Source organism: Nicotiana tomentosiformis, chromosome 12 (assembly GCF_000390325.3).
Source record: "Nicotiana tomentosiformis chromosome 12, ASM39032v3, whole genome shotgun sequence".
In the NCBI taxonomy this organism is placed as follows: domain Eukaryota; kingdom Viridiplantae; phylum Streptophyta; class Magnoliopsida; order Solanales; family Solanaceae; genus Nicotiana; species Nicotiana tomentosiformis.
Window position 1 is genome coordinate 28,532,216 of NC_090823.1, and position 72,089 is coordinate 28,604,304.

The following is a 72,089-nucleotide window of genomic DNA, read 5'->3' on the forward strand; positions in this document are numbered from 1 at the left end:
TTAACTCTAGTTAATTCACTTCTAATGTTCAAGTGAGTCTCTCGAATTCACTCAATTATTAGCTCAAACATTTAGTAGAAACTCCCCTCTCGATTAAGTCTCAACTTCACAATATGAACCAATATAAGCTTGGTGAAGATATGCAAGAATTCGTAGCGGACTGGTCTTTAGGAGAACCTCTTTCACTTATCCTCCTAACTAGGTTTAATAAATAATTCAACTAGCCTCTTTCGATTACTAAGGAGAATTAATGAACTCAACCAACAAGATAATGCAAAAACATCACAAGTTATGCCTCTCTCGATTACATGAACATGTGAATATAGATGCAATAATTAAAACACCCAAAATGATTCAATACATAAAAACTAGAGTTAACATCCACAACAAATATCAATAAACCAAATTCTTCAATTCCTAAATAAAACTACTCCATACATATGGAGTAATTCATCACAAATATAAAGAAAAACATAAATCGATCCAAACTCTTGTCTTGAATGAGGATTGAATGATGAATTACTTGTACTTTCGCTTATCCACCTACTCCTTAGTCTTCTTAGGTCTTAGATGTGTCAAAAGTCCCAAAAATAACGTTTTCCATGTATTTATACCAAGTAGGGTCGGGCCTAGACGAAAACACCTTCTCTTGCGCGAAATAGGACAAATACTTTGTAAATATTGCACAGGTGCATCGCATGGGGAGACGCTCTATGCGGGGAATTAGTGTGGAAATCCAGAGAGTTAAAATCTATCATGCAGTAGGAATTTACACAGGTGCGGCGCACCACTTGCCGCCCCACGCGCCGCGCTAGTGTTTTTTTGTCGGAGTCCGGATATTTCTTGCGTTTTTGATATTCAGATGTGATTTTCTACCCCCGAACACAATCCCAACTTAATCCCTTGGGATTTTACTCAGAATTCAAAGCTCCAAATCACTTGAATTCATTCTATAACATCTACACAGCTCGGAATCCTCCTACAAGGCATAAAACACACAATAAGTGCAAAACACTAGTGATTAAAGCTCAAACTCAATTAAAGTGCAGTAAATTAGAGTGCAATAAGCGACTAAGATATGAAATTATAGTCTACCATCAATGATCAGTTCCTTCCGCGTGTTAAGTTATACAGGTGGTTTGTGGTTGCACGTGCGGGCTTGACAACCACCATAATTTGATTGATTTGGGAGGTATTTGATTCAAATGGCCTTGTTATGTGTAAATATATTCCAGAGGAGTTATGACGGTTTAGATCACGACTGGAGGTTTATATTTTCTGCGATTATGAGAATTCAGTTGCGTGTTGCGATGGTTCTTCTGAAATAAGTTAAGTGAAAGGTTTCTAGCCAATGGGGTGTTTATTCTACTAGTAGTTCAAGTGTTATGGTGAATTCTTATACTCTAGCATAGCGGCATAATGGGTGCAGTGAGCGGCATGGGAATTAGAAGTTGAGGATCAAGGTTGCGGCTCGGTGCTGATAAGAATTTTACGAGCTCAGATGGGCAGGGGAGAATTTAGGTGTTCAGAGTAAGCTGTCATTATCTCAGTGTCGCCTGAGAATGGTGTTCTGTGGAAGAGGCATTGTGTATTAATTTGCAGATTCTTTTTTGCACTATCAAATTTGTATGGTTGGAGGCGTGGATATGCAGACTATGCTACCTGGTGCTGAAGGTCATGGGAGTGTGTCCCACGGGGAATTTTGTATAAGTGTGACATGTTAGTCACTTGATTGTTAAGGATTTAAACCAAGTATGGAGATTCTGGTACTATTGCTAATGTGAGAGTTTACGCCTGAAAGGAACTCCATTTCTTTTGTTGTGGAATATGGGAGTTTGTTCCGGATTGGACGACTGCTCGTGTGTGTCATGAATAGGGTTATTATGGATCCTTAGAAGGTTATTAGCCTAGTATCGGATAAGCATAATAGGCTTGAGGTTCGCTAGTAGATTTACATCATATCAGATTTGTTCATTCAGCATAGTACTGCTTTTGGTGGAGTCCTCGAGTGTTGGGCGTTATTCACGTTGTCAGGTATTCCAGGTAATACTATATTTTGCCAAGTTAGTTGTGAGATGGTTTGATTATTCGTACGTGTGTTGTGATCTCGTGTAGTGTGTGGTGTTATATGAGCAGGATGGCTCTCGAGATACAGATCATATATTGCACCTTAGTCGTGCTTGGGTTTTTGTAGCGTATGGCACTACCCGTCTCCCCAAGGTTGTATTATGCACTTGGCATACTTGTGGTCGATATTCGGGCATTCCGTAGGTATGAGCATTATGGCTCGATAAATATTTCCTTATTGATTGTTATGAGTGGATCAGCTGGCACGCAGCCACGAGTATGTTGTTTGGATCGGGTTGCACGCCGCAACTGTATCATGTGTGGATCGGGTTACCCGCCGTAACAGTGAGACGCTGAGTACAATTCCCCATACTTATTTTTTGTGTATTTGTTTCTCATTCTCTGAAATAGGTTCATAGCATTTCTTCAGCCATTTTATTCGTTATGCGTGCCGGGTAGTTCTTCTTCCAGAGTTCATTCTCCCTCATATGTCATATTCGGGTTGTAGCTTGCCGGCGTATTGATGGCGTCATATGAGATCTTGGTCAGTGTTTGAGATGGCTTATTGCCCAAACAGCTTGTACTAGGTGAGATGAGGTTATTGGACCTGAGATCTGTGCGATCAGATTCAAGTAGGATATGTTAAAGGGAAAATATCGTTATTCAGTTCAGAATGAGGTAATAGTTCTTGTCAGGAGGAGAGACTCCATGATATATCGATTTGCCAGGTGGTTATGAGTTGTTACACATCTCGTTCATCATGGAAGTATTGTAAGAATTGGGGCAGGGCTTACATGTGTTATGAGGCGTATTGCGGGCATCAGATTCATGAAATTGTGGCTATTATGGTCGGAGGATGTTATTATGGGCATGTGAATCATGTGGTGCATGGTGTGAATTCAGTAAAAGTGTATGATCATCTTTTGGTGCGGTGTGTAGTGATTGATACAGTGTTCGTATGTTAAAATCAGGTCTTGTACAAGAATTCAGAGGTTAAAATTTGGTTCTAAGGCTTATTGACTAAATAAAAGGGAGGATCTTCAGTCTGGCTCGAGCTAATGTGCTCAACTGGGTTGTGGTGGCACGAGTAGGAGCACAAGGTGTTAAACAGTGATTTTGGGGCAACTCCGGAGCAGTTCTTAGCATGTTCGAGGATGAACGTATATTTAAGTGGGGGAGAATGTAACGACACGACCGGTCGTTTTGAGCTCCAGCGTGTTGTTCGGAGGTTTGAGGCTTTAAGTAGTTTCACTTCATGTATTCTAAATTGTACGCTTAGTCGGAACTAAATTTTGAGAAGTTCGTAGTTGATTTGGATGGAAAATTCTAAATTCTGAAGCTTTAAGTTGGAAAAATTGACTGAGGTTGGAATTTTTAGTAAATGACCTCGGAATCGGGATTTGAAGCTTCCAATATGTTAGTATGATGATTTCGGACTTGGGCGTATGTTCGGGTTATGTATCAGACCGCCGGGAGCATTTCAGCATTTGTAGTGGAAAGTTGGCATTTAAAGGTTTTAGAATTTCATAAGTTTAGTTTGAAGTGGATTATGATGTTATCGATGTCCGTTTGTGATTCCGAGTCTTGGAATAGTTTCGTATCATGATTTATGACTTGTACTTAAAGTTTAGCGGCATTCCGGAATATTTTTATATGATTCGGATGCGTTCGTCGAAGTTTATAAGTTGGAAGTTGTAAGAAAGATTTTGATGTTATTTGTGGCTTTTAGAGCCTTTGGATAAGTTTTATCAAGGTATTTGGACTTGTTGGTGTGATTAGACCGGGTCCCGTGGGCCTCAGTGTGATTCGGGGTGGTTTCGGACCAAGTTTGGATGATTTACTGTTGCTGGTGTCTAGTTTTGTTCTTCACAAACGCGAAGGGGTTCACAGGTTCGCCAAGGATTTTGGGGCTGCTGGAATTTGCCCATTGCGAACGCGGAGCAGAGGCTGGAGTAGACTACGCGAACGCGACTTGGTGGTCGTGAATGCGAAGAGGAAGGGGAGCTGGGGCCTGCCAGGCGTTAAGCCTTCGCAAACGTGGCTCGTGGCCTGCGAACGCGAAGGGCAGGGGTCAGAAGGCTTCGCGAAAACGGCCATTTGGTCGCGAACACGTAGAGGAATTTTGGAGGCAGTGAATTTTTAGCCTTCGCGATCAAGAAGATTCTCCCGCGATCGCGAAGAAGGACGGGCATGGGCAAACTTGATTTATACGGGATTTGGCCCATTTTCTTTCATTCTCTCTTGGTTTGAACGATTTTTGGAGAGCTTCAAGGGGAGATTTTCATCATCTATTGCAATGTAAGTAATTTTCACCTATTATGAGTTAAATACCTGAGTTTTATATGGAAATTGTGGGATTTCAAGAGAAAACCTAGAAATTGGTATTTTTGGATTTTAACCACGATTTTGGAAATGGAATTAGGAGTAAATCATTTATTCGAGTTCGTAATGTTATGGGTAAAGTTTATCTTCGAAAAGTTTCGAAATTCGGGCACGTGGACCGAGGGTTCACTTTATTGACTTTTCGAACAGAGTTGGGAATTGCTATAAATTGATTAGTTATAAGTATTGGAGTATATTTTGATTGATTTGCACATTGTTTGACTATATTCGGGTCATTTGGCTTTGAATTGAAGAATTGGAGAGGCATTGGAGCCGGTTATGGAACTTCAGAGCGAGGTAAGTCTCATGTCTTACCCTGTGAGGGGGAATGTACCCTGTAGGTGTTATATTCTTATGTGCTACATGTTGTGGGAGCTACGCACGTATGAGGTGACGGGTGTCCGTGCGTATGCTAGAATTCCTGATTATGTCCGGGTAGACTTAGGTGCACGCCATGCTATAATTGTACTATTTGAGTAATCTTTGCTCGTTTAATTCCTTTATTTCGCATTTCAACTTGAGACCAGACTTGTATAGGGTGATGGGCTCACTATTGTATGAGGTGACGGGCTACTTGATAATCCGCAGAATAATTTGTGTTTTCCCTAACGAAATTCTCGCGCGTTGTGCGTTTTCATTGAAAAGCTTCTTTACATTTCATAACTCACACATATCTTCGTGAGTGGGGTCAAGGACCCGTTAAAGTATCATATTCTCATGGGAGCAGGCCATTCTCCTTGGTAGTATAATAGATGCATCTATGGTTCGTGTCGTTCGACCCTCGGCAATGCACACATTATTTTGGGATTGGGTCGTACACCTCGACATTTTTATAAATACTCTTATGGGATCAGGTCCTTCGCCTCATCAACGTCGTGCGTAATATTTGACAAAAGCCATCGTATCCGTGAGTTTTCCTGATTTGAGTTGCGACTATCTATCTGGTGGGGACCATTTTCCACATATATTCCGGTTGAGGAGGTGATCGATAATTGAGGGCTTGCGTTTATTGTTCAGAGGAGGATCATACCAGGTGCTTAACTTTGTTTACACTGTCTTTACCATGCCTCACACTTGTTTACTTTCGGTTGTACTTGATTTATTAGACCACTAGTAAGTGTCAATGTCGATCCCTCGTCACTACTTCTCTGGGGTTTGGCTAGATACTTACTGGGTATGCCTTGATTTACGTACTCATACTACATTTGCTGCACTTTTTGTGCAGGTATATATATATATATATATATATATATATATATATATATATATATATATATATATATATATATATATATATATATATGTATGTATGTATTCCCGGTGGTCTTTAGGGCGAAGAGGCGCGGCTATTGCGGGGACTTTATGGTGAGCTGCATTCCATGTTACAATCCGCAGCATATAGAGTCTCCATCAAAGTTATTTACATTCTCCTGTCTAGCTTGTATTCCAGACAGATGCTGTATTTTATTATATTTTTTGGTAGATGCTCATGCACTTGTGACACCGGATTTTGAAGGTTCTTACTGGGTTTTCATTATTGTAGTTCACGTCATTCTTATCATTTTACCTTATAATTCATATTTTATACGAAAATTTATAATGAGAATTCACTGGTTCCTACGAGTACCCGATGTTTATTTTATTTATTTAATGGGATTTACGATTTCAAAATTTTTAAAATGAGTAATTAAGTCGATAATTCACCGTTGGCATGCCTGATGGCGACGTTGGGCCCCATCACGGCCTTTAAGGTATTTTGTGTCGTGACATTATATTTGCAAAACATAAACATGCTAAAACTTATTTTCACTCAAATTTAAAAGGATATTCCTTAGTTTCGGAAAGACGAAAGTTGAATTTAGGGATAAGAATATACTTAGAAGCATATTAACCAGTATCATAATTTTTGCATGTATGACGTTGTTGTCAAAACTTCTATATACCATATGTGTGCTATTACATAAGCTATTTGGCGTATTTAAGTTTTTCAGTAGCATGACATGCATATATTTCTTTAAAATTAACCTATATACAATGGAAGATCAATTTGAACTTAGTATATTATATATACGGTGACACTAACATTCGTAAGAAATAAGAAACTTGACAACAAACACGTATGGTAGAAGGCCATTTGGTATTAAAGTACTTAAGTATTCTTCTTGGTAGTAATTATTGGTATCATTTTCTACTGAGTCAAAAACTGAAAAACAATTTGTTTTTACTTTAAAATTTTGCAATCAATCTTTTATTTAGGTGATCAACATATTAATTTCTGCTAGTTAAGATATCTTTTTAATTCTATCATGTCATTTGCACAAATTACGTTTTAATCTAATGATAGAAATATTTCTCTTATTAAATGCACTACTATTACCAATGAGATTGATAACCAAGTGTTCGGGAAGAACCAAATCATTTGGATGCTCTTCTTCGTTTCCGACACGAAGCAAGAAAATACTGAATACTGGATCTGTTCTTACTTTATATTTCTTATCAGTTGAATCTTTTTCTTTTGAGGCCAGAAGTATAACTTTGGCAAGCTAGCTTTTACAGTCTCTACTTTTGTCGATTTTGGAACTACTGGAAGTACTTGACTAAAATCACCTCACAAACCATTAATTTGTCACCAAACGGTTCATTAATATCCAATATGTCTCTAGAACTTCGGGCAATTATTTCGATATATTTGTGATGGTTATTTAAGTTGTTTGAAGAGGTATATCAAATCTAAAGTGGTTGGTCTCACAATAAAATCGTTGTTGGTACACCACTTGCTATTATTGCTAACAATGTGATGCCCTTTGATATGATATTTGCAAGTAATGCATGACATAGAAATATTATTTCGATTCCGCCGGAGGCATCTACAAAGAATAATCTCGTTATACTATAGTCGATTTTTTATAATATAGTCTTGAAAACTTGCTCTTGTTTAGGATTTAGCTTTGATTGTGCTTCCTCAGACACTTGTATAGCATTTTGATTCTTAATAATATACTAACCTTTTTTACTTTGTATTCTAATGATCTTTTTATGGAATACATTTATGTACCCTAAGATTTTTTTAACTTGAATAAGAATTTTACTCATATGATAATTTTAAAAAATAATTGAATTGGATTCTCTTGTTAAATAATTAATTAAAAAATTTAATTATTTAATTTTAACATAAGAAATAATTTATTCTATGTTGATTCAGATCTTAATATTAGTTCATCTCTTGTTTTGAATATTTAATCTTAATTATAATTTTATCCACCAAAAAATATTTTTCAAAGAGTAAAAGATTGATATGATATTTCACTTTTAGATCTTTATGTTTGTAGAATCATTAGTGGTACTGACTCTTACCAACCATTTTTTCTCTTTCTCACACATTTATATTCTTAAATATTTTCTTAGTTGTTGTTTAATAATTGAGTATTTTCAATATTACATGAAAAATTGATAATAAAATATTATTTGAGTAGAAAAATAGTTAAAATATAATATAAAAATATATTTTCGTGGGGATATTTGTTTTTCTCAATTTCAACTCTTTATGTATTTCATTTAGTATTACTTTTATTTTTTCTTCGTATTGGACATTATGTAGTGGTAATGTATTGCCAATACAGAGGATTCTTATGAAATTGGTTTTATTAAACCTTCATACATATTTTTAATAAGAATATAATAGATAAAATTTTATTAATTTTAAAATCTTAAATATTAAAAATTAGCATAGAAGGTATTGTAGTCCAAAAAATAGGTTGTTGCAGTTATGTCCTTTCCCTATGAGTTCTTTCGTTTAATATTTTAGGGCTATTTTGATATATTAATATTGTATTTATGCTTTTATAATAATACATGCTCTCATTTTTCTAAATGGATTTGGACAGTATAATATATTCTCAAATTGAATTAGTAATGGGACATTATAATACATTATCAAACTAAATTGGTAATAAGAATTTTTATGAAGTATATCCTAAAAGTAATAGGATTACATGACTAAAGATATTTACTTGTTCAATTTTATATGAATTAGACAGTCCGAAAGTAATTATACTTATAGGATTCCTAAAGGTAATCATGTAGGATTCCAAACGTGTAGTATTATGTCCTAAAACTAATAAGATTATAAGGCTAATATCTAGAATTCCGGTTATGTCCTTTTATTATGACTTATTATGCTTAATATTATAAGGTTATTTTTGTAAACCGACATTGTATTCATGCTTTTATAATAATAAATATAATATTTTTGAGAACATTCAAATAATTGTTCATGATGAATTTTTCTTTTTCACAAACTTATATTTATTAAATTATTCCTCTATAATTTTCGTTTAGGACGTTTCACTCGGTATCATTATTCTTAGAATTTTATTATTGATTTAATTATCATTAAATCAATAGATTAAAAATCTTATTCATAAAATCACTCTACATATGTTCGTCAATCATCATTATATCAATAGTCAATAAGTTAATGTTTAAACATGTCTAAGGATGTTTGGTGGTGAATAGAACACAAGTATGGTAATTAGTATTTGATGATTTACTTAATTGGATAAACATAGAAATATGAGTTTATACTTCCTCCGTTCTAATTTATGTGAACCTGTTTGACTAGGTACAAAGTTCAAGAAAAAGTAAAGATTTTTAGATTTGTGGTCCTAAACAAGTAAAAATGGGTCCATGTAACGACCCAACCAGTCGTTTTGTGTATTGTAGCCCTGTTCCCCTATTTATTGCTTATTCTATGCTCAATTGTTGATATGTGACTTGCTGGAATAGTTGGTTTGGTTCCGGAGATGTTTCAGAATGGATTGGGACCTGTAGTCCCAAGGTTGGAAGCCTAAGTTGAAAGAGTTGACCAGATATTGACTTATGTGTAAATGACTCTGGAATGGAGTTTTGATGATTCCGATTGCTCTATATGGTGATTTTGAACTTAGGAGTGTGTCCGGATATTGATTTGAAGGTTCGTAGCTCATTTTGACTTGAATTGGTGAAAGTTAGAAAAGTTGAAGTTTGGAGAGTTGAGAAGTTTGACCGAGAGCTAACTTTGTGGGTGTCGGGATCCGATTTTGGTTTCGGAAGTTGGAATAGATCCGTTTTGTCAATTATGACTTCTGTGTAAAATTTGAAGTTAATTGCAGTTGGTTTGGTATGTTTCAGCATTAGTTTTGGAAGTTAGAAGTTTATAAGTTCATTAGGCTTGAATCGATGTGCGATTTGTGGTTTTAGTGTTATTTGATGTTATTTGAGGTTTCGAGAAAGTTCGTATGATATTTTAGGATATGTGGGTATATTTTGATGGGGCCTCGGGTGCCTCGGGTGTGATTCGAATCAAGTTCAGACTCATTTTGGACTTTGTTGGATTGCTGATATTTGTGCTTCTGGTTTCCTCTTTTGCTATAGCGAGAAGAGGGATGCGATCACGTAGAGTCTTTTTGGAAGCTAGGCACTTTTTCTATGTGTTCACGATATGTTAGACGCGATCGCGTAGTTCTGAGATTCTGTGTTACGTGAACGCGGGTATATGAACGCGTTCACTAAGATGGTAAGTGAGGTTTGGGATTCAAACGCATTTTTCTTCGCGGTTGCGTGAGTAGGTCCGCGATCGCGTAGGTGTGAAAGTTGGGTCACCGCGTTCGCCAGCTTGAGGGTGCATTCACGTAGAAGGGTTTTTTGCCCCTAAGGATTTTGTTCTTCGCAATCACGTGGATTTATCTGCGATCGTGATGTGTAATCAATGGACTGACTATTAAAATATCAAAATCGAGGGTTTGAACCCATTTATCATATTTTGAGCTACAAACCTGGGATTTGGGTGATTCTTGAAAGGATTTTCAAGAAGTTAATTCAGGTAAGTGGTTCTAACTCGAATTTGGTTAAATACATGAATATATCATTGTTTTAACAATTTAATTAGTTTTTTGGGTTGGAAAAATTGGGGAAACTTTGTGAAACTTTATAAACTATAATTTGAGGATTGGAAGGTCAAGTGGTGATGAAAATTGAATTATTTCGGTATGGTTGGACTCGTTGTTGAATGGGTGTTCAGATTTTGTTAATTTTGTCGGATTCCGAGATATGTCGAGGTTGACATTTTTGGTTGACTTTTTGACTTTTGTTAAAGCACCTAGCTTTATCATATAGAATTGATTCCTATAGTAAGTGTTGATTGTATAAAGTTGTTTGCGGCTAGATTTAAGTTGTCCGGATGCCGATTCGCGAGGCAAGGTCTTGTTGGAGTAGGGATTTGCATGGTTTAAGGTAAGTAACATTTCCAAACTTGATACTAAGGGTATGAATCCCCGAACTCTGTGTTATGTGATTAATATTGAGGTGACGCACATGCTAGGTGACGGGTGTGTGGGCATGCACCGTGGTAATTGTGACTAGATTGTTTCCGTGGAACTCTGCAGTGATCTAATCTTGTTATTACTCATGTATTCTCCATGTGTTAGCGAAAGTGAGCTGTGATTCCTGTTAAAAATCATGCTTAGGCTATATGCTGGTACTGTTGGAACCCACAGAGGTCTTTTATTGTTGTTGAGTTATTTACTTAAATTTTAATTGTATACTCATCCGCGATCATCATTTGGTTACCATATCGCAGTCTATGTTATCATTGTTGTTACATCATGTATAACTGTTTGTGCTGATTGGCACGGGTTTTGTGAGCCTTAGAGATTGGAGAGATTAATGACTAAGTGAGGCCGAGGGCCTGATCTGAGTGATATTTATGTGATCGGGCTGCACGCCGCAGCATGCCATGATTGGCTTATTTTAGCGTTTGGGCAGGATCCGCCTCTCTGGAATCTGACATACCAGCAGTGAGTGCAGGTAATGTTATTATCTCTCTTTGAGCTACTATTGTTATTATCTGGATTTGGACTGTACATATATGAGCTCGTCACTGCTTTCAGCCCAAGGTTGGTCCTGTTACTTATTAAGTACATTGGGTCGGTTGTTTCAGTCACTGCCCAGCGATCCTCGCTTCTGCAGGCTTAGGGTCGCACCTACAGAAAAATCCATCACAGGTGCAGTTCCAACTAAGGTCGGGCAAGTCTGCTTCTGCGGAGCAACATGCGCACCTGCGCATCTGCTTCTACGAATACTCGGCGCACCTGTGAACTCGCGCATGCAGAGGGACCTCCGCTCCTACGACCCAGGCCTCCCTGGCCTCATCCGCATATTTGACCAATTTCCTCGCACCTGCAAGCTCGCAAATGTAGAAAGAACCTCGCATCTGCGATCACTGCCAAGATCACTCCAGGTCGTTTCTGCGATCACTCCTTATGCACCTGCGGCTAAACCCTCCGCAGGTGCGATGACACCAAAGTAGCAACAAGTTCAGTAATTCAACCAAAGTCCAAAATGACCCGACTCAATCCGAAGCACACCCAAGGCCCCCGGGACCCTGTCCCAATATACTGATGATAGACCATAATCTCATGTTTTAGTCGCTTATTGCACTCTAATTTTCTGCACTTTAATTGAGTTTGAGCTTTAATCGCTAGTATTTTGCATTAATTATGTGTTTTATGCGTTGTAGGAGAATTCTGAGCTATGTAGATATTACGGAATGAATTTGAGTGATTTGGAGCTTTGAAGTCTGAGTAAAAACCCAAGGGATTAAGCCGAGATCGCGTTCGTGGAACGAAACCATGTCCGGATATAAAAAAGTCAAGTTAAATTCGTACTCTGAGAAAACAGTGCAACCGCGGTGCATGGCGCACCGCACTGCGCCTGTGTAAATTCCTACTGCCTGAAAAATTTCAACTCTCTGGATTTCCCCACTAATTCCCCGCATGGCACGTCGCCCCATGCAGCATGCTTGTGCAATTTTTACAGAGTATTTGTCCTATTTCGCGCAGGAGAGGGTGTTTTCGTCTAGGCCCGACCCTACTTGGTATATATACATGGAAAAACGTTATTTTTTGGGGGTTTTGACACATCTAAGACCTAAGGAGGCTAAGAAGGAGTTGGAGAAGCGAAAGCACAAGGAATTCATCATTCAATCCTCACTCAAGACAAGAGTTTGGATCGTTTTATGTTTTTCTTTATATTTATGATGAATTACTCCATATCTATGGAGTAGTTCTATTTAGGAATTGATGTATTTGGTGTATTGATATTTGTTTGTGGATATTAGCTCTAGTTTTTATGTATTGAATGGTTTGGGTGTTTTAATTATTGCATCTATATTCACATGTTAATGTAATCGAGAGAGGCATAACCGATTCATATTTTTCATAGAGAAATCTCTGATATCTTTGCATTATTTTGTTGGTTGAATTCATTAATTCTTCTTAGTAATCGAAAGAGGCTAGTTGAATTATTATTTAAATCTAGTTAGGAGAATAATCGAAAGAGGTTCTCCTAAAGACCAATCCTCAACGAATTCTTGCATATCTTCACCGAGCTTAATTTAGTTCCTATTGTGAGGTTGAGACTTAATCGAGAGAGGAGTTTCTACTAAACATTTGAACTAATAATTGAGTGAATTCGAGAGACTCACTTGAATATTTGAAGTGAAATAACTAGAGTTACATGCCAGACAATTGTCTTGCACCTATCCAATCAACCCCTATTCTCTCCCACTGATACCTTCTTTACTTACTTTTATTGCGATTGTCATTAGTCAATTAGCTCATGATTCTTACTTAATTTTAGTTTTTAATCACATAATCTTTATCTGTTGATTATCTTGGATAGCAATCTAGCTACAAACTACGATAATATTGTTTAACTCCAATCCCCGTGGATACGATATTATACTATACTATCTATGACTAGCGAGCATATTTAGGTGTGTGTTTTAAGCTCATCATATACCAATAAGTTTCAAAACATATAACGGACCTACTCGAGGCCAAATATCACATCAAACGACATCGATTCTACGAATCGCAACCCAATTCAAGCCTATTGAAACTATGAACATCCGACTTCCAAAACCTACGCCGAATCATACTAAAACACTCCGATTGACCTCATATTTTGTACACAAGTCATAAATGACATAACAGACCTATTCTAACTTCTGAAATCGAAATCCGGCCATATATCAATAGAGTCAACTTCTAGTCAAACTTCTCAACCTTCCAAACCTTTAACTTTCTAACTTTTGCTAATTCAAGCCGAAACGACCTACAGACCTCCAAATCAACATTTGGACATGCTCCTAAGTCCAAAATCATCATACGAACCTATTGAAACCTTCAAATTCTGATTCCGATACCGTTTACTCAAAATGTTGAGGTAATTCTCTTGTACTCATTTTTGATCAATAATCTTGTTTCCCCATTGATTTTCCTACCTAGTTAGTGTGTATTTAATGTGGAATTTGAGAGTTGAGGCTAGAGATTTGGAAAGTTTGATTTGAGAATTTGAGTGGCGACTTGGTGTCGGATTTTGGTAAAATTGGTAAGGGTGAACTCATAGTCGAATGGGTGTTCGTATTTTATAACTTTTACCCGATTCCGAGATGTGGGCACAAATTCAAATTTTGGTTTGAATTTTCAATTCCTTGCTAAAGTCGTAGTTTCACTATTTAAATTAAATTTTTATTTGTATTTATAGTATGTAATTTCTATTGGCTAGATTTGGGCCATTCAGAGTCGAAAATTCGAGGGAAAGGCATACTAATTGACTGATTGATCGAGATTTGAGATAAGTGACTTGTCTAACCTTGTGTGGGGGAAAATCCCCTTAGGATTTGGTTCTGTTGTAAAAATTATGATATGTGAGCGTTGTGTACGCGAGGTGATGAGTGCGTACACGTACTAATTTTGGAAAATTTCGGTTACGATTGAGTAGATTTCTTTTAAATTCCTTAACCGAGTTGCCTTAGCATATGTGTAATGACCCAACCGATTATTTTAACTTTTAGAACCCCGTTCCCTAAAAATAAAACTTCCCGTATGTGCTTTTAATGATTTATGACTTGCGAGGATGATTGGTTCGGGATTTGAAAGTGTTTGGGTTGAAACCGGAACACTTGGTTCCTTAAGTTGGCTTTAAAAGGCCAAGTTTAACTTCGGTCGACATTATGTGAAAACAACCTTGGAATAAAATTTTGATGGTTCCAATAGCTCCGTATGGTGATTTTGGACTTGGGAGCATTTTTGAAATTTTATTTGGAAGTCCGTAGTTAAATTAGGCTTGAAATGGCTAAAACAAGAATTTAAGTTTGGAAGTTTGATCGGGGAGTTGACTTTATGATATCGGGGTCGGAATCCAGTTACGAAAAGTTTCATAGCCCCGTTATATCATTTATGACTTGTGTGCAAAATTTGAGGTCAATCGGACTTGATTTGATAGGTTCCAACACCGAATGTAGAAGTTGGAAATCTTAAGTTTCATTAAGCTTGAATTGGAGGATTATTCATGGTTTTAGCATTGTTTGGTGTGATTTGAGGGTTCGACTAAGTTTGTATGATGTTTTGAGACTTGTTGGTATAATTGGTTGAGATCCCGAGGGGCTCGGGTGGGTTTCGGACAGCTAACGGATCACTTTTAGCCTTTGGGAGACTGCTGATAGCTGCTGGTATTTTTCTTCTGATTTCCTTATACGCGATCGCGTAAGTTGGTCTGCGATCACGTAGGGTAATTTGGGCAAAGGTGAATTTGTTCTACGTGATCGCATGAATGGGGTTGCGATCGCGTAGGCTTAATTTGGGCAGCTGGAAATATTGTTCTATGTGATCGCGTGGGAACATCCGCGATCGTGTAGGTTGGGCCAGCCTATGCATCGCGATCACGTGGCATTGTTTGTGATCGCGTAGGGGAAACTGGAGAGGAAGCTGGCCACGCGTTTGCTCTATGTGATCACATGAAGAGGGATTCAATCGCGTAGAGTTGGAACCTTGTGCACCGCGATCGCGTAGAGTTATTTTCTGGGCAGAAGAATTTGTGCTACGCGATTTCGTGAGGAAGTTCGCGATCTCGTGGAAGAAATCACTAGGAAGAGAGTTTAAGTTCTGAAAATGGGACGAGCTCGGATTTGGAAGATTTTTGGGAGATTTTCAGAGAAAACAACGGGGTAAGTGTTCTTAACTCACTATTGGTTAAATTACCCGAATCCATCACTGTTTTTATCATTTAATTGGTGAATTGAGTTGGAAAAGTTTGAAAACCCTCTTGGATAGATTTGAGGATTTGAGGGCTGATATGTTATCGGAATTAATGATTTTGGTATGGGTAAACTCGTGGTTGAGTAGGCGTTCATATTTTATAACTTTCACCGGATTCCGAGACGTGGGTCCCACGGGCTATTTTTTGAGTTAATTTCGTATTTTTATTGAATAATGTAGTATTTTCTTATGGAATTGATTCCTATAAATTTTAGTGATTGTATCGAATTAGTCTTTGCTAGATTCGAGCCAGACAAAGTTGGATAATCGTGGGAAAGGCCTTCTATTGGATTAAATTGGAGCAAATTGAGGTAAGGACCGGGTAGTTTAGGACTCAAAGCATGAATTACTTGTGTAAATTGTATTATTTGTTTAATTAATATTATTTGATATATATATATATATATATATATATATATATATATATATATATATATATATATTGTGGATTGTTAGATAAAAATCTTAAAGGATGGAAATCTCATATACTTGATTTTCTGTTTAAATTAATTAATTGTTAAGAGAAATTGTTCTTCCTCCTGAATTTATCTTATAATAAATATACTCTCATTCCGGAGGTACATAAGAAAATGTCCTCCTTTCTTGTGGAGAGGGCCGAACGTCTCGGCAGGATAGATGCATCTATGGATCGTGCCGCACGTCCCTCGGCAGTGTACACGACACTCTGGATCGGGCCGTACGACCTCAACAGAGATTGTGCTTAATAATAATAATTACACGATACATTGATAGTTTATTGCAGCTTGTGAAGCTAATTGATAAATTGGAAATCTTTGGAATTTAAAGAATTAATTATCTCTGCTTGTTAAGGAATTATTTTTATCCCTGTAAACGAGGTTAATTAACATATTTAGAATTGTTGCATTTGAAGGAATTTAATTATTTCTGCTGGTTAAAGAAAATCATTGTAAATTTTATAAATCATGTTGATCTAGATATTGTTATTTTCATTTCAATTATTATTATTGACCCATAGTGAGTGTCAAAGTTGAGCATCTCATCTCTACCACTTTGAGATTAGGCTTGATACTTACTGGGTACACGTTGTTTACGTACTCATACTACACTTGCTGCACTTTTTGTGCAGGACCTGAGGCAAGTACTAGTGGAGGACTTATCATCTTACACCTACATTATCCAGAGGCATAGTGGTGAGCTGCCTTTCTGAGCCAATCTACATATACCGGTGTCTCTTCTTGTATTTACATTCTGTCTATTTTATTTCAGATAGTATTTGGTGTTTTGTATAATCTACTAGATGCTCATACACTTGTGACAGCAGGTCTTGGTACACACATTGGTAGAATTTGGAATTGTATTATTTTTATGGATTTAAGTTAATCGGCATATTTTCTAATTTCTTAATATTGCTAGTAAAATAATAAAATTTCTTAGAAAATTATTCTGAAAATAATTGATATGTGTTTAATTTATTTGTTGGCTTGCCCAGCTGTAGTGTTGGGCGCCATCACGATCTATAGGTGAAATTGGGTCGTGACAATATGCAGTGATCATGATTAGCCTAGTATCGCATGTCTACATGCCTTAACTCTTACTTGCAATTTGTGCAACATGCTTAGTTGAATTACCTGCTTCCTTGGATTTGAATTAAACCTTAACTGTAAGATTGTTTGTTGTAAATTCATTGTTCCTTCGGTTTGGTTATCTACTACAAATTTACTTTGGGAATACGAGGCGTTTACTCGGGAGACCCCCCTGTACTGCATATTTACTTTGGGACTACGAGGCGGTTCCTCGGGAGATCCACATGTACTGCATATTTACTTTGGGACTACGAGGCGGTTCCTCGAGAGTTCCCCCTGTACTGTATATTTGCATTTGGGACTGCTTGGCGGTACCTCAGGAGCGCCCCTGTTGTTTACCTCTATTTGTTGTGCTATTATTTTCTGAAGCTTCTCGTTATTTAAATTCTCAGTCATTTCAAATATTATTATTATTTTTTGCCTTACTTTTCTTTTAAACCAGTAGGGCCCTGACCTGACCTCGTCACTACTCTACTGAGGTTAGGCTTGGAACTTACTGGGTACCATTGTGGTGTACTCATGCTACACTCCTGCACATTGTTTTGTGCAGATCTAGGTACCGCTTACCAAACCAGATATTAGTAAGCTAGCATGTACGCTGAGACTTCAACGTACATCTGCCAGCACTCGCAGACCCTAGAGTCCCCCTCTATACTTGTTATGTTGTTTTCCCTTATTCTCTTTAGACTCTGATGTATAGAGACACATAGTATTTCTCTTAGAAGTTTGTGACTGATTTCTACCGGGTTTTGGGAAGTTGTCATTATTTGAATCGCAGTCTTTATTTATTTCAAATATTGATGTTGATTTCGGCTTTATATTCTGTTATTCCGCAAATTGTTAGGCTTACCTAGTCTTAGAGACTAGGTGCCATCATAACGTCCTACGGTGGGAAATTTGGGGTCGTGACAAGTTACTATCAGAGCACTAGGTTCATAGGTGTTATGAGTCACAAGCAGGTTTAGTAGAGTCTCGCGGATCGATACGGAGACGTCTGTACATATCTTCGGGAGGCTATAGAACTATTTCGGAAAAGTTTCACTTCTCGGATTCCTTATCGTGCGAGATTTTAACTTTGGATTCTAAACTTCTGTCTTTCTATTCTCTCACATATGGTGAGGACACGTACAACTAGATCGGATGATCAGACATTCGCGCCTCCTGCTAGAGCTACGAGAGGCCGGGGCCGGGGTAGAGGTCGAGGACGTCCACGTGGTGCAGCCAGAGCACCCGCATGAGCTACTACGGATGGGCCACTAGTAGCTCCAGTTGGAGGGAAGGCACCTGAGGTGCCTGTTACTGCACCAGCCCTATAGGAGACTCTAGCCTAGTTTCTGAGCATGTTCAGCACCTTGGCTCATGCAGGATTGATACCACTTGTTCCTGCCACATCTCAGGATGGGGGAGGAGCACAAAATCCCATCGTCGATACCCCAGAATAGCGGGTTCGGGTCGACCAGGTTCCAGAGATCATACCGATACAGCCGGTAGCCCCAGTTCAGCCCGAGGTTAGGGAAATAATTTTTGAGGCGGAGTAGCTCAGGCTCGAGAGGTACAAAAAGTACCACCCTCCTACTTTTAGTGGCTTGGCGTCAGAGGATGCCCAGGGTTTTCTTGAGGAGTTCCACCGTATCCACTGTACTATATGTGTTATGTAGACTAGTGGGGTTTCATTCACAACATTCCACCTTAGAGGAGAGGCCTATCACTAGTGGCATGCATACGAGTTGGATAGTCCGGCTGAGGTAGCTTCACTCACTTGGACTTAGTTCTTAGATATTTTGTTGAGGGAGTATGTTCCCTAGAGTCTCTGAGATGCTCGGCGCGCAGAGTTTGAGTAGTTGCGTCAGGGTTCTATGATCGTGTCACAGTATGTGGTCATGTTCAGTGATTTGGCTAGTCATACACCGGCCTTGGTTGCTACAGTTCGAGAGAGGGTTCGTCGATTTATTGAGGGGCTTAACCCCAGTATCAGATTGAGCATGTACTGAGAGTTGGAGATGGATATTGCATACCAGCAGGTAGTAGGGATTGCTAGGAAGTTGGACGGTATGCTGACTCGGGACAAAGATGAGAGAGAGGCCAAGAGGTCTCGAGAGTCTAGCGCTTATAGTAGTACTCATGCCCCAACTATAGCTCGTCAGGGCATGGGTTATATGGGTCGCCCTATTTATTCAGCACTTCCAGCTGCCAGCGGTGCTCCTGCTACTATTAGGCACCAGGATCCTTACTATGCACTGCTAGTGTCTAGTGTGCCTCATGTACGGGGTGCTTCCAGTGGTCAGTCCAGTCGATTAGACCCGAGCCAGTCGCAGCAACCACATCGTCTGAGAGCTTATTTTGAGTGTGGAGACACTCTCCATTTGGTGAGGGATTTCCCAAGATTCAGAAGGGGTGCACCTCCATATATTTCTTAGGCACCGCGTGCTCTACCAGGTCCTCAGTCTATGGTTACAACACCAGCTACCACCCCACCTACATAACCAGCTAGAGGTGGAGGTCGGACAGGTAGAGGTCGCCCTAGAGGGGAAGGCCAAACCAGATATTATGCCCTTCCTGCTAGGACAGAGGCAGTTGCATCTGATGCTGTCATTAGAGGTACCGTTCTAGTCTGTCATAGAGATGCATCAGTCTTATTTGATCCGGGCTCCACTTATTCCTATGTGTCATATTATTTTGCTTCGTATTTGGGCGTATCCTGTGATTTTTTGAGTTCACATGTTTAAGTATCTACACTCGTAGGTGATTCTATTATTGTTGACTATGTGTATTGGCCGTGATTGATTGTTCTCAGTAGTTTTGAGACCAGAGCAGATTTATTATTGTTCAATATTATTGATTTTGATGTTATTTTGGGCATGGACTGGTTGTCGCCCTATCACGCTATCCTCGATTGTCATGCTAAGACGGTGACATTAGCTATGCTAGGTTTACCACAGCTAGAGTGGAGAGGTTCCTTAGATCATGTTCCTAGCAGGGTTGTCCCATTTCTTAAGGCTCAACGAATGGTTGAGAAGGGGTGTGATGCGTATCTGGCCTATGTGAGAGATGTCAGTGCTGACACTCCTACTGTCGAGTCTGTTCCGGTAGTGGGGGATTTTGCAGACGTATTTCCGACAGATCTTCCGGGCATGCCGCCCGATAGAGATATTGACTTTGGCATTGATTTGTTACCGGGTACTCAAACCATTTCTATTCCACCTTATCGTATGGTCGCAGCAGAGTTGAAAGAGCTAAAGGAACAGTTACAAGAGTTACTTGATAAAAGGTTCATTCAGCCCAGCGTATCACCTTGGGGGTGCTCCTATCTTGTTTGTGAAGAAGAAGGATGGTTCTATGCAAATGTGTATTGATTATCGCTAGTTGAACAAGGTTACAGTGAATAACAGGTATCCATTGCCACGCATTGATGACCTATTTGATCAGCTTCAGGGTGCTAGAGTGTTCTCTAAGATCGACTTGCGTTCAGGCTATCATCAGTTGAAGATTCGAGAGCCAGGTATCCCGTAGACTACTTTCAGGACTCGGTATGGTCATTACGAGTTCCTTGTGATGTCTTATGGGTTGACCAACACCCCAACAACATTCATGCACTTGATGAACAGTGTATTTCAGCCCTATCTTGACTCTTTCATCATTGTGTTTATTGACAACATTCTGGTGTACTCTCAGAGTTGGGAGGATCATGAGCATCACCTTAGGATTGTGCTTCAGACCTTGAGAGAAAAGAAGTTGTATGCAAAATTTTTGAAGTGTGAATTTTGGCTAGATTCTGTGTCATTTTTGGGTCATGTAGTATCGAGTGAGGGGATCAAGGTAGATCCGAAGAAGACTGAAGCAGTGCAGAGTTGTCCTAAACCGTCCTCAGCTACGGAGATCCGGAGTTTTCTTGGTTTGGCGGGGTACAACCGTCGATTTGTAGAGGGTTTCTTGTCTATTGCTGCACCTATGACAAGATTGACCTAGAAGGGTGAGGAGTGTGAGAAGGGATTTCAAAAGCTCAAGACTGCTTTGACTACAGCCCCAATGTTAGTGTTGCCTACTGGATTGGGGTCCTATACGGTGTATTGTGATGCATCATGCATTGGTTTCGGCGCGGTGTTGATGCAGGACGGTAGGGTGATTGCCTATGTGTCTAGATAGATGAAGGTGCATGAGAAGAATTATCCTATTTATGACCTTGAGTTAGCAGCTATTGTTCATGCCTTGAAGATCTGGCAGCACTACTTGTATGGTGTACCCTGTGAGGTTTGCACCAATCACCAGAGTCTACAACATCTATTTAAATAGAAGGATCTTAACTTGTGGCAGCGGAGATAGTTTGAGTTGCTTAAGGATTATGACATCACCATTCTCTATCATCCCGAGAAGGCCAATGTGGTGGTCGATACCTTGAGTCGCAAGGCAGAGAGTTTGGGCGGTTTAGCATATCTACCAGTAGCAGTGAGGCCTTTAGCCTTGGATGTTCAGGCCTTGGTCAACCAGTTTGTCAGATTGGATGTTTCCGAGCCGAGCAGAGTTTTGGCTTATGTGGTTTCTCAGTCTTCTTTTTATGATCCTATCAGAGAGTGTCAGTATGATGACCCCCATCTGCTTGTCCTTAAGGACACGGTTCAACAAGGTGATGCCAAGGAAGTCACTATTGGAGATGACAGTGTATTACGGATGCAGGGCAGGCTATGTGTGCTTAATGTAGATGGTTTGCGTGAGTTGATTCTCCAGGTAGCTCACAGTTCGCGGTACTCCATTCATCCAGGTGCCGCGAATGTATCAGGATTTGAGGCAACACTATCAGTGGAGGCGGATGAAGATAGACATAGAGGAATATGTAGCACATTGCCTAAATTGTCAGCATGTGAAGTATGAACATCAACGACCAGGTGGATTACTTCAAAACTTAGAGATTCCAGAGTGGAAATGGGAATGGATCACTATGAATGTAAGGCCCCGTAAAATTTCGTAAAGAATTTAAGGTTTCGTGGTGCCGAAGTAGGCTTACTTGTTTGAGGAATTGCATTGTGTGATAATTGTGATGTGTTGAAAGTCGTGTAAGCGAGGTGACGAGTGTGTACACGTACTAAATATGGAAGGTTATGTCTTTAAATTGTGTAGATCACTGTTGCATATTAATTAAATCATTTTATCCTATTATATTCATCATCATTGATCTATTTTTATATTTTTTAAAATTTTCCTGACCTTTTCTTGCTAATTGCCTTACTTGTTTAGTTGAAACTTTGTTTCTTTGATTCTGTGCATTAATCAAAGGTTGAATTTCTTGATTGAATTAGTATTAATATAAAGTATTTGAAAATTTTAAATTTGGTATTGAGGCAACGTGCTAACAATTATGAAATATTATTTTTGCTGAGTTATTCATTCCCGAATATTTTGTGAGATTTTTATACTCATTGTGATTGAGCCGTGAGCTCCTTATTGTGGAAAATATTATTGTTGTTGATTTATTTTGGCAAGTTAAAATATTTTGGCACTTGAGGTACAAATTGTGATATATTGTGATATTGATACGCATGCGGTGGTATAAGGTCTAGGTGTTGAAACGCATGCGGTGAGATAAGGGTGGCTTGATACGTGTGGCTAGTAGGGGAACTACTATAAATCATGCGGTGTGATAAGGGTGGCTAAAACACGGGATGCTATTTCGGGAAAAATATTTTCTTTAATATTAAATGTGAAGGCTCCCGTGGTGATATAAGGAAATGAGATATTGTGAATTTATTTATGATTTGGGACTACAAGGAGGTACCTCGGGAGTTCCCATGTTGATATTTCTTTATGGCGGCATTTGCCTTTGGTTATTTTGTGTTTTCCTTAAAGTTGTAAATTTCTGTTTTCCTTCCGTGAGGTATTAATTGCCCTTGTTCTGTGTAGTTAAATTTTGACATACTATTTGATTCATTCCCATTGTCATTTTTATTATTATATTGTTACACTTTTCACCCTATCTTTTTATTATTTCTAGTAGGGCCTGACCTGACCTCGTCACTACTCTATCGAGGTTAGGCTTGGCACTTACTGGGTACCGCTGTGGTGTACTCATACTACAGTTTTGCACATCATTTTGTGTAGATCTAGGTACTTCCTATCAGACCAGGTATCAGTGAACTAGCTGCACGCAGAGACTTCAAGGTATATCTGCTAGCGTCTGTAGACCTTGGAGTCCCCTTCTACCCTTATTGTGCTGCTTTCCTTATTCTCTTTAGACTCTGATGTATAGAGACACTTAGAATAAATTCTTAGAAGCTTGTGACTTATTTCTATCGGGTTTGGGAGTTGTGATTATTTAAGTTGTTGTTCTTATTTATTTAAGTTGTTAAGAATTGAGTTTCATATTTATATTCAGTTATCCCACATAATTGATAGGCTTACCTAGTTTTAGAGACTAGGTGCCATCACGACATCATACGGAGTGAATTTGGGGTTGTGACAAGTTGGTATCATAGCTCTAGGTTCATAGATGTTATGAGTCACAAGCAGGTTTAGTAGAGTATTGCGGATCTGTACAGAGACATCTGTACTTATATGCGGGAGGCTATGGAACTGTTAGGAAAATGTTCACTTCTTTGATTACTTATCGTGCGCATTTGTTGACTTCGAAATTCTAAAACCTTGTCTTTCTATTCTCTCACAGATGGTGAGGACAAGCATGATTGGATCCGATGACCAGTCACCCACGCCCTCTGTTGGAGCCGCAAGAGATTGGGGCCGGGGCAGAGGCCAGGGCAGAGGCCGAGGAAGACCACGTGGTGCAGCCAGAGTACCTGCACGAGCTGTTGCAGAGGAGCCACTAATAGCTCCAGTTGGAGAGCAGGTACCTAAGACTCCTGTTGCTAATCCAGCACTTCAGGAGACTCTTGCCCAGTTTCTGAGCATGTTTGGCACTCTAGCTCAGGCAGGGTTAATTCCACTTGCTCCTGCCACAACTCAGGCAGGGAGAGGAGCACAGACTCCCACCGCCCGTACCCTAGAGCCACGGGCCCAAGTTCACCATGCCCCAGAGGTTATAATAGTGCAACCAGTTGTCCCAGTTCGACCCGAGGCTAGGGCAGCAGTTTCGGAGGGGGAGCAGCTCAGGCTCGAGAGGTACAAGAAGTACCACCCTCCTACTTTCAGTGGTTTGGCTTCAGAGGATGCTTAGGGTTTTCTTGAGGAATGTCACTGTATCCTCCGTACTATGGGTATTATGGATTCCAGTGGGGTTTCTTTCACGGCATTCTAGCTTAGAGGGGCGACCTACCAGTGGTGGAGAGCATACGAGTTGGATAGTCTGGCTAAGGAAACTTTACTCACTTGGACTTCGTTTTCAGATATGTTCTTGAGGGAGTATGTTCCTCAGAGTCTCAGAGATGCTTGGCATGCTGAGTTTGAGCAGTTGCGCTAGGGCTCTATGACAGTATAAGTGTATGCAATCCGATTGAGTGATTTGGCTAGGCATGCACCAACCCTGCATGATACTAGGGGCTCCACCCTAGAATCGGATTCAGTATGGACCGAGAGCTAAAGATGGAGTCAGTTCCGATAGTGAGGGAGTTTCCCGATATATTTCCATCAGATCTTTCGGGCATGCCACTTGATTGGGATATTGACTTTGGCATTGATTTATTACCTGGCCCTCAGCCTATTTCTATTTCACCATATCGTATGGCCCCAACAAAATTGAAGGAATTAATAGAGCAGTTATAAGAGCTGTATGATAAGGGTTTTGTTCGGCCCAATGTATCGCCTTGGGGTGTTCCTATCTTATTTGTGAAGAATAAGGATGGTTCTATGGGGATGTGTATTTATTACCGCCAGTTGAACAAGGTTACAATGAAGAACAAGTATCCATTGCCACGTATTGATGAACTATTTTATCAGCTTCAGGGTGCTAGAGTGTTCTCAAAAATTGATTTGCGGTCAGGGTATCATCAGTTGAAGATTCGAGAACTAGATATTCCAAAGACTGCCTTCAGGACTCGGTATGGTCATTACGAGTTCCTTGTAATGTCATTTGGGCTGACCAACACCCTAACAACATTTATGCATTTGATGAACAATGTATTTCAGCTCTATTATGGTTCTTTTGTCATTGTGTTTATTGACGCTATTCTGGTGTACTCCCGGAGCCAGGAAGATCATGAACAACACCTGAGGACTGTGCTTCAGACTTTGAGAGAAAAGAAGTTATATGCAAAGTTTTCAAAGTGTGTATTCTGGCTTGATTCAATTGGATTCTTGGGTCATGTATTTTCGTGCGAGGGGATCAAGGTAGATCTGAAGAAGATTGAGGCAGTGAAGAATTGGTCCATACCATCCTCAGCTATGAAGATCCAGAGTTTTCTTGGCTTGGCGGGGTATTATTACCGATTTGTAGAGGGTTTCCATTCTATTGCTGCACCTATGACCAAATTGACCCAGAAGGGTACTCCGTTCAGATAGACCGAGGAATGTCAGGAGTGCTTTCAAAAGCTCAAGACAACTTTGACTACAACCTCAATATTGGTATTGCCTGTAGGTTCAGGGTCTTATACTGTGTATTGTGATGCGTCCCGTATTGGTCGTGGTGCAGTGCTGATGCAAGCAGAGAGTTTGGGTAGCTTAACATACTTACCGGTAGCAGAAAGACCTTTAGCCTTGGATGTTCAGGCCTTGGCCAAACAGTTTGTTAGATTGGATGTTTCCGAGCCGAGCCGAGTTTTGGCTTGTGTGGTTTCTCAGTCTTCTCTTTATGATCGTATCAGAGAGCGTCAGTATGATGACCCCCATTTTCTTGTCCTTAAGGAAACAGTTCAGCACGGTGATGCCAAGGAAGTCACTATTGAAGATGATGGTGTATTACGGATGCAGGGCAGACTATGTGTACATAATGTAGATGGCTTGTATGAGTTGATTCTCCAGGAGTCTCTCATTTTGCGGTACTCCATTCATCCGGGTGCTGTAAAGATGTATCAGGACTTGAGACAACACTATTGGTGGAGACGAATGAAGAAATAAATAGTGGAGTTTGTCCCCCGGTGCCTAAATTGTCAACAGGTGAAATATGAGCATCAACGACCTGGTGGATTGCTTTAGAAGTTAGATATTCCATAATGGAAATGGGAGCGGATCACTATGGATTTCGTTGTTGGGCTCCCACGGACTTAGAGGAAGTTCGATGCAGTTTGGGTGATTATGGATAGATTGACCAAGTCAGTTCATTTCATTCCTGTGATTACTATTTACTCTTCAGAGCAGCTGGCTCAGGTTTACATTCGCGATATTGTTAGGCTTTATGTCGTACCCGTATATATCATCTCTAATCGGGGTACGCAATTTACATCATGGTTCTAAAGGGCCGTACAATGAGAGTTGGGTACTCGGGTAGAGTTGAGTATAGAATTTCACCCTCAGACGGATGAGCAGTCCGAGCACACTATTTAGATACTGGAGGATATGCTTCGTGTGTGTGTGATAGATTTTGGGTGTGCTTGGGATCAGTTCTTGCCACTTGCGGAGTTAGCTTACAACAACAGTTATCAGTCGAGCATTTAGATGGCGCCGTATGAGGCCTTATATGGTAGGCGGTGCCGGTCTCCAATGGGTTGGTTCGAGCCAGGCGAAGCTAGACTATTGGGTACAGACTTGGTTCAAGATGCTTTGGAAAGGGTTAAATTGATTCAGGATCGGCTTTGTACAACCGAATCTAGACAAAAGATTTATGCGGATCGGAAGGTTCATGATGTTGCATTCATGGTTGGTGAGCGAGGCTTGCTCTGGGTTTCTCCTATGAAGGGTGTTATGCGGTTCGAAAAGAAGGGCAAGTTGAGCCCAAGGTATATCAAACCTTTTGAGATTCTTGAGAGATTTGGAGAAGTGGCTTACAGACTTGCACTATCACCTAGTCTCTCTGCAGTTCATCTAATGTTCCATGTTTCCATGCTTCGAAAGTATCACAGCGATCTGTCTCATGTGTTAGACTTCAGCTCAGTCCAGTTGGATAAGGATCTATCTTATGTTGAGGAGCTAGTGACCATTTTGGACAGACAAGTTAGAAAGTTAAGATCAAAGAGCATTTCTTCAGTAAAAGTACATTGGAGGGGTCATCCAGTTGAGGAGGTGACTTGGGAGACTGAGCATGATATGTGTAGATGTTATCCTCATCTTTTTACCACTCCAGGTATAATTCTAAACCCGTTCGAGGATGAACGGGTTTTTAAGAGGGGGAGGATGTAACGACCCGACCAGTCATTTTGAGAGTTGTAGCCTTGTTCCCCTATTTACTGCTCAATTTGTGCTTTACATTTGTTATGTCACTTGCCGGAGTAATTGGTTCAGGTCCGTTGAGGTTTTGAAATGAATTGAGACACTTAGTCTCCAAAATAAAAACTTAAGTTGAAATGGTTGACCAGATGTCGACCTATGTGTAAACGACCCCAAAATAGAATTTTGATGATTTCAATAGCCCCGTATAATGATTTTGGACTTAGGAACGTGTCCGGAAAATTATTTGGAAGTACGTAGTTAAATTAGGCTTGAAACAACTAAAATAGAAATTTGACTTTGGAAGTTTGACCAGGGAGTTGACTTTTTGATATCGGGGTCGGAATCTGAATCTGGAAATTTGAATAGGTCTGTTATGTCATTTATGACTTGTGTGCAAAATTGAATGTCAATCTGACTTGATTTGATAGGTTTCAGCATCAAATGTAGAAGTTGGAAATTCTTAAGTTTCATTACGCTCGAATTGGGGTATGATTCATGGTTTTAGCGTTGTTCGATGTGATTTGAGGTTTAGACTAAGTTCGTATGATATTTTATGACTTGTTGGAGTATTTGGTTGAGGTTCCGAGGACCTCGGTGTGTTTCATAAGGTTTACGGATTGATTTTTGGACTTGGAGAACAGCTGAAGAGTTTCTAGTGTCTAGCTCTAGTTTCCTTCTTTGCGTTCACGAGAGAGGTCTCGTGTTCGCGAAGGGGAACTGGGGCAGGCGAGAATTTATTCTTCGCATTCGCGAAGGAGGGACCGCGTTCACGAAGGGTGATGGCAGTGTTCATCGCGAATGCGTGAAGGCATTCGCGTATGCGAAGAGTAATTTTGGGCAGCACAATTTTGTGCTTCGCGAACGCGAGTCAATGGTCGCGTTTGCGAAGAAGAAAAGCCTAGACAGAGAGTTTAAGTTATGAAAATGGGACTTCGTCCAATTTTCCATTTTTACCGATTTGGAGATCGGGGAGAGGCGATTTTCGAGAGATTTTCAAGGAAAACATCGGGGTAAGTATTCTTAACTCAATTTTGGTTAACGTACCCGAATCTATAGTAGTTTTTAACATTTAATTATTGGATTAAGTTGGAAAAATTATGAAAATCCCAAAGTTTAGATTGAAGATTTGAGGGTTGAGTTGATGTCGGAATTTAGTGATTTTAGTATGGATGGACTCGTGGTTGAATGAGGTAACTTTTGTCGGGTTCCAAGATGTGGGCCCCACAAACGAAGTTTGAGTTAAATTTCGGATTTTGTTGAAAAATTAGTATTTTCATATGGAATTATTTCCAATAATTTGTATTGATTGAATCGGATTAATTATGAGGCTTTCGGAGGTCAATTCACGAGGCAAAGGCATAGCGGAATAAAGAATTACACGGTTCGAGGTAAGTGGCTTGTCTAACCTTGTGTGGGGGAAATTCCCCTTAGGATTGGTATTGATGTGATAATTGTGATGTGTTCAAAGTCGTGTACGCGAGGTGACGAGTGTGTACAAGGACTAAATGTGGAAGTTTATGTCTTTAAATTGTGTAGATCACTGTTGCATATTAATTAAATCATTTTCTCCTATTATATTCATCATCATTGATCTATTTTTATTTTTTTTGAAATTTGCCTGACCTTTTCTTGCTAATTGCCTTACTTGTTTAGTTGAAACTTTGTTTCTTTGATTCTGTGTATTAATCGAAGGTTGAATTTCTTACTTGAATTAGTATTAATATAAAGTATTTGACGTTTCTAAATTTGGTAATGAGGCAACGTGCTAACAATTGTGAAATATTAGTTTTGCTGAGTTATTCATTCCCGAATATTGTGAGATTTTTATACTCATTGTGATTGAGCTGTGAGCTCTTTATTGTGGAAAATATTGTTGTTGTTGATTTATTTTGTCAAGTTGAAATATTTGGGCACTTGAGGTGTAAATTGTGATATATTATGATATTGATACGCATGCGGTGGTATAAGGTCTGGGTGTTGAAACGCATGCGGTGAAATAGAGGTGGCTTGATACGCGTAGCTAGTAGGGGAACTACTAGAAGTCATGCGGTGTGATAAGGGTGGCTAAAATGCGGGATGCTATTTCGGGAAAAATATTTTCTTTAAAATTAAATGTGAAGGCACCCACAGTGATATAAGAAAATAAGATATTGTGAATTTATTTATGATTTGGGACTACGAGGCAGTACCTCGGGAGTGCCCTTGTTGATATTTCTTTATGGCTGCATTTGCCTTTGGTTATTTTGTGTTTTTCCTTAAAGTTGTAAATTTATGTTTTCCTTCGTGACATATTAATTGCCCTTGTTCTGTGTAGTTAAATTGTGACATACTATTTGATTCATTCCCATTGTCATTTTTATTATTATATTGTTAAACTTTTCACCCTGTATTTTCATTATTTCCATTAGGGCCTCACCTGACCTCGTCACTACTCTACCGAGGTTAGGCTTGGCACTTACTGAGTACCGTTGTGGTTTACTCATACTACACTTCTGCACATCCTTTTGCACAGATCCAGGTACTTCTATCAGACCAGGTATTAGTGAACTAGCTGCACGCATAGACTTCAAGGTATATCTGCCAGCGTCCGTAGACCTTGGAGTCCCCTTCTACCCTTATTGTGCTGCTTTCCTTATTCTCTTTATACTCTGATGTATAGAGACACTTAGAAAAAATTCTTAGAAGCTTATGACTTATTTCTACCGGGTTTTGGGAGTTGTGATTATTTAAGTTATCGTTCTTATTTATTTCAATTGTTAAGAATTGAGTTTCATATTTTTATTCAGCTATCCCACATAATTGATAGGCTTACCTAGTCTTAGAGACTAGGTGCCATCACGGAATCCTACGGAGGGAATTTGGGGTCGTGACAGGAAGATGGTGGCATTCGCTCAAGCCACAGAGACCCGCAAATTGAGGAACATAATGGAGCGAGAGGGTAGTAATAAGGCCCGGTCCGCGAGCAACTTTAGTGGTTCTTCTGGTGGCGGCAGGTCAATATTCAGGGGAGGGTCGTCAGGGCCATCTCAGTCCTTTGCTCTGTCTTTGGCTAGTGCACCGCCATCAGGGCCTAGTCAGCAGCAGTGGAGCCGTTTCAGGACCAGTAAGGGCAACAGGGGCTCCTACCCGTAAGGTCAACATAGTGGTAGATTACAGTAACAGCAAAGTCCCCCATTCCCTAGGTGTGGAAATATGCACTTAGGAATATGCTACACGGACTTACCCATATGCTACGGGTGCGGATTAATGGGTCACATTCAGAGAGATTGTCGTTCGTCCTGCAAGGGTGAGGCTAGGGGCATGACACAGCCAACCAGTTCGGCAGCTACTACATCCGCATCACCTCTTCCAGCTCGAAGCACTCCAACACCCATAGGGCGTGGTGCAGCAAGGGGTGGAGCACAAAGTTCGGGAGGATCCAGCCGTTTCTATGCTATGAGGGGTAGCCAGAATTCAGAGGCTTCTCCAGATGTTATCACAGGTATATTGACTGTCCAATCTCATGATGTGCATGCTCTTATTGATCCCGATTCCACTTTGTCATATATCACTCCTTATGTTGCTATGGAATTTGGGATAGAACCGAAATAGCTTCATGAGCCGTTCTCTGTATCTACTCTGGTTGGTGAGTCTATTTTGGACGTGCGGGTTTATATGGAATGTGTTGTCACATTGCGTGGTCGGGACACCATGGCCGATCTCATTGAATTGGGGATGGTCAATTTTGATGTAATAATGTGGATGGACTGGCTTTATTCATGTGTTGCCAAGCTTGATTGCCGAACCAGGACCATTAGGTTTGAATTTCAAAATTAGCCAGTCATTGAGTGGAAGGGGGATGATGTGGTGTCGAAGGTTAGGTTTATTTCTTACCTTAAGGCCGAGAAAATGATCAACAAAGGATGTATTTACCATTTGGTCCGGGTTACAGACACCGGTGCTGGGGCACCTACACTCGAGTATGTGCCTGTTGTGAATGAATTTTTAGGAGTCTTTCTGGATGAGCTCCCTGGAATCCCACCAGACATGGAGATTGATTTTGGGATTGATGTGATGCCATACATACAACCTATATCTATTTCTCCCTACAGAATTGCACCGGCAGAATTGAAGGAGCTAAAGGAACAACTGAGAGATTGTTAGAAAAGGGTGTCATCCGGCTGAGTGTGTTACCTTGGGGTACACCTGTTCTCTTTGTAAGGAAGAAGGATGGGTCACTAAGAATGTGTATCGACTATCGGTAGCTCAACAAAGTCATAATCAAGAATAAGTACCCACTGCCAAGGATATATGACTTGTTTGCCCAATTCCAAGGTGCTAAGTACTTCTCCAAAATTGATTTACGATCCAGATATCACCAATTGAAGATCAAGGAGCAGGATGTTCCAAAAACAGCTTTTAGAACTTGATATGGGCATTTTGAATTTTTGGTGATGTCTTTTGGGCTAACAAATGCCCCAGCAGCTTTCATGAATCTTATGAATCGAGTCTTCAAGCCTTTTCTTGACTCCTTTGTGATAGTGTTCATTGACGATATCCTTGTATATTCACGCAATCGAGAGGACCATGCCGATCATCTCAGGGTAGTTCTGCAAATGCTATATCAGCACAAGTTATATGCAAGGTTTTCAAAGTGTGAATTTTGGCTTAAATCTATCACATTCTTGGGTCATGTCGTCTCTAATGAAGGAATTAAGGTTGATACTCAGAAAATTGTAGCCGTAAAGAATTGGCCTAGACCTACTACCCCAACTAAGATTCGCAGAGTCTTGGGCTTAGCTGGATATTACAGAAAGTTTGGGGAGGGGTTCTCTACTCTTGCCTCTCCGTTGACTAAATTGACGCAGAAGGCAGTTAAGTTCCAATGGTCAGATGCTTATTAAGGGATCTTCCAAGAATTGAAAGCAAGATTGACTACCGCACCAATGTTACCCTGCTAGAGGGTACAAATGGATTTTTGGTATATTGTGATGCTTTAAGAATCAGGCTTGGGTGTATATAAATACAACATGGCAAGGTGATGGCGTATGCTTCCACCCAACTCAAGAATCATGAAAAGAACTATCCAACACATGATTTAGAACTTGCGACTGTGGTATTTGCATTGAAAATTTGGTGTCATTATTTATATGGGGTCCACGTGGATATATTCATGGACCATAAGAGCCTTCAATATATTTTCAAACAGAAGGAGTTGAATCTGAAGCAAAGAAGGTGACTTGAATTACTTAAGGATTACGACATCGATATTTTATATCATCCGGGGAAGGCTAATGTTGTGGCGGATGCTCTTAGCCGAAAATCTATGCGTATTTTAGCACACTTGGAGGCATATCAATGGCCATTGGCCAAGAAAGTTCACTGGTTGGCTAGTTTGGGAGTTAGTCTTGCGGACTCTAGTGAAGGAGGGGTGATTGTGAAAAATAGGGCTGAATCATCACTTGTTGTAGAAGTCAAGGAGAAGTAATACAACAATCCATTGTTGGCACAATTGAAAGAGGGGATACATAAACATAAGACCATGGCCTTTTCTATTGGCACGAGTGATGGTACACTAAGGTACCAAGGGCGTCTATGTGTTCCAAATATAGATGGTCTCCGAGAGAGAATCATGACCGAGGCTCATACTTCTAGGTAATCCGTGCACCCGGGATCTACAAAAATGTATCATGATCTTTAGGAAGTCTATTGGTAGAATGATATGAAGAGGAATGTAGCGGACTTTGTGGCGAATGTCCAAATTGTCAGCAAGTGAAGGTCAAACACCAAAGGCCCCGGTGTGTTGGCACAGAACATAAAAATTCCAATATGGAAGTGGGAAATGATTAATATGGACTTTGTGGTAGGAATATCTTGCACTCATCGTAAGTTTGACTCGATTTGGGTAGTTGTGGATCGACTCACGAAATCAGTACACTTCTTACCAGTTAAGGCTACCGACACACTGGAATAATATGCTCAATTATATATCAAAGAAATAGTCAGGTTGAATGGCACTCCAGTTTCTATCATTTCTGATCGGGGGAGGGGGGGGGACAATTCACGGCTAATGTTTGGAAGAAATTTCAGCAAGGTTTGGGTACTCAGGTGAATCTTAGTACAACCTTTCACCCGCAGACTGACGGGCAGGTAGAGCGGACCATTCAGACGCTTGAGGATATGTTGCACGCTTGTGTTCTTAACTTCAAAGATAGCTGGGATGATCATTTTCCACTCATAGAATTTTCCTACAACAATAGTTATCATGTTAGCATTCAGATGGCACCATTCGAGGATTTATATGGTAGGAGATGTAGATCTCTCATTTGGTTGTTCGAGATTAAGGAAGCAGAGTTGACAGGGCTAGACCTCCTGCATCAGTCTATGGAAAAATTTAAGATCATTAAGGAGCAGTTGAAGACTGCTCAGAGTCATCAGAAGTCCTATTCGGATGTTCGTCGTAGGGATTTGGAGTTCAAAGAAGATGATTGGGTATTCTTGAAGGTTCCCCCCATGACAGGTGTAATGCGATTTGGTAAGAAAGGGAAATTGAGTCTGAGGTATGTCGGACCGTACATAATCATTCAGAGGATCGGTGAAGTGGCGTTCAAGCTTGAGATACCACCTGAAATGTCATTAGTGCACCCGGTATTTCATGTGTCTACGTTGAAGAAAGTAGTTGGAGACCCGACAATCATTGTTCCGGTTGAGACTATAGAGATTAATGAGAAATTGACTTATGAAGAGATACTAATTTCTATTATTCATCGGCAAGTCCAAAAGTTGAGAAACAAAGAAATTTCCTCCGTGAAAGTATTATGGCTAAACCAGCAGGTTGGAGAGGCTACTTGGGAGGCCTAGGAAGAAATGAAGAAAAAGTATCCTTATTTGTTTGAATAGCCATGTATTTATAAAGTTGTGTTCTATGAAGATTCTAAGAGTTGCCTTCTATGAATTATATATCATTTGTACAGTTGATGTTAAGGGAGTTCCTTTTCTAGTAATATATTTCTTATGAGCCACGATTGGTGTTGTTCTTGTGTTATATTGTATCATCGATTATGTATATGTTGTTAGGATTGGTTTTTGGAATTCTATGACAGGTGGATAGGCCCAGTTATAGGGGAGACTCTAGCGAAAGTTTTGGAAATTTAGGGAGTTAGTCAAAAATAAATTTGTAATTGCTGGTGTGTGTTATAGCAGCTAAATCACATTTAATGCTAATGATAGATTTTGACCCTCATTCGAGGATGAATGATCCTAAGTTGGCGAGAATGTAAGGCCAAATAAAATTTCGTAAAGGAATTTAAGGTTTCGTGGTGTCGAAGTAGACTTTTTGGATTGAATAATGCGTTGGGGAGTAAAAGAAAATTTTGGGTAGAAAAATATATTTCTGCAGCCCACTATACGGCCGCAGAATCACTCTGCGGACCGCATAATGGCCGCAGAGTGAAGCAGCTTAGGCAAGTTTGGAGATCAGGTTTGCGGCGCATTATATGATCGCGAACCAGTTCTGCGATGCATTATGCTACTGCAGAACAGGTATGCGGGCCATATAATGACCGCAAACTCAGTTAGTTTTGCCCAGTTCCGGAGGGAAATTATGCAGCCCATTTGGCGCACCGCAGAAGCATTATGCGGTCACATATGCGACCGCAGACCTGTGTCCTGGCAACTTTTTTTCTAATTTTTTAACCCGACCCCATTTTGATAAATAGCATTTGGGGTCACTTTGAAGGGTTTCATCTGATATTTTAGAGAGTGGTGAGAGCATCTTAAAGAGAGAAAGTGAAGACCTAGTCAATCGTCCATCAATTCTTGTTCAAGGTTGAAGATTTCACAAGGATCTTGCTAGGGCTTCAAAGAGGTAAGAATTTCTTCCTCCAATTCTTCAATTTCGAGTTTGGAATAAAAGATGGGTGATTAAGAGTATGATTCTTGGGTGTAAGAGTATTATTTATACATGCATGTACCAATAAGGTTTGTGGGAAGATTGTTGGGCTAAAATAAGTAAATATTGGGTTATGGTATGAAGTAAATCTTGTGGAAGAACCTTGTAGCAAAATTTGCACGCCTAGTGTTTGATAAAATTCTCAAATGAGTTGAAACCATGAATATCTTCCTAATTTGTATTCAATTTTACTATGTCTCAAAATAGATTGGGATTGCTAGGATTTTCGGAACATTGTAGTAATTTAAGGAAAGCTCAAATCGAGGTATGTTGGCTAAACCACTCTCCTAGAATTGAATCCCACGGTATTCATGTAAATCCCGAATTGTTCATTATGAAAGTGTCCATTCCGAATAAGCTTGTGTTGAAAGATATATGCTCAATATATATCCCAAAATGCTTTTATCATGTTACGTTATCATTTGAGAATATGTTCAAAGTATGGGATGTGCATTAATAATGTTGCGACTTCAAGTCAAGTTTAAACGACGGCTATTATGCCAAATTTTGTGAAAAATCTCTATGTGTCTAAGACTCTTAATTGCTCACATGTGTATTGAAAACATTGATTTGAAATGCCTTGTTGTGGATGATGATGATGATGTTTGAAAGTGAAAAAGGTGAGCATGAAATATTAAATACGGCCGGCGTGCCAATAATGATTTTATAATTGTGGCCACTAGTGCCATTGAAATGAAAAGATGCGAAAGAAGTATGAAATAAGATGATTGGTATAAGAAGGATGATGTCTCTAATGAGACAGCCTGGCCGATCAAGTCGTGATCAGACGCCATGTCGCACGCATAGTGGTTATTGTACTAGAAATTAGGATTGTGGTTGATGTCTCTAATAAGATAGCATATCCGATCGGGTCGTGATCAGACTCCGTGCTAAAAGAACGGTGGTATTGGTATTGTGAATATTGGTATATTGAACGTTGGCATATTGGTACCAAAGACCTCCCAACTTAAAATATGGAAATTTAATTGAACATTGTCTTGATCCTAATTTGAAGTTTGATGTTATTTGAGGCTTCCACTGATATTATGATTGTACTTGCTCGTATTATTTATCATTCTATTGAGAGGGTATTTTTTCATTCATACTAGTATTATTCCATATGTACTAACGTCCCTTTTACCGGAAGCGCTGCATCTTCAATGGATGCAGGTGGTTCCACAGCAGGAGACACTGATCAGTGATAGCGGTACACTCTCTTCCCAGCAGACTTGGTGAGCCCCACTTCATTTCGGGGTCATGTATATTTTGTTCCTTGTGTATTGTGTTTGAGGTATCTATTAGAGGATCCGTAGACATAGTGTGGGTTGTATATTGGTGCTGGGGAAGTCAAACAATGTTATGTTATGTTTGAATTACTTGTTCCATTTCAGAACATGAAAAATATGTGTGAAATTTGAGACTTTAAAATGAAGTAACTAATGGTAATAATTTGGTATTATATTCATAATCTCTTTATGGTCTAATCAACAAAAATATGTATTCTCTTTATTCATAAGTGAGTTTGGATAGAAAGTATCTAACAGGTTTGCTTGACCGGGTTCACTCAGTTGAGCACTGGTCGCGCTCCCCGAGTTCGGGGCGTGATAATGGATTTCGTTGTTGGGCTCCCACGGACTCAGAGGAAGTTCGATGCAGTTTGGGTGATTGTGGACAGATTGACCAAGTTAGCTCATTCAATTCCTGTGGTTACTACTTACTCTTCAGAGTAGCTGGCTCAGGTTTACATCCGCGAGATTGTCATGCTTCATGGCGTACCAGTATCTATCATCTCTGATCGGGGTACGCAGTTTACATCACGGTTTTAGAGAGTCGTACAGTGTGAGTTGGGTACTCGTGTGGAGTTGGGTACCACATTTCACCCTCAAACGGACGGACAGTCCGAGCGCTCTATTCAGATAGTGGAGGATATGCTTCGTGCGTATGTGATTGATTTTGGGGGTACTTGGGATCAGTTCTTGCCACTTGTAGAGTTTGCCTACAACAACAGTTATCAGTCGAGCATTCAAATGGCGTCATATGAGGCTTTGTATGGTAGGCGGTGCGGGTCTCCAGTGGGTTGGTTTGAGCCGGGCGAAGCTAGGCTATTGGATATAGACTTGGTTCAGGATGCTTTGAAAAAGGTTAAATTGATTCAGGATCGACTTCGTATAGCCCAATCCAGACAGAAGAGTTATGTGGATCGGAAGGTTCGTGATGTTGCATTCATGGTTGGGAAGTGGGTCTTGCTCTGGGTTTCGCCCATGAAAGGTGTTATGAGGTTCAGAAAGAATGGCAAGTTAAGCCCTAGGTATATTGGGCTTATTGAGATTCTTGAAAGGGTTGGAGAGGTGGCTTACAGACTTGCACTACCACCTAGCTCTCTGTAATTCATCTAGTGTTCCATATTTCCTTGCTTCGGAAGTATCACAGCGATCCGTCTCATGTGTTAGACTTTAGTTCAGTCCATTTGAACAAGGATCTATCTTATGTTGAGGAGCTAGTGGCCATTTTGGACAGGAAGGTTCGAAAGTTGAGGTCAAAGAACATTGCGTTAGTGAAGGTTCAGTGGAGGGGTTATCCGGTCGATGAGGCAACTTGGGAGACCGAGCATGATATGCGTAGCCGTTATTCTCATCTTTTCACCACTTCAGGTATGCCTCTATACTCGTTCGAGGATGAACATTGGTTTTAAGAGGGAGGATGTAACGACCCGGCCAGTCTCTTTGAGAGAATTAGCCCTGAACCCCTATTTATTGCTCCCTCTATTTCATTTTATGGTTATGTGACTTGCCGGGAGGATTTGGTTTTGGTTTCGGGGTGAAATGTGACACATAGTCCCTCAAATAGAAGCTTAAATCATAGGAATTGACCGTAGCTCGAACTGTGTGAAGCTGAATCCTGAGTGGAGTTTTGACGGTTCCTATAGCTTCGTATGGTGATTTTGGTCTTAAGAGCGTGTTCGGGTGTTGAATCGGAGGTCCGTATGTCATTTTAGCGTCAATTGGCGAAAATTGGAAATGGGATGATTTTTGGAAAGTTTGACCGGGAGTGGAATTTTTGATATCAGGGTCGAATTCCGATTCCGGAAGTTGGTGTAGGTCCGTAATGTCAATTATGATTTTTGTGCAAAATTTGAGGTCAATCGGACTTGACTTGATAGGTTTCGGCATCGAGTATGACGTTTTAAGGTTCATTAGGCTTGAATCCATGCGCAGTTCATGTTTATAGCATTGGTTATTGTGATTTAAACGTTTGACTAAGTTCGTATGATGTTTTAGGACTGGTTTCTATATTTGGTTGAGGTCCCCGGGGCCTCGGGTGGATTCCAAATGGTTAACAGATCGAATTTGGACTTTTAATATGGCTGAAAGCACTAGCTCTGGTATAAACGCACCTTCACAAGATTGACTACAGGTGCGAGCCCGCAGAAGCATGCATTTGGGAGAAGAAGTGGTCTAGAGCAGTGTGGGCAGAGGTCGCAGATACGAGGGAAATTCTGCATCTGCAAGATCGTAGATACAAAGGAGACAACGCAGAAGCGGAAGGGACCTGGCATGAGGGGCTCCGCAGAAGCGGCCTTCGTCTCACAGAAGCAGATTTAGGACTACAGGAGGGGAAGTTTTGTAGGTGTGGAAGGGGAGACTGCAAGAGTGCATGATCCGCAGATGCGGGTAAGTTGTCTCTTCTGCGACGCTGCAGATGCGGCTAAGTGTCCGCAAAAGGAGAAATGCTGGATAGAACACTTAAATGCAAGGGTTCGCGATTTTTGCTCATTTTAAACATTTTGAGCTCGAGTCTTGACGATTTTGAGAGAAGTTTCGAGGGATTTCTTGAGGTAAGTCTCTTGTACTCATTTTTGATCAATAATGTTGTTTCCCCATTGATTTTCCCACCTAGTTAGTGTGTATTTAAGGTGGAATTTGGGAGTTGAGGCTAGGGATTTGGAGAGTTTGATTTGAGGATTTGAGTGGCGACTTGGTGTCGGATTTTGGTAACATTAGTATGGGTGAACTCATGGTCGAATGAGTGTTCATATTTTGTGACTTTTACCCGATTCCGAGACATGGACCCAGCTCAACGTTTTGGGGCGATTTTTCAATTCTTTTCTAAAGTCGTAGTTTCATTATTTAAATTAATTTCTTGTAGTTGTATTTATAGTATGTAATTTCTTTTGGCTAGATTTGGGCCATTCGGAGTCGAAAAATCGAGGGAAAGGCATACTACTTGACTGATTGAGCGAGATTTGAGGTAATTGACTTGTCTAACCTTGTGTGGGGGAAATCCCCTTAGGATTTGGTACTATTGTAAAAAATTGTGATATGTGAGCGCTATGTACGCGAGGTGACGAGTACGTACATGGAATAATTATGGAAATTTTTGGTTCTTGCTGAGTTGATTTCTTTTAAATTGCTTAACTAATTTGCCTTAGCATATGTAGTGATCATGATTAGCCTAGTATCGCATGTCTATGTGCCTTAACTCTTACTTGCAATTTGTGCAACATGCTTAGTTGAATTACCAGCTTCCTAAATTTGAATTAAACCTTTAACTGTAAGATTTCTTGCTGTAAATTCGTTGTTCCTTCAGTTCGGTTATCTGCTGCACATTTACTTTGGGACTACGAGGCACTTACTCGGGAGATCCCCCTGTACTGTATATTTACTTTGGGACTACGAGGCGGTTCCTCGAGAGATCCCCTTGTACTGCATATATACTTTGGGACTACGAGGCGGTTCCTCGGGAGATCCCCATGTACTGCATATTTATATTTGGGACTACGAGGCGGTACCTCGGGAGCGCCCATGTTCTTTACCTCTATTTGCTGTGCTATTATTTTCTAAAGCTTCTCGTTATTTAAATTCTCAGTCATTTCAAATATTATTATTATCTTCTGCCTTACTTTTCTTTTAAATCAGTAGGGCCCTGACCTGACTTCTTCACTACTGTACCGAGGTTAGGCTTGGCACTTACTGGGTACCGTTGTGGTGTACTCATGCTACACTTCAATACATCTTTTTGTGCAGATCCAGGTACCACTTACCAGACCAGATATTAGTGAGTTGCCCTGTATGCGGAGACTTCAAGGTACATCTTCTAGCGGACGCAGACCTCGGAGTCCCCCTCTATCCTTGTTATACTGTTTTCCCTTATTTTCTTTAGACTCCGATGTATAGAGACACATAGTATTTCTCTTAGAAGCTTGTGACTGATTTCTACCAGGTTTTGGGAAGTTGTAATTATTTGACTCGCAGTCTTTATTTATTTCAGATATTGATGTTGATTTCGGCATTATATTCTCTTATTCCGCAAATTGGTAGGCTTACCTAGTCTAAGAGACTAAGTGCCATCACGACGTCCTACAGAGGAAAATTTGGGGTCCTGTCAAATGTTAATATAAAGCTAAGCATGGTAAGGAAGACAAAACAATATGCGCAATGAAACACTAGAACAACAATTAGCAACAAGAAGCAAGCAAATAGTAATGATGTAGAGTGAGCTGGACACAGTCTAAGTCCGATGAAACCAAATAAAGAAAACAAGTAACAACTCAACAAGAACAACCACTTTTACACCAGATCTATTCAGGAATTTTTACGAGGTATCAAACCACATAATCACAAATCACGTGTCCCAATTCTTGAATCCTAATCACTTGGCCTCTTGTGCCCACATTTCAAATTCATAACCACACGAATGACTCACATTCCAAGAGTGCAATATCTAATATCTGCACGGACCACTCATATGCCGACAACAAAAATGACTCATGACTGCACGGACAACTCACGTGCCAACAGGATAACTCTCACACCGAAGGTAAGTACACGGGAGTACATGTAAATGGTCAACTACATCAGGATTCGTTTTCTTAAACCGATATGGGTGATTTATTTACATGTATGCTTGTGCAAGTGTTCTATCACAATTCAAGTCAACAAGTAAGAGTAGAGACAATAAATGGCGCATAAGAAACGATCACCACGAAATATACAGGGTATAGCTCACATAGGGTAGGCATACCACTACACAAATAACAACAATAACAATGCCCCCAGGCTATCACAAATCATTCCCCGACACAGCCCACCTTGTCTCGCCACGTGCGCAATAATAAAGTAAATGCCCGCTTTGTCTCGCCGCATGTACATAATAATATTCTCACCTTGTCTCGCCACATGTGCAACCCGCATATATAGCCCGCCTTATAACACTTCATGTGCAAATATCAATAGTAACAGTAGCACGATAGAAACCTCGTGTAACGCAATAACTACAGCACGGCAGAAACCTCGTGCAACACAATAATAACTGCACGGATGAAACCTCGTGCAACACAATAACAATTGCATGGCAGAAACCTCGTGCAGCACAACACTGAATACAACAACAACAATGATAATAACACAAGAATGTGACAAGTAAATCAACACAGGAATTCCAAACACAGAGAGATGGAAGAACGAGCTCACAAGGAACGACACAACAGGAAATAATGGTACGACATAGCAATAGCTCAATAAGGAAGAGATATTGTGTAGCAATGATTCTACATAAGTAAAATTCAATGATAAGAGGGATAACGTGAATCAATGACTCCAATTAAGGGTAAGTCAACAATGATAAGGGATAACAAAACTTCAATTAAGGTTAAGTAATTACAGAAGAGATTTAACAAACTCAATTAAGGATAAGCAGAATTATGGGAAAGATAATAATAACTCCAACTAATGATAGGGAATTATGGAAAAGATAATAATAACTTCAATCAAGGATAAGAAATTACGGAAAGGATAGCATATCAATAAAAGAAGCAACAACTTTAGTTAAGGCACATAAGAGTTTAATCGGCAATAAGGGTAAAATATGGAGCAATTAATTCTAATTAAGACACGTAAGGGTGGATTTAGTAAATGGGAAATTTAACCTGACAACACAACTTCATATTTAATGGACATAAGAACTTAAAAGCTCTAAATGGTCAAATTTTCATAAATAAGCCCGAGCACGTACTCGTCACCTCGCGTACACGGCTTTCACATTACAGAATTTACACAAAAGACTCACAAAAGACTCACATCCTAAGGGGTAGTTTTCCCCACACAAGTTAGGCAAGATACTTACCTCTAAGAAGCTAGACTGATTACTCTAAAATGACCTTCTCGAGTGAAACACCCTCCGGAGGCTCAAATCTAACCAAAATAACTTCAATTCATAAATAAAAATCATAAAAAATAATTTCGGATAATAAAGCTTAAATGTTTAACAAGAACTAGAAGTCAACCCAAAAGTCAAATCCCGAGCTCGCACCTCGGAACCCGATAAAATTTACAAAACCCGAACATCCATTCCGATACGAGTTCAACCATACTAAAATTATCATTTTCTGACATCAATTTGTCCTTCAAATCATCATTTTATATTTTGAAACATTTCTACAAATTTTTCCCAAATTTACAACTTAATTCACTAATTAAACGATGAAAACTGCAATGGATTCATGAAATATAACAAAATTCGGCTAGAGAACACTTACCCCAATGAGTTACTTAATAAACCCACAAACAATCTCCCAAACCCGAGGTCTACAACTCAAAAAATGAATAAATCCTCAAAAAACCTCGACAATATAGAGTCTGTCCAGGCCTGATCGCACCTGCGACACAATTAACCGCTTCTGTGACGTATTTGCGACAAAAGAACCGCGCCTGCGAAGCCCACTGACCAGCTTCCCTCTTGCACCTGTGGACATTCTGCGGTTTCTGCGAAACCGCAGGTGTGCATGCCCAAATCGCTTTTGCGCTCCAGCTCGCCTCCGTGTCCAATATTTCGCTTATGCTGAGCCGCAAATGCGCACCAGTTTCTGTATTTGCGAAGACTACCAAGCCCATCCTTTCTCGCTTTTGCGCCTTCATCTTCGCACCTATGACCATCTCACCTGCATGCAGTGGTCCGCAGGTGCGACCACACCAAAACTCAGCCCAAACCAGCCTCACCCAAAAATGCTACAACTGATCTGAAGCTCGTCCGAAACTCACCCGAGCCCCTCAAGACCCCGTCCGAATATACCAGCAAGTCCTATAACATAACACGTACCCGCTTGAGGTCTCAAATCACATCAAACAACATCGAAACTACAAATCTCACCACGAATAAAACTTATAAATTTCCAAATCTTCTAACTTCTAAAGCTCGCGCCGAAACATATCGAATCAACTCGAAATGATGCCAAATTTTGAATACAAGTTCCAAATGACATAGCGGAGCTAATACAACTCCCGGAATTATATTCCGATCCCGATAGTACCAAAGTCAACTCTCGGTTAAACCTCTCAACCTTCCAATAATTTAACTTTCTAATTTTCGCCAAAATGCATCAAATTACCCTACGGACCTCCAAATCCAAATTCGGACGCACGCCTAAGTCCAAAATCACCATACAAAGCTATTGAAACCATGAAAATTCTATTCCATGGTCGTTTCCTCAAAGGTCAAACTCCGGTCAACTCTTTTCTTTTAAGCTTCAAAAATAAGAATTGTTCTTTCAATTGTTCTCGAATCATCTGAAAACCAATCTCGACCACAGACGCAAGTCATAATACACATTACGATACTTCTCGAGACCTTAAGCCGCCACCAAGCGGGGCGCTAATTATCAAATAGTAAACGCACATACGGGGAGTCTAAATTAGTGGAACGGGGTTCTAGAAAGCAAAATGTCAGGTTGGATTATTACATTACGTCTATGAAAAGTATTAAGACAAATCACACGTATGTTACAAAGTAACTATTAAAGGAATTAATGTGAAATACTTACATACATTAAAATCAGAATATCCAATGTATTATCAAAAGATAGCGAGAAGGAAATTACCAAATAATTTTCTGATAGTGGATTTTGTTGCCTCTTCTAAAGATAAAAGATTATTCGAAAATTATGTGGTCGAAAAGTGGCTGGTGCATTTCGTAATTGTAGTATAATTGCTAAAAGATATTTCCAATTCCTTGTGCCCAGATAATTGGTAGAATGAGCAGCCTTCACGCGACCATTTATAATGTAATAGCTTTTATTCCGTTGAAATAATTTTTTCCAATCTTCAACATATTTATTGAAAAGTGCCTGAATTTGTTTCCTCTATAAATTAATATAAACATAACTTAGAATAATTAAAAATAATATGAATAAGTGATAAATTATATCAAAAAAAATATACAAAAGAAGCCTACATCTTCGTCAAGAAATGTTAAATGCCAACGCAAATTGATGGTAGTATTGCACTCTAATTACTGCATTTTACGTATGTTTGAGCTTAAATGATAGTTAATTACACTTATTACGTGCTTTATGCGTTGCAGGAAGTGATTTTGAGTTAAAAAGTTAATTTGGAGCTAAATCGAACAAGTTGGAGTTTTGAAGTCTGAGTAGAAGCCCAAGAAATTAAACCGGGATCACGTTCGGGGGTCGATGATCAAGTCCGAATGTGAAAAAGTGGACGAAAATAATTACTCTGAGAAAATAACACTGCTGCGCCGCATGGCGCGGCGCGACTGTGTAAAAGTTGTTGCTTGACAAAAAGTCTGCTCTTTGAAGATTCTCACAAGCGCGCCTGTACAATTTTGTTTGAATTATTTCCTGTTTCGGCTAGGAAATGGTAGTTTCATTCTGGCCCATTCCTATATTGTATAAATACACCAAAATATATTTTTAAAGGGACTTTTGACCTACGAAAGTTGGAGAAGCAACTAGGCAAGAAGACACAAGAAATCATCAAGATATCAACCAACGATCGGTGCAATACGGGAGTTCGTATCGAATCATTAGCATTGATATTTTCTTTTTTGTTAAACCTTACTGAGATGACTTTTTCCATAGTTATGGAGTAATTTCCATTAGGGTGTTGACAAATACGGTATTTTGATAACTTGATTGGGGATTCGATTCTTGATAATTATTGGAGTTTTAATTCGTATTGTAGAGTTATTTCTTATTTTGCTTAATCGAAATAGGAGCTTGATATTGAATTTATTTACATCTTATGCTCTAATTTAAATTCGTGATTCAAATAGGTAATCGAAAGAGCCTCTTGAATTGTTAATCGTACTAAAAAATAGGAAAATATTCGTGAGAAGTTACCCTTTAGACTATAACCATCATTTTATTCATTGCAATTGTTCATCCCACTTCAATTGGATTAATTACTGAAATTGACGTTTAATCAAAAGAGTAGCATTAACTTCAAGTGTAATCTAGTTATCTATTGAATTCGTGAGAATCCACAGTATTATAGAGTGAACTAACTAAAGAACTGGATCCCGAGTCAATTATCTTGCACCTATCTAATCAATTACCCTTATTTCTCTCATTGATGTTTCTTCGTTGCTCATCTGATGTATTTTGTAATCAATTGTAAATTGCTTAATTTTTATTAGTTAATCGTAGTTGATAATCATCAAATCAAGTGTTAATTTTTCTGGATAGTAATCAACTGAAGATTATTCGAACACTGTTTAAATCCAATTCTTGTGTTGATAATAATTATACTATACTTTCTCTGACAAACGAGCAATAATTTTGTATTATTTTTTGCGCTCATCACGAACCCTCTCCTTTGTCGTTCTTATATTTTATTAGTGGTCCTCTTCGAATAACCAATAACTTAATTACCCATTCAACATCATAAGGTTTAAGGTTATGTATTGGGATATATTGTTTTTCCAAATTTGATTCCATTACACTGCGCGAAACACCAGCAATATCTAAGAAAAATCTACAAAATATTTCTAATAGCTGAAAATTAATATTGTTACACTAACATTAGTTGAAATAATACAAACCATTGATCTCTATAGGTATACAATTTAAACATAATACTACGTCAATGTAAAAGACTTTGATATCCAAAACTAAAAACTATGACGAAAAATAAAGAAGTACGACACAAAAGTTATCAGACCCAATTTCCCCTATAGGCCGTGATGGCGCTCAACGTACCGGTACGACCTGTTATTCCGGTTCAGCCTGAGGTCAGGCCAGGGGCATCAGAAGAAGAACAAAAGAGACTTGAGAGATTTAAGAGGTATAGTTTACCTGCTTTCAGTGGCACAGCTTCAGAGGATGCCCAAGGATTTCTAGAAAAATGTCACCATATTCTCCGCACCATGGGTATTGTGGAAGTGAGCGGAGTTGCCTTTACTACATTTCAGCTGTCAGACGCAGCGTATCAGTGGTGGCAAGTTTATGAAGAAGGTAGACCAGCCGATGCAATGCCACCAACTTGGGCTCAATTTTCGGAAATGTTTTTGAAAGAGTTTGTCCCCCAGACTCTCTGGGATGCATGGCACACAGAGTTTGAACAGTTGCTGTCATGATCCAATATCCGTTCAAGGTCATGATGGCGCCGGACACCACTGTCAGGCACGCCAACACTAAATAGTCAATTAAATTCTCATTTTAATATATCTAAAATCGTAAATTCACTTCAATTTATCAGGTAAAGGATGTATTTACAGAATAAATAACAATGTTTTCCAATTTCAATACTGAACATCCCATAATCATCCCAGAACCCGGTGTCACAAGTGCATGAGCCGTTTCTAGGAATTTAAAATAAAATTCAGTAACTGTCTGGAATACTAATTTGGACAGGAAGGAAAGTACAATACTCTGAAGGAGACTCTGTTGGCTGCGAAGCGTCGTATAGAATGCAACTCCCCTAAGTCCCCGCCATAATCGCGCCTGCCCACAAGTCCGCTAAACATATGTGTACCTGCACAAAAATGTGCAGCAAGTATAGTATGAGTACGTAAATCAACGCGTACCAAGTAAGTATCCCGCCTAACCCCGAAGAAGTAGTGACGAGGGGTCGACTTCGACACTTACTATGGGCTATAAATAAATGGAATAATATCATTAAATTAGACATGGATTAATTAATACGGCTGCAAGCCCATTATTCTGAAGTAAGTAAACAGTTCTTTCATAATTAAGGAATCTCCAAATTTTATCTACCACTATTTAACGATTATATCTCCGGCCAATGAGGCCATATCAAATTATCAGTTTATTTCAGACCAAGGAGGCAATATCGTTATTTATAAATTTTAAGGCAAGGAATACAAGCATGCACAAGTCATGTCGAGATCGTACGGCTCGATTCAACAATTATTTAAACTGTGCACTACCAAAAGGTCGAATGGCACGAACCATAGATGCATCTATTTAATCTACCGAGGTGTTCGGCCCGTTCCACAAAAAATAACACATTCAAATAATCAATCAAGAATTCATCAAGGGGCAATTATCCAAGGAAAAAGGCAAATTTCTCTTTTAAAAGTCAAGAAAACGATGTCTAGCCTTTTAGAAATTTATTAACACAGTTCGATATGATTTAAGCATTTTAAATTGACAACAGATTTCAAATATTACAAGTAAAGCATGCTTTTAGGTCCTAGACTACCCGAACTTAGGCATAATAGTAGCTACGCACGGACTCTCGTCACCTCGTACGTACGTAGCCCCCACAAATAGGAGCACACAGTGATTTATTTCATCTATGGGGTAAATTCCCTCTTACAAGGTTAGAAAGAAGACTTACCTTGCTCCGAAATTTCATAACCGGCTCCAAGGATGCTCCGACAATTTCAACTGATGCTCGTCTCTCCAAAACTAGTCAAATATGACGCAACCGAATCAAAGTATACTCTAACACTCATAATTAATCATTTTATAAAAATTTCCAACTCCGTTCGAAAAGTTGATAAAATCACCCTTGGTCCCACGTGCCCGAATTCCGAAAATTTTCAAAGATAACCATTACCCATAGCCTCACGAACTCAAATATATAATTTATTCTCAATTTCATGCCCAAATTCGTGATCAAAATCCAAGAATACCAATTTCTAGATTTTTCTTCAAAATCCCAAATTTTTACAAATTTTCTTGTCTAAATCCATATATAAACCATGTATTTAACTCACAACTAGAAGAAATCACTTATCTCTTGATGGTGATAGAACCCCCTCTGAAAATTCTCAAAAAAATCACCTAAGTCCAAGTGGGAAATGAGGGAAATGGGCTAAGTCTCAGAATAAAAGCCCTTGGCTCCAGTCACAGATGTCAGATTTGTGACATCTAGCTCGCAAATACGATGGTCGTATTTGCGACAAATGCATCGCAAATGCGAAGCCAAGTCGCCCCTGCCCAGGTCGCAATTGCGACCAAGATCTTCGCAAATGCGAAGGGGACAGGTCCGACAAATTGTTCGCAAATGCGAACCCCTCAGAAAATTCTCACCCTTCGCAAATGTGAACCCCTCCTCGCAATTGCGATGTTTGCATTTGCGACCATTACACCGCAAATGCGATCACACCAGAACCAGCAATCCAACTTCTTAACAAAACACTCTGAAGCCACTCCGAAACTCACCCGAGGCCCCCGGGACCCCGTCCAATCTTACCAACCAGTCCAATAACATAACACGGACCTTCTCGAGGCCTCAAATCACATCAAACAATATCGAAATCACGAATCACCCTCCAATTCAAACTTAATGAATTTTGAAATTCCAAACTTCTACAATCGATGTCGAGACCTATCATATCATGTCCGATTGACCTCAAATTTTGCACACAAGTCACATTTAACATTATGGACCTACTTTAACTTCCTGAATCGGATTCCGACCCCGATATCAAAAAGTCCACTTCCGGTCAAACTGCTCAAAAACCTTCAAATTTCTAGCTTTAGCCAAATGACTCCGAAATGACCTACGGACCTCCGAATCCGCTTCCGGACGTGCTCCCAATACCAGAATTACCATACGGAGCTATTCCCAAACTCGGAATCCGACATTGATAACATTGTAATGCACTTCAAACCAAATTTATGAAATTCTTCAAAAATTCCAACTTCCACAATAGGCTCTGAAACGCTCCCGGGTCATCCAAAACCCGATCCGGATATACGCCCAAGTCCAAATTCATCATACGAACCTGTTGGAACCTTCAACTCCCGATTCTGATATCATTTACTCAAAATCTAACCTTAGTCAAATCTTTCAACTTAAAGCTTCCGAAATGAGATTTTTCTTTTTAAATCAAGTCTGAACTTCCGAAATTTCAATTCCGACCATGCGTACAAGTCATAATACCTGAAGTGAAGTTGCTCATGTCCTCAAATTGCTGAACGACGCGCTGGAGCTCAAAATGACCGATCGGGTCGTTACATTCTCTCCCACTTAAACATACGTTCGTCCTCGAATGTGCTAAGAACTGCGCTGGAGTTGTCCGAAATCACTGTTTAACACCTCGTGCACCTAGCCATGCTACCACAACTCAGTTGAGCACATTAGCTTGATCAAATCTGAATATATTCTCTTTTATTTAGGCAAATAAGCCTTAGAGCCCAGTTCCAACATTAGGAATTCTCTTCCAGGCCTGCTTCCAACATACAAACACCGTATCAATCACCACACGATGTACCAGAACATGACTGCATACCTTTGCTGAATTCACACCATGCACCGCAACATTCACATGACCATAAAAACATTCTCTGTTCATAATAGCCAAAATTTCATGACCTCGATGCTCACAATGCACCTCATGGCATATATAAGTCTTGCTCCAACTCTTGCAATACCTCCACAACGGAAAAGATGTGTAGAAATTCGTAACCAACTGCCGAGTTATCAAACCATTGAATCTCCCCTCTTGACTAGAATCATCACCTCATTATGAACCAAATAATGGTAATTGCTCTTTAAAATACTTCATATTATCCGATCGCACTGATCCCAGATCCAAAATCTTGTCTCACCCAGTATAAGCCGCTCAGGTAACAAGCCACCCCAAACATGACCAAAAGTCTCATATGCTGCCGCGATATGCCAATAAGTTACAAACTCGAACGTGATACATAAGGAAAACAAATCTTTGGAAAGGATTAATCAACCCGCGTAACTAATTAGACAACAGAAAAGGTGTTACGAACCTTCCTCAGATAATGGGACACAAAACACACAAAATAGAATATGGGGGACTGTACTCAACATCACACTATTGCGGCGCGCAATCCGATCCAAAAATAAAATCTATATAAGGAGATACTTATCGAGCTAGAATTCTCATTACTACAAAATATCTGAATATTAGACACAAGCACGCTAAGTGCATAATACCATCCCTGGGAGGACCGACAGCGTCATACGCTACAAAACTCAAGCACAACTAAGGTGCGATATATGATCTGAATCTCGAGAGCTATCCTGCTCACATAACACCATCGCTACGCGGAACTTCAACACATATGAAATTAACAAGCTGTTTCACAACTCACACGAGATAATATAGTATTACATGAAATAGCCATCGATGAAATGACGTCCAACGTCCGAATACTCCTCCATAAGGGAGCGCTATGCTGAAACGAACACATCCGGCCTGACATAGAGCCCATATTCACATTTAAATCCATCCACAGACCTCAAGCCGATTCTGATCGCACCGTACTAGGCTAATAACCTTTCAGGGATCCATAATAACCCCTTTTTCCCATAACACACAAGAACAACCATTATAACCGGAACAAACTTCCACAGTCCATAACCAAATGAACCGAGCGCCCTCCCGGCATAAATTGCCAATTAGCAATAATACCAAAATCTTCATACTTGGTTTCCATTCTTCAATCAATCAAGTGACTACATGTCACACTTATACAATCTTCCCGTGGGATATGCTCCCATGACCTTCCGCACCAGGTAACAAGTCTGTACATTCATACTACCGGCCACACCAATCACTGTAAATCAAATTCAAGAATCCGCATTCTGTATGCCAAGCCTCTTCACACCAAGTACCGATCTCAGGTGGCGCCAAAGACAATAATAGCTTACTCTAGCCATCTAAATCCTTTCCCGCTCATCCGAGCTCTTGACATTCTTTTCGACACCAAACTGCAACCTTGATCCTCAACTTTCGAATCCCATGCCGATCACTGCACTTAATCCTGCCAATGCGCAAGAGTACAAAAATTTCATCTTAACCTCTGAACTACTAATAGGGTAACACTTCACCACATAGAACCCTTTTACTTAACTCATTCAAAGAGTCGCGACTGAATCCTCATATCTGCAAAAATACCAACCTCAAGTAGTGGTCTAAACCACGATAACCCTTCCGGGATCCATCTGCACATAACAGGCTATAATACACGAAAGCCTCAGAATAAGATCAGTTATGGCGACCGTCAAACCTCGCACGTACCATCATAAATCACATGAATAACCCAACACGCTGAAGGAGCTGATCATTGCCATCATTATGTTGATTCAACCATTGCTAACCAAACCCGACTTCTCCTAGTTTACTCTGGATCTTCCTTAGAACTAACAAAAACTCCCTTATCAATATAACTAAGTCAATTTGCACTCATCCTGAATGACCCCATCTCACGAGACCACATTGTCCCCAAAACCCACGAACCATCTCACACCCTCCTTGTGCGCACATCCGCATCTTCAACTGTTACACCCATTCTAATATTTCCTTTACGATTCCGAAGTTATTTTCTCCCATTATTTTATTTCTATACTGCATACCGAAGATAACATAGAACACTCCAAGTCACTTTTATCATAATCTGTTGTAAAAGCTCGATATTCAACCATACTATGGACTCGAAATCCTTAGACACCACATCTTAACTTTTGAATTTACTAGGACCGTTATTGGGAGTCACCCACTCTAAATTGGTCCCGAATATAATCAACTCCAAGGCTCCGCTAGCACATGAGCACCCTTTCAAAGAAGCACCTGGACAAATCATCTTCCTTGTAACTCGCCTCTACACGAAGTAGAAAATTCCTGAGTCTTCCCAAAGACTGAGCATGAATCGGCAAGGCCAACTATAGTACACATTCCTCAAATCGCTTGCTCAAATTACCACTGATGTTCTCTTTCCTTAGTCGTAATAACCCATCAATATGACGATAACCAGAAATCTTACAAATAGACGACCATGCAATCCAACTGTAGGCGGTGGAACTCTCCCACTTAGCTTGAAGCTACTATTGCATAAACCTGAAACCCACCAAGATTCTTCCTTCATCGATGTGATCTAGAATAATCAACCCGCCAAATTCCTCGAAATCCTTCCATTAAACTTTAATAAACACTTTGAACCACTAGCCACATTTACATATTAAATCTCTTACCGGGTAGCAAGTAAAATTCTTCGCAGAAGCTTCGTCAACACCACGCGACCGCTAACCTGCTCACAGGAGATAACCCACCTGTGGAAATTTCATGCCGATATATTCTAACTTCGCTGCACTAGGTATAATTACTACGAAATCAGTAGACCATCCCGAGTCTGAACTCATTCACCAGCTGCGCCAGTCCGTTCACTCCTCATGGATGTCAAGTAAAGGTGCGGCAATACATTCCAATCCAAAGTCATGTTGTAACCTTCTTTATATCAAGAAACTCCTTCCTGTCGTATCCAATCTCCCGCCGTATAATAGCCAATATCTCAAATTAAGTCCATAGACCCAATTACCGTCCACCATAATTCCCATATCACTCTAAACTTTCCCCAAGGCGTGTAGCTATCCTATCACAGAACCCACGTGCTACTCTACCACTCTCCCACGTTGGTCAAACTCACACCTTTAAGTAACTACCCAACTCCTGTTTCTCATGCTTGGCCTTCTATAAGTTTATCCACTGCAAGGCACCTCCCATATGCCCTTCCTCAAAATCTACCTCTGTAGCACTTGAACCAACAGATCGCTACTAACTTTCAACCTCTTAGAAGATCCTCTTTCTCGAGCCATCAATACTAGAAGTACCAATCCGATTCCGAAACTTCTATGCTCCGTTATCTCTGACAACCGCATCTCCAGCACCATTTCACAGTACCCTGCCCCAAAGGCAAATTGAAGAAGGCCGTAACATCGGCGAACCTTAACGCGTTAAATAAGGACGATGACACCACATCACAATTTGAGAACTCTACTATGCTCGAAACTACCAAGCCTCGTTAATCCATCAATCCAAATCTGGACATTTTTGGTTCGATTGCCTTTCCTCCGTCGGAAGTAAAATACTGAGTCTCTGAATCATACACTGAGTAAACCTCCTTTCAAGTCATTCACTGCCCCGAGACATAGGCAAGCATCCTATCATCACATCAATACTATGCGATAACAACTCATGAGCATCATAGCAAACTGCACATAGCCTCAAAGCTCTCAGAAGTATAGCTACTGAGCTGAAATGACAGAATATCCTTCCACAAGGCGATGACAATTACCCAATCGACTATGCAGGGAGAAACATCCCGCACCACATCTGTAGTACCATTACAATTCCTGAATTCTCGATCGATAGCAAGTGCTTCACTTCACATAAGAATGAATGGAAAGGAAATGAAGGCAAAAGCTTTAAAGGAATCAAATCGCATGATGAGGAATCAAGAAGGGAAGTGCACCTAACAGCCCTGTAGCCTCTCAAATATAAGTACAGACGTCTGCGTACTGATCCGTAAGACTCTGCTAGACTTGCTCATGACTCGTGATACCTAAGTGAATCTAGTGCTATGATACCATGTTGTCACGACCCAATATCCGTTAAAGGTCGTGATGGCACCGGACACCACTGTCAGGCAAGCCAACACTAAATAGTCAATTAAATTCTCATTTTAATATTTTTGAAATTGGTAGTTCACTTCAATTTATCAAGTAAAAGATGTATTTACAGAATAAATAATAATGATTTTCAATTTCAATACTGAACATCCCATAATCATCTCAGAACCCGGTGTCACAAGTGCATGAGCCTTTTCTAGAAATTTAAAATAAAATACAGTAACTGTCCGGAATACAAATTTGGATAGGAAGGAAAGTACAATACTCTGAAGGAGACTCTGCTGGATGCGGAGCGTCATATAGAATGCAGCTCCCCTAATTCCCCGCCATAATTGCGCCTCTAAACCCACAAGGCCGCTAAACATATATGTACCTGCACAAAAATATGCAGCAAGTGTAGTATGAGTACGTAAATTAACGCGTACCCAGTAAGTATCCCGTCTAACCCTGAAGAAGTAGTAACGAGGGGTCGACTTCGACACTTACTATGGGCTATAAATAAATGGAATAATATCATTAAATTATACATGGATTAATTAATACGGTTGCAAGCCCATTATTTTGAAGTAAGTAAACAATTCTTTCATAATTAAGGAATCTCCAAATTTTATCTCCCACTATTTAACGATTATATCTCCGGCCAATGAGGCCATATCAAATTATCAGTTTATCTCAGACCAGGGAGGCAATATCGTTATTTATAAATTTCAAGGCAAACAATACAAGCATGCGCAAGTCATGCGGAGGTCGTACGGCCCGATCCAATAATTATTTAAATTATGCACTGCCAGAGGGTTGAATGGCGGGAATCATAGATGTATCTATTTAATCTATCGAGGTCCGTTCCACAAAAGATAACTCATTCATATAATCAATCAAGAATTCATCAAGGGGCAATTATCCAAGGAAAAAGGCAAATTTCTCTTTTAAAAGTCAAGAAAATGATGTCTAGAATTCATCAGATGATAACTGGCTTTGTAAAAGAATCCATGTCCTCTAGGAATACAATTGATGAGTTATGCAGTGGCTAACAGGAATATGAGAGATGATTTAGCAAGGATTTGCCTTCCTATAAATTTTTCGTGATTTTAAAATGTTAAATTTTACAACTTGCATAAAATTTTAGAAGGATTAGTAAACATTCGATTTGTGTTACATTTATCTTTCGTTTACATATATGTTGGTTCATGAAAATCCCCATCGTTATCGATCTTTCATCTCAAATATACCCTTCGAATAACAATTGTCCTTATATATTTAATCTACCGAGGAGTTCGGGCACATTTCACAAAAGATAACACATTCAAATTATCAATCAAGAATTCATCAAGGGGTAATTATCCAAGAAAAAGGCAAATTTCTCTTTTAAAAGTCAAGAAAACGATGTCTAGACTTTTAGAAATTTATTAACACAGTTTAATATGATTTAAGCATTTTAAATTGACAACAAATTTCAAATATTACAAGTAAAGCATGCTTTTGGGTCCTAGACTACCCGAACTTAGGCATAATAGTAGCTACGCATGGACTCTCGTCACCTCGTGCGTACGTAGCCCCCACAAATAGGAGCACACAGTGATTTATTTCATCTATGGGGTAAATTCCCTCTTACAAGGTTAGAAAGGAGACTTGCCTTGCTCCGAAATTTTATAACAGGCTCCAAGGACGCTCCGACAATTTCAACTGATGCCCGTCGCTCCAAAACTAGTCAAATATGACGCAACCGAATCAAAATATACTCTAATACTCCTAATTAATCATTTTATAAATATTTTTAACTCCGTTCGAAAAGTTGATAAAATCATTCTCGGGCCCACGTGCCCGGATTCTGAAATTTTTTGAAGATAACCATTACCCATAGCCTCACGAATTCAAATATATAATTTATTCTCAATGTCATGCCCAAATTCGTGATCAAAATCCAAGAATAACAATTTCTAGGTTTTTCTTTAAAATCCCAAATTACTACAAATTTTCATGTCTAAATCCATATATAAACCTTGCATTTAACTCACAACTAGAAGAAATCACTTACCTCATGATTGTGATGGAACTCCCTCTCAAAATGCTCTCAAAAATCGCCTAAGTCCAAGTGGAAAATCAGGGAAATGGGCTAACTCTCGGAATAAAAGCCCTTGGCTCCAGTCGCAGATGTCGCATTCTTGCAAATGAGATGGTCGTATTTGCGACAATTGCATCGCAAATGCAAAGCCAAGCTGCCCCTGCCCAGGTCGCAATTGCGACCAAGATCTTCGCAAATGCGAAGGGGACAGGTCCGCAAAAGTGATAAATTATTCGTAAATGCGAACCCCTTAGAAAATTCCCACCCTTTGCAAATGCGGACCCCCTCCTCACAATTGCGATGGTTGCATTTGCGACCATTACATCGCAAATGCAATCACACTAGAACCATCAATCCAACTTCTTAACAAAACACTCTGAAGCCACTCCGAAACTCACCCGGGGCCTCCGGGACCCCGTCCAATCACACCAACCAGTCCAATAACATAACACGGACCTGCTCGAGGCCTCAAAGCACATCAAACAACATCGAAATCATAAATCACCCTCCAATTCGAACTTAATGAACTTTGAAATTCTAAACTTCTACAATCGATGCCGAGACCTATCAAATCACGTTTGATTGACCTCAAATTTTGCACAGAAGTCACATTTGGCATTACGGACCTACTCCAATTTTCGGAATCAGATTCCGATACCGATACCAAAAAGTCCACTTCCGGTCGAACTTCTCAAAAACCTTCAAATTTCTAGCTTTAGCCAAATGAATCCAAAATGACCTACGGACCTCCGAATCCGCTTCCGGACGCGCTCCCAATACCAGAATCACCATACTGAGATATTTCCAGACTCGGAATCCCAAACAGACATTGATAATATTGAAATGCACTTCAATCCAAATTTATGAAATTCTTCCAAAATGCCAACTTCCATAATAGGCGCCGAAACGCTCCCGGGTCATCCAAAATCTGATCTGGACATACGCCCAAGTCCAAATTCATCATACGAACCTGTTAGAACCTTCAAATCCCGATTCCGAGATCGTTTACTCAAAAATCCAACCTTAGTCAATTCGTTCAACTTAAAGCTTCCTAAATAAGAATTTTCTTTTCAAATCAACTCTGAACTTCCAAAATTTCAATTCTGACCACGCGTACAAGTCATAATACCTGAAGTGAAGTTGCTCATGGACTTACACTGCTCGTCATGCACCTATCTTAGTTCCTACAGTTAGAGAGCGAGTTCACATATTCATTGAGGGGTTCAATTATGATCTTAAAATATGCATGGCTCGAGAGTTGCAAACTGATACTCTATTTCAACAAGTAGTGGAGATTACGAGGAGTATTGAGGGTGTTCTAAGTGAGAGAAAAAAAGTCTAAGGAGACCAAAAGGTCTCGAAGCTCTGGAGGGTTTAATGAACTTTACTCTTCAGCTATGACCCATTATGGCAGAGGCTCGAGCAGTCGACCAGCTCAGTCCGCACATCAAATTACTCGGGGTGCTCCAGTAAGTTCTTATAGTGCACCACTGACACAAGATTCTTACAGTGGTTATTCCAGTTATCCGGCACAGACTCAGTACGAGCAGCCGCGACCTCAGAGGGGTTGTTATCAGTATGGTGATACTAGGCATATCATGAGAGATTGTCCTAGACTTGGGAGAGGTGGATTTCATCAGAACACTCAGGCTATGGGCCCCAATGCAGTTACTACTCCACGTACACAGCTAGTTAGAGGTGGAGGACAGGCGGGTAGAGGGCGCCCTAGAGGGAGAGACCCAGCCCGTTGATATATTTGCTATGATATGGCAGAGGCCACTACACCAGAGAGTGTCATTATAGGTATGGTCCTGATTTATTATAAAAAGGGTATTTCCCCTTAATTTGATTTGGTTCTGAATATTGAGGTGAGTCCTCCTGTTATGATCTACTTATGGGTGAGCTTCGTAATTTTTGTGACCTACTTACATGTTTATCCCTGTTGGGAGGGTTGATGATGTTAGCCCGTGTCTATCATTTTTATTTGTGTACACCATTGAGGGCTATAAGTCCAAATTATTACTCACACAGTGGGTTTCGATATGATTTCGAAATAATTGAATTCAATTTTTATGAATTATGTGCCCTACCGGGTTGAGGGTTCATTATGTGTTGAGAAAATTATTTATGACATTTATTGAAAAGAAGAAAGAAGGAAATTGAAAATTTTCAGTTGGCACAATGTGCAAAATACTTGTGACTCGGAGTTGAGGATGAGATCCTTGCATTTTTTTTTATATATGGTGTCAAATATTTAAACCGGGCTACAAGCCACGATGGATGTTATATAAGGACGAGGTCCTTGCGATGAAAATTTTTATGAGTTTAAATTCTCCCTTTGTGAAATTAAATTTATACTATAGTATAAATATGGAGTCATGCCTGTTAGGCTTATTTGATAATTCTTGTATATTTTTCTGTGTATATTTAGCCATATTCGTGTTGTACACATTGTGTTTTAGCCTATAAGGTGGGTGCCCAGGTAGCGTTAAATGTGACTCATTAATTCAGGTAAATAATTATGAGGTATTCATGCCTCGCGTGTTGCTGTCAGTGTTACGAAAAGTTGAAATGAGATTTTGGTGAATATGAGATCAATTGAAGATGCTGTTAAAATTAATTATAAACAGCTATTATGACCAGAGATGTGGTTATGGACATACGTATGACGTGTGCATAGGCACAAATTGCTATGGCCGATTGAGACTAATACCGTGTATTGATGTCAGGAATTGAAAATTTATTAAGAGTGTTAAGGAATTGACCTAAAGGCTTATAAGTGTGAATAAAAGAAATAATCTCCACTGAGATGATGTTCTCGGACCCCTGTTAAATTTACGGTGACATAGAATCACCCGTGAGTATGTGTGAAATAATGCACTCAGTAATTTAATGTCATCAGAAAGATTCTTGGCACGTTCGAGGACGAACGTATGTTTAAGAGGGGGAGAATGTAATGACCCGACTTATCGTTTTAATAATTAACACCCCGTTCAGTGACTTAAGGTCTCGAGCAGCTTCGTAATATGTATTATGACCTGCGGGTGTGGTCGAGTTTGATTTTCGGAAGTTTCGGAATTAAATTAAAAGAACAATTCTTATTTAGAAGCTTAAATTGAAAGAGTTGACCGGAGAGTTGACTTTTGAGTAAAAGAACCCGGAATGGAATTTTGATGATGTCAATAGCTTCGTATGGTGATTTCGGACTTAGGCGTATGTTCAGATTTGGATTTGGAAGTCCGTAGGACAATTCGACACATTTTGGCAAAAGTTGAAAAATAGAAGATTTTTGGAAAGTCCGACCGAAGGTTGAATTTTTGATAACGAGGTTGTTTCGATTCCGGAAATTGGAATAGCCCCATTATGTCATTTATGACTTGTGTGTAAAATTTGAAGTCATTCCGAATTTATTTGATATGTTTCGGCAAAAAATATAGAAGTTGGAAGATTTGAAAACTCATAATTCGATTTGATGCACGATTCGTAATTTCGGCATTATTTGACGTGGTTTGAAGCCTCAACTAAGTTTGTATTATATTTTGGGACATGTTGGTATATTTAGTTAAGGTCTTGAGGGCCTCCGGTAGATTCTGGAAGGTTAACAGAGCAAATTGGACTTGAAGGAAGCTACTGGAAAATGGCAGTAGATGTTGGAATCGCACCTGCAGAATTATGGGCGCCGGTGCGGCCATCGTAGAAGCGAGATGCTTCTCGCAGAAGCGACTTAAGAGGAGGAGATGAGAAGGCCACATAAGCGGCAACTGGTGCGTAGAAGAGCAAAGGCAACCGCAGAAGTGGCCATGTGTGCAGAAGCGGACACTGCCTCGCACCTGCGATTCTCGCAAATGCGAGGGTCGATTGGGCAGTAAACTTTCGCAGAAGCATGATTTTTCTCGCAAAAGAGAGCACGCAGAAGTGTGGAAGCACTCTGCAGGTGCGAAACTAGGCAGAAACATAAGGATTGAACTTGGTCATTTTTGCCATTTTTATTTTGGAATTTTTGGAGCTCGGATTTGGGCGATTCTGGAGGGAGTTTTCACAAGCTTGGTTGGGATAAGTGTTCTATATCCTAAACAAAAATTTAAAATTTGGAGGTCGAGTTGTTATCGGAATTTGATAAAATTAGTATGGTTGAACTCGTATCGGAATGGGTATTCGGATTTCATGAAAATTATGTCGGTTTCCGAGAGGCGGGCCCCGCGTTGACTTTTGTTGATCTTTTGGAATAAAATTTTAAGTCGGCGTATTATTATTCGGAATTATTTCCGATGAATTTTAATGAAGTTGTACAATTAATTTGGATAGATTTGAGCTGTCCGGAGGTCAATTCAAGCAAGAAGGCAGTTTTGGAAAATCGGCATAAATTCAAAATGATAAGTATCTTGCCTAACCTTGAGTGGGGAAATTACCCCTTAGGCATCGAGTCTTATGTGCCATTTATGAAATGTAAAAAGCCGTGTACGCGAGGTGACGAGTACGTACTCAGGCTTATATGTGAAAAATTTACTGAGTTAAAGTCTTGGGCATATTGCATAGTAAATTGGATAATTGTTGATATTTATTTAATCATCTATTTGCCACACCTCAATTCGCATTTATTGAATTTGTTTTTATATGACGATTTGATGTGAATGTTACCTATATATTTATGTGAATTTCGTGAGTTTGATGGTTTGATATTTCTTGGAATTTAATTTCATTATGTATTTTTCCTCTGCAAATAATTAATTAAATGAGCTTAAGAAGAGGTGTTTATATAATTATTGAGAATTTGGATTAAAGGCGTTGCTCTATGCTATGTAATTTCTATATCGGTTGATTTTGTTTTAGGTGTTATACACATTGTATTGAGCCTTCGGCTATTTGTTGTGAAATTAATTGATTTGTTATACCTCTGGAATTGGTTGTGGCCATTGGGCAAATTGTGTTATGAATTGATTTTTGTTATGTTACCGTGAAAATATTCTGTGTAAATTGTTGAGTTATTATTTTGAGGATATAAGGGTAACATTCCACTGTTGATATTATGTGGGTATAAGGGTGGCATTTCACTGTTGTTATGTGTGTTGGGATATTGTCTGGGCGGAGCAATAAAGGTGGCTATAGGAGAGATAAGGGTGGCTATAGGAGGGATAAGGGTGGCTATTGATATTGTCAGGGCGGAGGGATAATGGAGGCTATTATAGGAGTGATAAGGATGGCTATAGGAGAGATAAGGGTGGCTATTGTCAGGGATGATATGTGATGATGTGGAGTGGTTGTATTTGTGATTTTTATATGATGTTGTGATTTTCCTTGTGTTTATTTTTCTACCTTATGTAATTTTTCTCCTTTTGGTCCTCGATTATCGTTATTGCTTTATTCGTTGCTCAGTATGATAATATTATCATCTAAATTTTTTATTGGTTTGCCTTTAAATTTAATATCCTCGCTTATTAACTCATTTAATATAACATAGATGAAAAAGATTTCTTACTCTTGATAAAGTTGATTATTAATTTATTACTCTTTTACTTGAAATTCATTCATCATTCTATATCTTTTTATTTTTTGACTTTATCTATTCTGGTTTTAGTTATGTTTTATTATTTGTATGAATTTTCTAATCATAATTCAAAAATACTTTCTCATCTCAAATTCAAATAAGTTTTATCTCAATCATTTTATAATAAAAAAATTATTTTTCTTGTTAGTAAGTTTATTTATTCGTTGCTTGAAATTCTTTTATTTGATTTGATTTATTTAGATTTTAATTATGTGGTATTGCATTGTATTTTTTCATCATAATTGAAAAATCACTTTCTCATCTCAAATTTAAATAAGTCGCATCATTCTATATTTTTTACTTTTTCTCAATACGCCACTTGGCTTCTGTAACGACTCGGCCAGTCGTTTTGAGAGTTGTAGCCACGTTCCCCCATTTACTACTGATCATTTTGTACTTTATAGCTGTTATGTGACTTGCCGAGGTAGTCAGTTCGGGTCCGGTAAGGTTTTGAAATGAACTCACACACTTAGTCTCCAAGAGAAAAACTTATGTTGAAAAGATTGATCGGATATTAACTTGTGTGAAAACAGTCACGGGATAGAACTTTGATGATTCCAATAGCTCTGTATGGTGATTTTGGACTTAGGAGCGTGTCCGGATAATTATTTGGAAGTCCGTAGTTGAATTAGGCTTGAAATGGCTAAAATAAAAATTTAAGTTTGGAAGTTTGACCGAGGAGTTAACTTTTTGATATCGGGGTCGGAATCCAATTCCGAAAATTTGATTAGGTCTGTTATATCATTTTAGGACTTGTGTGCAAAATTTGAGGTCAATCGAACTTGATTTGATAGGTTTAGGCTCGAATTGGGGTATGATTCATATTTTTAGTGTTATTTGATGTGATTTGAGGCTTTGACTAAGTTCGTATGATGTTTTAGGACTTGTTGGTATACTCGGACGGGGTCCCGAATACTCCGAGTGTGATTCAGCTCGAAAGATGAATTTTTGAACTTAGACAAAATTCTAAAAATTTGCGGTTCCTGGTGTCATCGCACCTGTGGAGGGACTGACTGCAGGTGTGGACTCGCACAAGCGAGTGTGGACTTGCAGAAGCGGATAGGGGGCTGGTGAGGCAATGGTCGCAGGTGCGAAGGAAATTCCGCACTTGCGTGACCGCAAATGCGGACGAGAAGGGTGCAAAAGGGGAGGTAGTGCTAGCCTGGGCAGACCACAGAAGCGGTTGTTTTCTCGCACATGCGAGTCCGCGATAGTGGCTAAGTTTCCGCAGGTGTGAAAGCACTGACCAGATTATAAAACAGAGGAGTTCCGACATTTTAGTCATTTTGGACATTTTCAACACGGTTTTGGGTGTTTTTCCAGAGAGAATTCACACGAAAACTTGAGGTAAGACACATGTAATCATTGTTAGTCAATAATATTGGATTATCATTGAGTATTTCTACTAGATTACATTTTTTGAGGTTAAATTAGAGGATTTGGGCCTAGGGATTTCAAAATAAGAATTTGAGATTTGGAGGTCGAGTTGATGTCGGAATTTGATAAATTTGGTATAGTTAGACTCGTGGTTGAATGGGCGTTCATATTTTGTAACTTTTGTTAGGTTCCGAGACATTGGCCCCACTGGCAATTTTTGAGTTAAATTTCGAATTTTGTTGGAAAATTAGCATTTTCATATGGAATTAATTGCTATAATTTGTATTGATTGAATCAAATTAATTGTGACTAGATACGAGGCTTTCAGATGCCAATTCACAAGGCAAAGGCATAGCGGAGTGAAGAATTTCACGGTTTGAGGTAAGTGACTTGCTTCGGGAAAAGTCCCCTTAGGATTGGTATTGATGTGAAAAATTGTGATGTGTTGAAAGTCGTGTACTCGAGGTGACGAGAGTGTACATGGGCTAAATGTAGAAGATTATGTCTTTAAATTGTGTAGACCACTATTGCATATTAATTAAATTATTTTATCCTGTTATATTCATCATCATGAATCTATTTTTATATTTAAAGTTTGCCTCACCTTTTCCTGCTAATTGTTTTACTTGTTTAGTTGAAACTTTATTTCTTTTATACTGTGCATTATTTGAAGGTTGGATTTCTTAATTTATATATTATTAATATGAAGTATTTGACATTAAAAATTTGGTATTGAGGCAAGGTGTTAAATTGTTATGTATTATTTTTGTTGAGTTATTCATTCCCGAATATTTTATAAGATTTTGTACTCATTGTGATTGAGACGTGAGCTCCTTATTGTGGAAAATATTGTTGTTGTTGACTTATTTTGACAAATTAAAATATTTGAGCACTTGAGGTGCAAATTGTGATATATTGTGATATTGATACGCATACGGTGGTATAAGGTCTGGATGTTGAAACGCATGCAGTGAGAAAAGGCTGGCTTGATACGCGTGACTAGTAGGGGAACTACTAGAAGTCATGCGGTGCGATAAGGGTGGCTAAAATGCAGGATGCTATTTCGGGAAAAATAATTTCTTTAAAATTAAATGTGAAGGCTCCCGCGGTGATATAAGAAAATGAGATATTGTGAATTTATTTATGATTTGGGATTACGAGGCAGTACCTAGGGAGTGTCCTTATTGATATTTCTTTATGGCTGCATTTGCCTTTGGTTATTTTGTGTTTTCCTTAAAGTTGTAAATTTCTATTTTCCTTCCGCGAGGTATTATTTGCCCTTATTTTTATGTAGTTAAATTGTGACATACTGCTTACTTGATTCATTCCCATTGTTATTTTATTATTATTATATTGTTAAACTTTTCACCCTGTCTTTTATTATTTTCAGTAGGGCCTGACCTGATCTCGTCACTACTCTACCGAGGTTTGGCTTGGAACTTACTAGGTATCGTTGTGGTGTAATCATACTACGCTTCTGCATATTTTTTTGTGCAGATCCAGGTACTCCATATTAGACCAAGTATCAGTGAACTAGACTTAGTTCACTGTACACGGAGACTTCAAGGTACATCTATCAGTGTCCGCAGACCTCGGAGTCCCCTTCTATCCTTATTATATTATTTTCCTTATTCTCGTTAAACTCTGATGTATAGAGACACTTGGAATAAATTCTTAAAAGCTTGTGACTTATTTCTACCGGATTTTGAAAGTTGTAATTATTTGAATTGCAGTTTTATTTATTTTAGATTTCTATTATGTTATTCTGCATTGATAGGCTTACCTAGTCTTAAATATAATTTATATTTGTGGTCGTGACAGCTTCATATCAAGCTTGACTACCATCCTTTTAATATAATTTATACAACTTTTAATATATTATCTTCCTATCAACTTTGACAATCAACTTGGCTTCACTTTCAAGCTTGCTTAATTCTTTAATTGTCTAAATTTATCAATAATATATTGAGTATTATTTACTTTCTTCCTTTTAATTATTTCTTATATTTAGTATTTTATCTATAATCTCTAACTGACATAATTTTATAGGTATCACGACCCAAAATCCGACTAGCTGTGACGACACCTAACCTAACTCATTAGGTAAGCCAATTTACAAATATCCGTTTCAAATAATATTAAACAGACTCGAATACACTCAACCTAATGTTAGGTTTAACTACGGACTTCCAAATAATTTTCCGGACACGCTCCTAAGTCCAAAATCACCATACGGAGCTATTAGAATCTTTGAAATTCTATTCCGGAGACGTTTACAAAATAAGTCAACATCCAGTCAACCTTTTCAACTTGAGCTTTAAGCCTTGGAAATAAGTGTTCCAATTCATTCCGAAACCTGTCCGACGAGTCACAAAATTATAATTGAACACAGGATAAGCAGTAAATGGGAGAACGGGGCTGTAACATTCAAAACGACCGGCCGGGTCATTACATTCTTCCCCACTTAAACATACTTTCGTCCTCGAACGTGCCAAGAGTTGTTCCTAAGCTATTAAATCAATGTTCCACCCTACCATGCACATACCCCGGGGTGATCCCACGCCACCCTATTCCCTACAGGCCTGACAACACAATATAATTGAAGATCATTCCTTTAACCTTAGCCCTTAGAACTCAATTTCCAACAGTCATAATTTCTTACAAGACCCGAGTCTCGCATCTAAACATTGTATAAGTCTGAACAAGTTGTATCAAGCAATAACCATAACCCCGGATATAATCACATAACCTCGTTCCAACACCTTCCTACATTGCCGATAATGAAAAAAATGCGCGAAACCTCATAACCACTCATAGGATCAACAGGTCAGGGGGTTTTCCCTCGTTCAACAAGTACCATAGCCAATTATCTAAGCCGGTTTCTACAATTACTCTCCCAAACACGTCATGATCAAACCTGAGGATACCCATTATAGGTCCAATGACCTTATATTATCAAACACAATTATTCTATTGACATGCCACACCAATACAACCTAAAATCACAACCGTGCAATTTGTGCACCAACAAGCAACAATTCAAATGTACTCAATTGGGGAAAATGACTCAAATGAGAGAACCGTCCTGCAAGCTCAACAAGTACTACCAAAACGCGATGCTATGAACCCATTACACATAGTAGGACCAAGATACATGAATCTAACACAAAGGATCATACCCCAACATAGCCCTTTTGCAATGTGTGCCCATCCAAACACCGGTCCATATGAAATACCTCAAGCCACAATGCTCAAAATCAACAACTACATGAAATTCGACATCAAGTACACGAAGTGCATGGCCATAACAATGGTGAAGCCAATAACACAATATACCACAGCCCGGAAAGACCATAACCAAGGCGCAATCAACCATTCCACACCTTAATCACCATCTCGCTCAAATTTCGCTATAAGGCCCAAACAGAACCGCATCATGTGTGCATATAACCAACGAATCACAACCCCTCGTAGCATGGAAGAGTAACACATAGAACATATCATATACGAATAAAATCAATTCTAACCGAATGGCACATCCCTCAACAATAGCAGTACGGAGTCAACCAATCCGACCCAGTATATAATACACATCCTCATTGGGTCTGCCAATTGGGTCCTAAATCAACTCTGGTCATCCACAAATAGATAAATTCCCTCTGAAGGTCCACAATGACCTAACCATTTTACATACCGTCATCTGGCTAGCTTTAGCCATATCCTCTCAGCCAGCAACCACGAAACGATCTGCTTTTGAGATTTCCTGGTCTCCCAATACATAGAACGCCTGAATCACCATATCTGATCCCAACTCCAGCACTCGAATAACTATTAAATCCTTCATGAACGATCAACCCACTAGGAATACTTCCATAATTCTTCCGTGCCACATAGCAAAAATTCGAATATTGGTGATCTACCAACCATGTGATTACTACAATACCGATGAACATTTGTAAGTCAAAACACAGTGCGCCTTCTAAAATACGAACCCTTGTTCGGGATTACCGAGCAGTTATAACATTCATCTAAATATCAGAAACTGACCATTCTGTCCAGAATTCATGACCTTCCCTTTAAGATTGAACTGCCACCTTGTACATGTAATTCTTAATCCCGAACAACACACTACATCTATCATACCATCATGTGACAAGCATTAGAATCTCATTATCAACTTTGGGTAACCAACAAATTACATACTCGGTCAGTTAGAAACTTTCCTCTTGCTCCCATACAGGAGGAAATCATAATATACAACATGTTCCCCACACCGGTAGAAAATATTCTGTTTAAACCATGGTAGAAACCATCAAGAACACTTTGAAATCTATTTGCACATAACCAAGCTATCAGAACTATATTTCTCTAACTCGACCAAGACACGCACGCCACCAAACCCAAGAATATTGCTACCAAAATATCTATAGAGCCGAAACTAATCATAATTACCCAAAAGAACCGAGGATACCATTACCATACTAGTCTAGCCTACTACCCAGTTGTCCTATTTTCTCCGAGTTTCTTCTGAATTACCCTCAAGTTGACACTTCTCCTTGTTAGAACACTACGATCCTTACCCAAAGCTCACTATAAGACATCCTAACATAAAATCACACTACCTAAGGCCCATAACCCATTGTACTATTCTTAAAAAATACCTTGTACAAATTAAAAATTATTCTTTTTCCTTTCTTATACTGGAATGTAGAATCCATAGTCATACAGAATTATTGCAAGTCCCAACACCATCAAATGCAAATCTCAGATTTTATCCATACACAAGTCTAGAGAAATTCTCAATTGCTATATATAAATCTCGAACCCATTAAAACTTTCTCGAGAGTCACCCACTTTGATCAAATCCAAATTATACCGCCTAAACGGGCTGAAATACACATGCCCCATTAGCGTAACAATACCCAAAGAAGTAACCTTGCCTTAACACCACCAATCAAATTCATACTCTCTGCGCACTACATCTTTCACAAATAATAACTCACTCATCCCATGATTTTCATATATTTATAATTGCAATATAACCCGTATTCAGGAATTTCCTCACTCGAGTCATTCTCGATCTCAACATCCGCAGTCATAACTAACCCATAAGTATGCCTCAGACCACAACTAAACTTTTACTTATAACCATGAAATTGAATTGTCAATAGCAAGCTCCCCCACTTGGCTCAAAGCCATAGATTAAAATATTCCATAACTCATAATATCCATACCCTATTACTGCCATAATACCATAGTAAGTTCAACAAAAATTCTTCTCAAGCTCATGCAACAACAACCATAAAATACCTCAATCATCCGCTAAGCTCGCATTTATTCTCTTGACAGTCAAGTCAACTTTCTCAACCAGATTCAAATTCAGATCTCAACACATACAGCCCGCTGGTAGAAATGAAACTCTCCGCTCAACATCATAAGGAACACACCTATGTAGATTACTCCGTAGAAGATAACCCACCTGCTTAGCCTCAAATTAGCATCTTGTTATACCCTTTCGCAGCCACAATTATTACGCAATCACTTAATCTTTTCAATGTATCTATGCTCCGAAAGTATCATACCGACCTGCCATATTTGTTAGACTTTAGCACAGTTCGGCTAGATGAGAGTTTGGGTTATGAAGAGGAAACAGTTGCCATTGTTGATAGGCAGGTTTGCCAGTTGAGGTCCAAGAAGATTTCTGCGGTAAACGTTCAGTGGAGGGGCCAATCAGTCAAGGAAACGACTTGGGAGGCCCAGGAGGACATACGGAGCATATATCCACACTTATTCAACACTCCATGTATAATTCTAAACCCGTTCGAGGACGAACATTTGTTTAAAAGGTGGAGAATGTAATGACCCAACCGGTCGTTTAGCCTTCTAGAACCCTGTTTCCCTAAATAAGACTCCCCGTATGTGCATTTATTATTTTATGACTTATGGGTTTAGTTAGTTCAGGAATTGGAAGGGTTCGGGTTGAAATCGGAACACTTGGTTCCTTAGATTGGCTTTAAAAGGCCAAGTTTAACTTCGGTCATAGTTTTGACTAAATGACCTCGGAATCGGGATTTGACAGTCACGTTCGCCAAGCTTGGGGATCCCAGGCGTACGCGTTCGTGAAGGCCTTCTCATGTTCGCATAGAAGGACGGGGCATAGAGGGATGAGTGTATTTTACCTTTCATGTTCGCGAAGGAGCTCAAGCATTCGCGAAGGGTAGTCCAGGTAAGCCTTCGTGTTCGCGAGACCCCTGTCGCGTTCGCGAAGAGCATTTTAAGGGCCTGGGATCACAAACGCGAGGCCTTTACCGCGTTCGTGAAGAAGGACTTTACTGTGCTGGGCAGAATGTCTTAAAAACGGGGCTCAGCCATTTGTTTAGCCCATTTTCTCCATTATTTGGCAATGTTGGAGCTTCTTGAGAGTATTCACCTAGCAACTTGGATGTAAATTAATTCTACCTATTGTGAGTTAAATACATATATTATGGGTAGATTATAACATGTAAATTGTGGAAATCAAGGGTTTAGATGAAAAACCTAGATTTTGATAAAAATTAGATTTTAACTACGAAAATGGTTATGGAATAGGATGAAAATTGTATATTTGAGTTCTTCTGGTTATGGGTCACGATTTCCTCCGAAAATTACCGGAATCCGGGCACGTGGGCCCGGGGTGAATTTTAGAAATTTTACCAAATTGGGTTGGGTAATTAATCTAATAGATAAATTATGAAAATTTGAGTATTTATTGATTAAATTATATAACATTTGGCTAGTTTCGGATTTTTCAGCACCAAATTGAGTCTTTAACGCGAAATCGTGACCGGGAAGTTAGCTTTGAGATGAGATAAGTCTCTTGTCTAACCTTGTAATTGGGAATTTACCCCATAGGTGTTTTAAATAAATATTTGCTTCTAATTGTGGGGGCTACGTACGTACGAGGTGACGAGGGTCCGTGCGTAGCTACTATTATACTTGTGTTCGGATAGTTTTAGGAGTCAATTCATGAACTATTTGTAATTTTTGCACCATACTTGTTAAATTAAAATTCCTAAATTATATTAAAACTTGTTAGAGAAATTTTGAAAGGTAGTTAATGAAATTTGTATTACCTGTATATAAATCCTTAATCACGTTAAGTTAAGTGCTTATAAAGTATCCTTCCCTTCTTGTGGAGCAGGCCGAACGCCTCGGCAGTAGATAAATGCATCTATGGATTGTGTTGCACGTCCATCGGCAGTATACACATCACTCTGGATAGGGCCATACAAATTCGGCATAAATCGTGCTTAATAATAATACTTGATGACATCGGTATATTATGGTGGCCTATAATATTACAACTATTAAAAGGAATGACTTATTTGGAAATTATATAATTGTGAAAGAATTATTTACTCCTTCTTGATGAGAAGATTTGAATTTATTTACACATCCAATATTTATTTAAGATTTTATCTCAATAATATTGACCCATAGTGAGTGTCGAAGTCGACCTCTCGCCACTACTTCTTCGAGATTAGACTTGATACTTAATGGGTACATGTTGTTTGCGTATTTATGCTACACTTGCTGCACTTTTGTGCGGGATCTGAGACAGGTGCATCAGGTGGTCCTTTCGGTGCGCATTTCCGATATTCCGAGGCCTAGTGGTGAGCTGTTTTTCCTGAGCCGTTCCGCAGCGCCTAGTGCCTCTCTTTGTATTTGTATTATGTCTATTTATGTTCTGATATTTTTTAGAATTTTGTATAATCTACAAGATGCTCATACACTTGTGACACCAGGTCTTGGCACATACACTAGTAGAATTGTGGTCTTGAACTATTACTTTGGTTTTATTTATTTATCCTTTTTATTTTCTTAAATCTTACAAATATTAAGGAAGGCTTAATTGCACGGGAATTTATTAAAAGAGGAATAATATGTCTAATTCACTACTTAGCTTGCCTAGCGGTGATGTTGGGTGCCATCACAACCTATATGTAAAATTGGATTGTGACAGTCTTCGTTTGAAAAAATATAGTTTTCAATTGGCTCGGCTTCCTTAGATAATCAAATGAAGTTTCAAGTCGGTCAATTCAATCGTTTCAAAGGAAGAAAACAAAGGCCGAAATCAAGTTGAATGTTGACCCGGTAAATAACCTAACTTTGTATAGCTGAAAGTTGTCAAATCGGTTGAAAGTATGAAAGGAATACTGGAATATGAGCTTCAAAGCTTGAACTTCCACTTTCAATAGTTAGAAGAAGAGTGGATGGCACCAATCCTATTTGATTATTTTGAAGTGAAGGGCTTTTTTCTACTAATGGGTACAGATATGCTGCCTTCGTATTAGAAAAAGAATTAGCAGGGGTACATGTGAAGTCTTGTACTTGGGATCAGCAGAATTCTAAAACTATGGAACCAACTGATTTCATATCGGGAGAACATGATCCAGATCAACGACCCCAACAGTTTGGAAGATATCTTGAGAAAATGTTTTAGCACCGGTGTGTCCTATATGTACTCAAATTTATTCTAAGTATCCCAATGGTGTAACATCGTCAACTTCTTGGGAAAAAGGAGGAAGATGACTTTAATCTCTTGTTTCGAAGAAATAAGTGGCTCACGAGGAATGGAAAGAAATATATTATATTTGATCTCTAAGTCCGTATATAGCAATCTTGGATGGGTCATCACTTGTAGGAATGACATAATGCTAATCCATATTTCCCACGGCCAAGGAAGCATCGGTTTTTAATCTCATTATGACTTGGTCGTTCGGAAGAGCAATTAATTTGATCAGAATAGTGCAATGGAAGGTTGTAAAAGAATTAAATACTCCTTTCTTTTCCAATCACCCCGCGAATTATTTTTTAATTATTACTTGCTGGGTCGCAGCGTAGACGAGCGAGCAAAGCCAAGGAAAGATGGAAGCCTGTCATAGAGTAGTCGACTAGAAGTAGAGGACTGCTGGCCTGAGAGAAGGCGACCTCTCTCGGGAAAGATAGCGCAATTTCTCTTCTTTCTTTTTGTTTTCACATTTTTTTTCCCAAGGGTCCAGAAGGCTAAAAGGTGAGGGAGAAGGAAGAAGAACCTCTAGAATGGGAAGAATTGGGGGAAGAAGGGCACACAGGGAATGAATGGGAAGATCGAA